The 70,564-nt window shown below is 42.8% G+C and overlaps 6 protein-coding genes across 9 annotated transcripts in view; 2 read left to right on the top strand and 4 right to left on the bottom strand.

Moving 5' to 3' along the window:
* The window catches only part of elovl8a (ELOVL fatty acid elongase 8a), a 10,752-nt gene extending 6,881 nt beyond the window's left edge, over positions 1–3,871 (bottom strand). Inside the window, exons 1-4 of one of the 2 annotated variants that reach the window (XM_041842089.2) lie at positions 2,746–3,871; positions 2,215–2,281; positions 1,917–2,104; positions 2–82 (exon numbers count right to left, since the gene is read on the bottom strand). In XM_041842089.2, coding sequence (XP_041698023.1) covers positions 2–82; positions 1,917–2,104; positions 2,215–2,272 — 327 coding nt within the window. In that variant the 5' untranslated portion in view covers positions 2,273–2,281; positions 2,746–3,871. The remainder of the gene's footprint in view (position 1; positions 83–1,916; positions 2,105–2,214; positions 2,282–2,745) is intronic. The other variant, XM_041842087.2, reaches the window with a different exon arrangement.
* An 86-nt stretch (positions 3,872–3,957) lies between these two features.
* Positions 3,958–7,181, bottom strand: LOC121535231 (selenoprotein Pb-like). Of its 2 annotated transcripts, none has more exons than XM_041842090.2 (5): positions 7,076–7,181; positions 6,666–6,908; positions 6,140–6,352; positions 5,013–5,124; positions 3,958–4,730 (listed from the first exon to the last, which is right to left on the bottom strand). In XM_041842090.2, exons 2-5 carry the CDS (start codon positions 6,890–6,892, stop codon positions 4,485–4,487), a joined length of 798 nt encoding a protein of 265 aa, XP_041698024.1. In that variant the 5' UTR covers positions 6,893–6,908; positions 7,076–7,181; the 3' UTR covers positions 3,958–4,484. The 2 variants fall into 2 exon arrangements, with proteins under 2 accessions (XP_041698024.1, XP_041698025.1); XM_041842091.2 differs by having other exon boundaries at positions 7,066–7,146.
* Positions 7,182–16,831: 9,650 nt separating this feature from the next.
* Positions 16,832–19,025, bottom strand: LOC121535229 (THAP domain-containing protein 2). The gene is made up of 4 exons (XM_041842086.2): positions 18,410–19,025; positions 18,045–18,198; positions 17,664–17,839; positions 16,832–17,429 (listed from the first exon to the last, which is right to left on the bottom strand). The coding sequence occupies exons 1-4, from the start codon at positions 18,557–18,559 to the stop codon at positions 17,052–17,054; spliced, it is 858 nt and encodes a 285-aa protein (XP_041698020.1). The 5' UTR covers positions 18,560–19,025; the 3' UTR covers positions 16,832–17,051.
* A 134-nt stretch (positions 19,026–19,159) lies between these two features.
* LOC121535228 (target of EGR1 protein 1) lies at positions 19,160–24,171 on the top strand. Its single transcript, XM_041842085.1, has 7 exons — positions 19,160–19,570; positions 19,709–19,749; positions 21,286–21,382; positions 21,470–21,628; positions 21,734–21,993; positions 22,096–22,258; positions 23,080–24,171. Exons 1-7 carry the CDS (start codon positions 19,457–19,459, stop codon positions 24,058–24,060), a joined length of 1,815 nt encoding a protein of 604 aa, XP_041698019.1. The 5' UTR covers positions 19,160–19,456; the 3' UTR covers positions 24,061–24,171.
* Positions 24,172–25,585: 1,414 nt separating this feature from the next.
* Positions 25,586–55,271, bottom strand: LOC121535227 (dual specificity testis-specific protein kinase 2). 2 transcript variants are annotated; one of them, XM_041842083.2, is made up of 11 exons: positions 54,737–55,271; positions 45,122–45,432; positions 42,079–42,200; positions 37,727–37,775; positions 30,724–30,870; positions 30,174–30,256; positions 29,362–29,446; positions 29,144–29,227; positions 28,827–28,913; positions 28,500–28,638; positions 25,586–27,297 (listed from the first exon to the last, which is right to left on the bottom strand). In XM_041842083.2, exons 2-11 carry the CDS (start codon positions 45,347–45,349, stop codon positions 26,354–26,356), a joined length of 1,968 nt encoding a protein of 655 aa, XP_041698017.1. In that variant the 5' UTR covers positions 45,350–45,432; positions 54,737–55,271; the 3' UTR covers positions 25,586–26,353. The 2 variants fall into 2 exon arrangements, with proteins under 2 accessions (XP_041698017.1, XP_041698018.1); XM_041842084.2 differs by having other exon boundaries at positions 54,741–55,271.
* An 866-nt stretch (positions 55,272–56,137) lies between these two features.
* LOC121534623 (transmembrane protein 53) lies at positions 56,138–57,811 on the top strand. Its single transcript, XM_041841198.1, has 3 exons — positions 56,138–56,332; positions 56,561–56,664; positions 56,777–57,811. The coding sequence occupies exons 1-3, from the start codon at positions 56,278–56,280 to the stop codon at positions 57,470–57,472; spliced, it is 855 nt and encodes a 284-aa protein (XP_041697132.1). The 5' UTR covers positions 56,138–56,277; the 3' UTR covers positions 57,473–57,811.
* Positions 57,812–70,564: the final 12,753 nt, after the last annotated feature.

The raw sequence follows: 70,564 nt of genomic DNA, 5'->3' as shown, positions 1-70,564 counted from the left end.
CCCGCATTGCCAGTGGGCTGGTGCTGTAGTCCACAGGCTGACATAATAAACTATAGTTTGCCAACCAGGATGACGCTGTGAACTGAGGAGAGAGAAAAATGCATTAAAATACTGTATGTTTACAGGTAGAGAAATAGCTACTCATCATCACTTATTTACACATACAATATACAGTTGAAGTCGGAAGTTTACATACACTTAGGTTGGAGTCATTAAAACTAGTTTTTCAACCATTCCACAAATTTCTTGTTAACAAACTATAGTTTTGGCAAGTCAGTTAGGACATCTACTTTGTGCATGACACAAATAATTTTTCCAACAATTGTTTACAGACAGATTATTTCACTTATAATTAATGTATCACAATTCCAGTGGGTCAGAAGTTTATATACACTAAGTTGACTGTGCCTTTAAACAGCTTGGAAAATTCCAGAGGTACACCTCCAATTGACTCAAATGATGTCAATTAGCCGATCAGAAGCTTCTAAAGCCATGACATCATTCGAGTCAATTGGAGGTGTACCTGTGGATGTATTTCAAGGCCTACCTTCAAACTCAGTGCCTCTTTGCTTGATATCATGGGAAAATCAAAAGATATTCGCCAAGACCTCAGAAAAAGAATTGTAGACCTCCACAAGTCTGGTTCATCATTGGGAGCAATTTCCAAACGCCTGAAGGTACCACGTTCATCTGTACAAACAATAGTACGCAAGTATAAACACCATGGGACCACGCAGCAGTCATACGGCTCAGGAAGGAGACGCGTTCTGTCTCCTAGAGATGAACGTACTTTGGTGCGAAAAGTGCAAATCAATCCCAGAACAACAGCAAAGGACCTTGTGAAGATGCTGGAGGAAATATCCACAGTAAAACGAGTCCTATATCGACATAACCTGAAAGGCCGCTCAGCAAGGAAGAAGCCACTGCTCCAAAACCGCCATAAAAAAGCCAGACTACGGTTTGCAACTGCACATGGGGACAAAGATCGTACTTTTTTGAGAAACGTCTTCTGGTCTGATGAAACAGAAATAGAACTGTTTGGCCATAATGACCATCGTTATGTTTGGAGAAAAAAGGGGAACGCTTGCAAGCCGAAGAACACCATCCCAACCGTGAAGCACGGGGGTGGCAGCATCATGCTGTGGGGGTGCTTTGCTGCAGGAGGGACTGGTGCACTTCACAAAATACATGGCATCATGACGAAGGAAAATTATGTGGATATATTGAAGCAACATCTCAAGACATCAGTCAGGAAGTTAAAGCTTGGTCGCAAATGGGTCTTCCAAATGGACAATGACCCCAAGCATACTTCCAAAGTTGTGGCAAAATGGCTTAAGGACAACAAAGTCAAGGTATTGGAGTGGCCATCACAATGCCCTGACCTCAATCCTATAGAAAATGTGTGGGCAGAACTGAAAAAGCGTGTGCGAGCAAGGAGGCCTACAAACCTGACTCAGTTACACCAGCTGTCAGGAGGAATGGGCCAAAATTCACCCAACTTATTGTGGGAAGATTGTGGAAGGCTACCCGAAACGTTTGACCCAAGTTAAACACTTTAAATGCAATGCTACCAAATACTAATTGAGTGTATGTAAACTTCTGACCCACTGGGAATGTGATGAAAGAAATAAAAGCTGAAATAAATAATTCTCTCTACTATTATTCTGACATTTCACATTCTTAAAATAAAGTGGTGATCCTAACTGACCTAAGACAGGGAATTTTTACTAGGATTAAATGTCAGGAATTGTGAAAAACTGAGTTTAAATGTATTTGCCTAAGGTGTATGTAAACTTCCGCCTTCAACTGTATAACAAGGATATCGATAGGTACTGTACTGTGTACAATAGATCCAAAGCACATCCAAGATGGGTAAAATACCTACAAGTTATCCATGCTTTCCCCTGTTTCCATACCTCATAGAACATGTAGGCAGACAGGCAGACCATAGCAAAGTTGTAAATGATGAGCACAGGCTTGAGGTTGACTGGCTGTCTATGAGCCATCAGCTTGGGGCCCACCCATATGAGGAGCAGGTAGCACAGGAAGATGCAGGTGATTGGCACAGGTGAGTACACCAGCAACCAGCTGTCGGTTCTTTTGTCTGAAAGCACACAGAGACATCATTACTATAGGATAAGAAAATGGAATGGAGTATATAGAATGGAGAACTTCAGTGAGCACTGTCTGGTCTTAGAAGCTGGACATAGTTACCTCCATCCTCTAGCACCCCTTGGTAGAACAGTTTGATTTTCTGCCATGTTGTGGCCATCCCTAAACGCTGCAAAAATGCATTATGTGATTAGTTAAATTCATTTATCACTTTACATTATATAAAGTAAATATTCACTCTGATGAAACTATCCAAATAGTTGGTGTGAATTATTTGCTCCTAGAAGTTTACATTTCATAACTCATATAGCAGACTTCATAAGGACGTCTATGCAAGCGACAGTACTGCCACCTAACGTCAGATTGGTAAATTATGAAAAGGGTCACAATTGCAAAACACGCACAGAAATACTGTATCTGACAAGATGCAGACATTTTGTTGATAGGCTATGCAAGTCAGTCGGCCAGCTGGATAAACTAAAGTAGGTTTAGCTTCTTGCTTCAGGAGGATTTAGAAAATCCCTTACACAACGACACAGCCTATTGAACCTACAATAACCTCTTCTGTATTTTAACTCTCAGTCGCCTACAAAAGAGTTTAAAAAATAATCATAAAAGTGTATGTTATCTCACAGAAGTGTGTATAGTCCTTTATCAAATAACAAGGTGTTGGCATGAATAGTGGTGATGATGATGATGATAATGGTGATGATACGATGATGAAGGTATTTCCCTTGGTTATACCACTAGAGTCTAGAATAGAGGGACATTCATTTTAGAAATTACAAAATAACTATTTAGCCTAGGACTAACTGATTTTGTCATACGAAAGTCATTTATAATAGGCTGTAATTGTCTATATTCAGGTGCAAGATTAACAGAACTTACTTCGTAGCCTGCACTCATCGACCGGAATGCACAAATTGCGGATCTGATGGTCGCAAACCATCTAACCATGGTTGAATTTGTCCGCCGTCCAGCGTGCCATTCTCCCTGAGTGTTGATGGTGATATGAGTGAGCGGAGTTGTCGTTTACCATCACCCCACGCGGCAATGAGGTAATCCACCTGCTGTGCATGGTATTTTAGCCTATAGTCGAGCCCTAGGCTATCTATTTCATGCCTTGCCCGCTTGTGAGAAGCTATTTAGCTTGAAAAAATGTAGGGTTTCAAAGAATAATGAATAGATATAGGCCTAGGCCCAAACACAAACAGTAATATTGACCTATTATTTGTTGGGAAATAGCCTATGAGTTTACATAAAGGTGAAACACTACTGACACTCAGTGCTTGACTTAGACAGGAGCTCACCAGTACTCCGGCACCTCAAATGTTCTAATGCTTGAGCTCTTGTTCTTCATAGAATAATTAGCTCAAAAATATTGTGGAGTTCCTGCACCTAAAGATAAACAGTACCGGCACCCAACACGAGTACCGGCACCTATTTCAGTCCAAGTCAAACACTAATGACACTGAGATGTAGCCCTACTGCTCATTTATAATGTATGACTCACAGGTCAGTAGGAGCAAGGTAAGACTCATTCAACTAATTCAGCTCACCAACCGCTTCTCTGGCACATCAGTGATATAACAACAGCGTTGTTCCTCAGCTCAGAGTCAGACTAGGCCCATCCTCTCAAACTGCATTATGAATTCCCTACTTCTGGCTGCCCCTCCCCACTGTCTGCTTGTCTTAGATCACTTTATGCAACTCTTATTATTTCTACTTTTTAGGTTTTGCTGCTGATGTATTCATATTCGGTTTCCTCACTGTATCCACTGACAGTAACTCCAGACAAGCAAAATAAATCTACCCCACCCTTTATGAACATAGAAACACAACATATTGAAATGATTTTGATTACATTCATACAACAACATAATCATACTTTTAATTGTGAATTCAGATTAGTTATACAGAACATAGTAGGCTTAGGCTACATGCTTATGAATAACCAGCATCTGACCATGGAACAACCAGCAACCTGGAACGTAAATCTTAAATGGCTAAGTATACCCTGAAGTCTAGCACACCGCAATGCATGGGTTCGGTGACTGTCAGTCCAACTTTCCTTAGCATAGCATCTGTCTACAGACACCTCCGTAAGGTTTGACCTGCAGACTTCATAAACTGCAGAGGAGAGCAGGACCTGTCACCCAACCACATGTAGGGAAGACATTCTGTATTTCAAGGGCCTAAATAATTCCAGTTCACTGTACAGGTTTGCCTTATCAGACACAATTGACAGGTACAGACAAAATCAAATGTAATTCATACAAAACTATTTATCGGACGGTCAAGTCACTGACACAAGCCACCACCACCACCATGCTAAATAACGATTACTCTTCTCAGAAATGACATAGACGATGTTAATTGGAGTCCTGTTTATCTGTGCCTGACCCATGGTTGTGTTGCTGCTGATGATGCTGGTGCTGATGGTGATGTATGTGTGACATGTTACCACCCCAGTAAGACGACATCTGGCGTCCATCACTTGGAGCTGGGTTGCTGACGGTATCGACATCAATAGGCCTCGCTGTATCATGGATCTCTGAACTGCTCAGTGTCTCATTTCTTTGGGTGCACCCAGCTGAGGAGGTCATGTTGGAGTCCACCTGTAGAAGAGTAGAATACACTAAAGTTAACAAAATAGGTACAAGCTAAAAATACACCTGGGAGAGCCACAGAGAGATCTCTATTATTTGGTTTACTAATCAGAACCTTTATTACGCTACAAATCATAGAGATAGAATTACTAGAAAGAGAAGACTGTGGGGTTTACCTGTTCTAGTAATTGTATTTCTATGGGGCACTTCTGCACTGTAGTGTTTTTCAATTGAGGAGCGAAACTGAAATGAAATGTCTACAATTCCCTTAAGAATTGTGCTTTCACTTACGGTGAGGTTGCCACAGATGTCCTTGTGGTAGGTGGCTCTGACGGCTGCCTCTATGTAGGGGTAGTGGAGGAAGCTGTAGGGCAGGACTATGTGGAACGTCAGTCTCCCACATCTGTCAGAGAGAGAACATGGCCACATGAATGAGGTGTCACACCAATTATAAAGATCTCTGTAGATAGAACATATCTAAATAAAACCTGATAGACACTTCATACCATTAAAGTCAAAGAGCAGTGGTAGCTTTAGATTAGGGCTGATGTGTTGCCTTCAATCAATACAAGCCCATTCCTTATTCATAGAAAATGTATCATTTTGAGAAACAACGTGACAGTATTTTGGCCCTCTTCAATGGCCCTTACCTGTCATATTGAAGTGAAGGGGTAATTCAGCAACTCTTGGAGGACAGTGGAAGTTGATAAAATTCCTTATTTATTGTTTAAGGCCCAGTGTATTCAAAAACACGAGTTTGGAATAATACATTGAAATTGTGAAAATGATGATAATGCCCTGTTAGTGTAAGAGCTGTTTGAAAAGACTGCCTGAAACTTCAACATGTTTTGGTGGGATTGGCCGGCGTTTTGGCCGGTAAATTAGTTAATAGACCAATAAGAAAGAGAGTTCCAAACCTCTGCCAATAACAGTTCGTTTTCAGTTTCCCCCTCCCCACTCAGACCACTCCCAGACAGTCCTAGCAAAATTATTGCTAGAGAAATGTATCTTTGCTAAGAAGCTTTAATATTTTTTTTAATTTTTGAACATTTTAATTGAAAACTATCACCATAAGGTAGGCCTACTTAATTGTTACCCAGAAATCTGCAGGTAGCTTAGTGGTTAAGAGCGTTGTGCCAGTAACCGAAAGTTCGCTGTTTCTAATCCCTGAGCCGACTAGGTGACAAATCTGTTGATGTGCCCTTGAGCAAGGCACTTAATCCTAGTTGCTCTGGATAAGAGCGTCTGCTAAATGACAAAAAAAAAAAAAAAAAATTTGATATTGAGAAAAACACTGCTGCATTGGCCCTTTAAGTAAAACCAAGGCATTTCGGCCCTTATCAGGGTTTTTGCTCCTCAATTTCTGCATCTTGGTAGAAAAGCGAGGTAATAGCGGCAGTGTTACCTTCCCTTATTACCTGTCATATACCAGGAAGTCGTCCTTGTCTCCATCCAGGGCCTCCCAGACGTCGTCCTGTAGCGGGGCCTGTTGGTAGACAGGGATGCCCGGGGGGGCCCTCCTCTTCAGCTCCCAGTACATGGCTCTGGACTGGGCTTCCCTCTCGTTCACAATGAGGAACGACACGTCTGTCAGTTTGCTGCGGAGCAGCTTGTCACGTAGGCCTCCTAGTCTACTCAGCAGCAACAGGACAATGGCGGATCAGTCATGATGAGGTACCACTTGATTGCCACTAGATGACGCTATTGACTAATTTCCTATTCTTTCGTCATTCAGACCATTTCTCACTACTGGTTGGGAAGAATGCTCTCAATAACTCTGAAATGGATCACCAGCAGCATTACATCAACAACATTATAGCAATTTGTTTGTAAATACATTATTATTACATTTATTACATTTCTATACCAAATCTTTGCACTGTATGTTACAGTAGGTCTACAGTAATTGTTATGCCAGACAGATTCTGAAGACTTCTCTCTTACTTGGAGGCCTGTGTGCGGCAGAAGTGTCAACTTGCTTTCAGCAGAGCCAGAACAACTACATTTCCCAGCAGCTCCTTCATGGGGGCCCCATGGCCCTTGATCTCCCAGTGCGGTGCTGGCTTGCAGATCTTGGAGGTATCATTGTCCCTTTCTACTAACAGAGGCGATGCGCATAGGAGCCCTGGCAGAGCAGCACACAGCCACAGAGTCAAGAGACCCTGCATCATCTCCTCCAAACCTAACCTAAAAAGAGTTCCAGGAGAGAGAGGCCGATGTCAGACGTTAATTTTCTGATTTGATGGTCAATGCAACTCTTCGTATGTATCACTAGCAAGGAACATAGCCATAGTCTCTGCTACATACAGTATGCTAAATAAATTACTACTGAATGACATGATACCTGGACTGACCTCTGTCCTCTTTGAGCCTCTCTTCTGCTTCACACAACTAAGCAATACAATGTTACGCTGCTGTTTTTAAGCCCTCATCTCAGCTAAGCACTGCCCCCAAAACAAACAGAGTAAGCCACTGTGTTTACTTTAGGGTAAGAGGGTTGTGAAACCCAAACACTAACCTGTCAATTCCAGATATGTTTTCTTCTCTATGAGGCTACATTTTTGTATAATGTAATTAATGGTCAGGCAAAATTCCTCAAATGATATTGTATTCTAATAAATGTTATAGATACCAGATCCAAGACACTGCATTCCATGATCATATACTGTATGTGTGATGGCTGACAAATAATACCAAAACAGGAACACTTTGGAAAGAAAAGGGTTGTGTAAACCTTCAAAAACAACATTATCAAACTGAGTGTATATATACACTACCAGTCAAAAGTTTGGACACACCTACTCATTCAAGTTTATTTTTTATTTATTTTTTACTATTTTCTACATTGTAGAATAATAGTGAAGACATCAAAACTATGAAATAACACATATGGAATCATGTAGTAACCAAAAAAGTGTTAAACAAATCAACATATATTTTATATTTCAGATTCATCAAATAGCCACCCTTCGCCTTGATGACAGCTTGATGACTCTTGGCATTCTCTCAACCAGCTTCACCTGGAATGCTTTTCCAACAGTCTTGAAGGAGTTCCCACATATGCTGAGCACTTGTTGGCTGCTTTTCCTTCACTCTGCGGTCGGACTAATCCAAAACCATCTCAATTGGTTGAGGTCGGGGGATTGTGGAGGCCAGGTCATCTGATGCAGCGCTCCATCACTCTCCTTCTTGGTCAAATAGCCCTTACACAGCTTGGAGGTGTGTTGGGTCATTGTCCTGTTGAAAAACAAATGATAGTCCCACTAAGTGCAAACCAGATGGGATGGCGTATCGCTGCAGAATGCTGTGGTAGCCATGCTGGTTAAGTGTGCCTTAAATTCTAAATAAATCACAGACAGTGTCACCAGCAAAGCACCCCCACACCATAACACCTCCTCCTCCATGCTTTACGGTGGGAAATACACATGCGGAGATCATCCGTTCACCCACACCGCATCTCACGAAGACATGGCAGTTTGAACCAAAAATCTCAAATTTGGACTCCAGTCCAAAGGACACATTTCCACCAGTCTAATGTCCATTGCTTGTGTTTCTTGGCCCAAGCAAGTCTCTTCTTCTTATTGGTGTCCTTCAGTAGTGGTTTCTTTGCAGCAATTTGACCATGAAGGCCTGATTCACACAGTCCCCTCTGAACAGCTGATGTTGAGATGTGTCTGTTACTTGAACTCTGTGAAGCATTTATTTGGGCTGGAATTCTTGAGGATGGTAACTCTAATGAACTTATCCTCTGCTGCAGAGGTGACTCTGGGTCTTCCATTCCTGTGGCGGTCCTCATGAGAGACAGTTTCATCATAGTGCTTGATGGTTTTTGCGACTGCACTTGAAGAAACGTTCAAAGTTCTTGAAATGTTCCATATTGACTGACCTTCATGTCTTAAAGTAATGATGGACTGTCGTTTCTCTTTGCTTATTTGAGCTGTTCTTGCCATAATATGGACTTGATCTTTTACCAAATAACTTCTGTATAGCCCCCCTACCTTGTCACAATACAACTGATTGGCTCAAACGCATTAAGAAGGAAAGAAATACCACAAATTCACTTTTAAGAAGGCACACTAGTTAAATTAAATGCATTCCAGGTGACTACCTCATGAAGCTGGTTGAGAGAATGCCAAGAGTGTGCAAAGCTGTCATCAAGGCAAAGGGTGGCTATTTGAAGAATCTCAAATATAAAATATATTTTGATTTGTTTAATACTTTTTTGGTTACTACATGATTCTATATGTGTTATTTCATAGTTTTGATGTCTTCACTATTATTCTACAATGTAGAAAATAGTAAAAATAAAGAAAAAGACTTGAATGAATAGGTGTTCTAAAACCTTTGACCATTAGTGTGCTACACCATGAGGCATTATTGATCACAATTTAGCAAGGTTTACGAAGAAGTGGGTCAGGGGTCCAACTGTGTGGGAGAAGAATAAATGTGTGACATACAAACACGTCTACAAGTAGCCTGTATGATTCTGAGAACTCCAAAAAACTTCAGCACCAATGGTCTTTTCATATTTGGAGTAAAAAACATCTACCGTCGTACAAACATATTTTCTCCCCCTCTTTTGGCTCTCAGAATTTCGGAAAAACACAGCAATGCTCTTTCTCCCCTGAATGATTAGGTCAAAGTACAGTACAGGCTAAAAGTACATTTACAGTGTGATGGGCATGGCTTTTCAAAGGTCACAGCATTCCAGTGGAGCACTATAGATATTAATACTAATCCGAAGATAATATGTCAGGGATATATACAGAATAGTTCCTGTAACATGAATCAGTTTCATAGTTTCATAGTTTCATAGTATCTATACTGAACAAACTTGGGCAACAAGAAGCTTGTCGGGAGAGGTTGTGTTTTTCTCTAGCTGGAGGTAAGCAGGAGGTAAGCTTCTCATATGGTGTTGAGTAAAGCTTAACCATGTATTAGATCGTAGGTAGGTAGTTAGCTGTAGTTAGGTATTGTATTTATTATAGGTTAGTATTGTTGTTATTGTAGGTTTCCGTAGGTAATTGTAGGTTAGTATCGAAGCACGAGGCTAGCTAGCTAGCGGGTAGCTACTGGTAACGATTAGCAACGCTGGAGAGCTGTTTCCAATGTTAATGTGCTGCTAGCCAACGTAAAATTTTTTGCTGCGTTATGCGTTATGAAAGGAACTAGACACGGACATGAATTATCTGTTTAGTGTGCTAACACACTCTTGGCAGTTTGTTGTAACCAAGTATTGGTGCTAAATTGTGTGTTAATGGATGCTAGCTTGCTGGTTAGCTACGGCGTCATAGCTAGGCATCGTGGGTTGTTGTGGGTAGTTACTGTGTCTTGGCAGTGTCTTCGGCCGTGCCGGCTGTAGCACGAAGCGAGCTAACTAGCTGTTTTTCGAACAGAGTCAGAGTCAACACAGTAGCCATTGTGTGCCGGGTGTAGCACGAATCTAGCTAGCTAGCCGTTCTTCAAACAAAGTCAACACAGTGGCCATTGCTAGCTACCCAACACGACCAGCTAACTGTACTGTAGTAGCTAACTACAATATACTTGTCCTAGCTAGCCAACGTTTAATCATTGCTGCGTCATGAAAGGAACTTGACACAGACACGAATGATCTGTTTAGTGTGTTATCACACTATTGGTGTGTCTTGGCAGTGTCTTCGGCCGTGCCGGCTGTAGCACGAAGCGAGCTAACTAGCCGTTTTTCGAACAGAGTCAGAGTCAACACAGTAGCCATTGTGTGCCGGGTGTAGCACGAAGCTAGCTAGCTAGCCGTTCTTCAAACAAAGTCAACACAGTGGCCATTGCTAGCTACCCAACACGACCAGCTAACTGTACGGTAGTAGCTAAATACAATATACTTGTCCTAGCTAGCCAACGTCTAATCATTGCTGCGTCATGAAAGGAACTTGACACAGACACGAATGATCTGTTTAGTGTGTTATCACACTATTGGTGGTTTGTTGTGACCAAGTGTTGGTGCTAAACGGTGTGTTATTGTTATTGGATGCTAGCTTGCTAGTTAGCTATGGTGTCATAGTTAGCTAGCTGAATAAAGTGGGTTGAGTCTATTCCTTTAAACATTGAACCGCTGTGGTTCACAACAATTCTGATTTCTAAAGGTGGAAGTTGGGAGAGTTTTTGTTCGGGTGGTTCAGTGAAACAATTTTAGTTTCTGAGGTAGAAGTTTTTGGTGAGGGAGGCCCTGCTCTCTCCTCTCCCAGTTGCTTAGCTCATTTCATTCCGATCTCCTCTGCATTTTTGTAGCCATTTGCTACAGCCTGTCAACTATGCCTCTGCCTATCCCTGTTCTCTCCTCTCTGCACAGGCTACACAAACGCACCACACCGCGTGGCTGCTGCCTCTCTAACCTGGTGGTCCCTGCACGCACCACCCACGTGGAATTCCAGGTCGCAGGCAGCCTCTGGAACTGCCGTTCTGCTGCCAACAAAGCTGACTTCATCCCAGCCTATGCCAACCTCCAGTCCCTCGACTTCCTGGCGCTGACGGAAACATGGATCACCACTGAAAACACTGCTACTCCTACTGCTCTCTCCTCGTCTGACCATGTGTTCTCGCATACCCCGAGAGCATCTGGTCAGAGGGGTGGTGGTACAGGAATCCTCATCTCTCCCAAGTGGACATTCTCAGTTTTTCCCCTAACCCATCTGTCTATCTCCTCATTTGAATTCCATGCTGTCACAGTCACTAGCCCATTTAAGCTTAATATCCTTGTCATCTATCGCCCTCCAGGTTCCCTTGGAGAGTTCATCAATGAGCTTGACGCCTTGATAAGTTCCTTCCCTGAGGATGGCTCACCCCTCACAGTTTTGGGGGATTTCAACCTCCCTATGTCCACATTTGACTCATTTCTCTCTGCCTCCTTCTTTCCACTCCTCTCCTCTTTTGACCTCACCCTCTCACCGTCCCCCCTACTCACAAGGCAGGCAATACGCTTGACCTCATCTTCACTAGATGCTGCTCCTCTACTAATCTCACTGCAACTCCCCTCCATGTCTCCGACCACTACTTTGTTTCCTTTTCTCTCTCGCTCTCCTCCCACACTACTCACTCTGCCCCTACACAGATAGTAATGCGCCGCCGCAACCTTCGCTCTCTCTCTCCCACTACTCTCTCCTCTTCCATCCTATCATCTCTTCCCTCTGCTCAATCCTTCTCCCTCCAATCTCCTGATTCTGCCTCCTCAACCCTCCTCTCCTCCCTTTCTGCATCCTTTGACTCTCTGTGTCCCCCTATCCTCCCGGCCGGCTCGGTCCTCCCCTCCAGCTCCGTGGCTTGATGACTCATTGCGAGCTCACAGAACAGAGCTCCGGGCAGCGGAGCGGAAATGGAAGAAAACTAAACTCCCTGCCGACCTGGCATCTTTTCACTCCCTCCTCTCTACATTTTCTTCATCTGTTTCTGCTGCTAAGGCCACCTTCTACCACTCTAAATTCCAAGCATCTGCCTCTAACCCTAGGAAGCTCTTTGCCACATTTTCCTCCCTCCTGAATCCCCCCTCCTCTCTCTCTGTGGATGACTTCGTCAACCACTTTGAAAAGAAGGTTGACGACGTCCGATCCTCGTTTGTTAAGTCTAATGACACTGCTGGTCCTGCTCACACTGCCCTACCCTATGCTTTGACTTCTTTCTCCCCTCTCTCTCCAGATAAAATCCTGCGACTTGTGACTGCAGGCCGCCCAACAACCTGCCCGCTTGACCCCATCCCTCCTCCCTTCTCCAGACCATCTCCGGTGACCTTCTCCCCTACCTCACCTCGCTGATCAACTCATCCTTGACCGCTGGCCATGTCCCTTCCGTCTTCAAGAGAGCGAGAGTTGCTCCCCTTCTCAAAAAACCAACACTCGACCCCACTGATGTCAACAACTACAGACCAGTATCCCTTCTTTCTTTTCTTTCCAAAACTATTGAGCGTGCCGTCTTTAGCCAACTCTCTTGCTATCTCTCTCAGAATGACCTTCTTGATCCAAATCAATCAGGTTTCAGGACTGGTCATTCAACTGAGACTGCTCTTCTCTGTGTCACGGAGACTCTCCGCACTGCTAAAGCTAACTCTCTCTCCTCTGCTCTTGTCCTTCTAGACCTGTCTGCTGCCTTTGATACTGTGAACCATCAGATCCTCCTCTCCACCCTCTCCGAGCTGGGCATCTCCGGCGCGGCTCACTCCCTGGATTGCGTCCTACCTGACCGGTCGCTCCTACCAAGTGGCGTGGCGAAGCTGTCTCCGCACCACGTGCTCTCACCACTGGTGTCCCCCAGGGCTCAGTTCTAGGCCCTCTCCTTTTCTCCCTATACACCAAGTCACTTGGCTCTGTCATATCCTCACATGGCCTTTCCTATCATTGCTACGCTGACGATACACAACTAATCTTCTCCTTTCCCCCTTCTGATAACCAGGTGGCGAATCGCATCTCTGCATGTCTGGCAGACATATCAGTATGGATGACGGATCACCACCTCAAGCTGAACCCTGGCAAGACGGAGCTGCTCTTCCTCCCGGGGAAGGACTGCCCGTTCCGTGATCTCGCCATCACGGTTGACAACTCCGCTGTGTCCTCCTCCCAGAGTGCGAAGAGCCTAGGCGTGACCCTGGACAACACCCTGTCGTTCTCCGCCAACATCAAGGCGGTGACCCGCTCCTGCAGGTTCATGCTCTACAACATTCGGAGAGTACGACCCTGCCTTACACAGGAAGCGGCACAGGTCCTAATCCAGGCACTTGTCATCTCCCCGTCTGGACTACTGCAACTCGCTGTTGGCTGGCCTCCCCTGCCTGTGCCATTAAACCCCTACAACTCATCCAGAATGCCGCAGCCCGTCTGGTGTTCAACCTTCCCAAGTTCTCTCACGTCACCCCCCTCCTCCGCACACTCCACTGGCTTCCAGTTGAAGCTCGCATCCGCTACAAGACCATGGTGCTTGCCTATGGAGCAGTGAGGGGAACGGCACCTCTGTACCTTCAGGCTCTGATCAGTCCCTACACCCAAACGAGGGCATTGCGTTCATCCACCTCTGGCCTGCTGGCTCCCTTCCTCTGCGGAAGCATAGCTCCCGCTCAGCCCAGTCAAAACTGTTCGCTGCTCTGGCACCCCAATGGTGGAACAAGCTCCCTCACGACGCCAGGACAGCGGAGTCACTCACCACCTTCCGGAGACATTTGAAACCCCACCTCTTTAAGGAATACCTGGGATAGGATAAAGTAATCCTTCTAACCCCCCCAAATTGTAAAGTGGTTATCCCACTGGCTATAGGGTGAACGCACCAATTTGTGAGTCGCTCTGGCTAAGAGCGTCTGCTAAATGACGTTAATGTGCCCTTGAGCAAGGCACTTAACCCTAATTGCTCCTGTAAGTCGCTCTGGATAAGAGCGTCTGCTAAATGACTAAAATGTAAATGTAAATGTAACAAACATATTAACGCAACATGCAACAATTTTACTGAGTTACAGTTCATATAAGGAAATCAGTCTATTTAAATAAATAAATTAGGCCCTAATCTATGGATTTCAAATAACTGGGCATAGGCCTCCCACTTAGGAGCCAACCAATCAGAATTCATTTTTCCCCACAAAAGGGCTTTATTACAGACAGAACTACTCCTCAGTTTCATCAGCTGTCCAGGTGGCTGATCTCAGACAATCCCGCAGGTGAAGAAGCCGGATGTGGAGGTCCTGGGCTGGCGTGGTTACACGTGGTCTGCGGTTGTGAGGCCGGTTGGACGTACTGCCAAATTCTCTAAAACGACGTTGGAGTTAGCTAATGACAGAGAAATTAACATTCAATTCTCTGGCAACAGCTCTGGTGGACATTCCTGCAGTCAGCATCCAATTGGATGCTCCCTCAATAATTGAGACATCTGTAGCATTGTGTTGTGACAAAACTGCACATTTTAGAGTGACCTTTTATTGTCCCCAGCACAAGGTGCACCTGTGTAATGATCATGCTGTTTAACCAGCTTCTTGATATGCCACACCTGTCAGGGGGATGGATTATCTGGGCAAAGGAGAAATGCTCACTCACAACACATTTGTGCACACAATTTGAGAGAAATAAGCTTTTTGTGCATATGGAAAATTTTTGGGATCTTTAATTTCAGTTCATGAAACATGGGACCAACACTTTACATATTGCGTTTATATTTTTGTTCAGTATAGTTATAGTACTATGAGTATGGTATGGTCTCCTTTGCAAAACAATGTTTCACACTTTGTTGATAAAAGTGAATGCTTCAACACTACAAAAAACAAAAGCCACAAACATAGGCAGCCTACTTGATAGTAGTGATAGGGGGAACAAAAATCGGTAGTTACATATCGGGATATTATTTTTGACAATGTATCGTTTTGACAATATCGCAATATTATTTTTGCGCTAGTTCACTGTACCTGCACCAAAACTCCAGTATTTTTCCTTCATAGCTTGTTCTCCATCGTCTTTTTAAATACGGAGCCAATTTGTTTTAAGCACTTTTATTTCCATGACTGATCAAAACTTGTTTTCTCATGGCTCTTTCTTGTCCCTTTGCAGCAGACATATGATCAATATGTTTGGAACTCTTGACTAAGAGTTGAGGAGAGACTGACTGCATCACTTCTTCTTTTTATAAGAAAGATTGTGTTAAAAATCCCAAATTGTTTGCATAGTCAACTTACACACAGCTCTGACACACACACTTACCCCACCAGACATGCCACCAGAGGTCTTTTCACAGTCCCCAAATCCAGAACAAATTCAAGAAAGCATACAGTATTATATAGAACTCCGTTCCATCTCATATTGCTCAAATGAACAGCAAACCTGGTTTCAAAAAACAGATAAAGCAACACCTCACGGCACAATGCCTCTCCCCTTTTTGACCTAGATAGTTTGTGTGTATGTATTGATATGTAGGCTACGTGTGCCTTTAAAAAAATAGATGTAGTTCTGTCCTTGAGCTGTTCTTGTCTATTAATGTTCTGTATTATGTAATGTTTCATGTTTTGTGTGGACCCCAGGAAGAGTAACTGCTGCAACAGCTAATGGGGATCCTAATAAAATACCAAACATCGAATTGCAATACAGAATCGTGAGAATCGCAATACATATTGTATCGGCACCAAAGTATCGTGATAATATTGTATCATGAGGTCCCTGGCAATTCCCAGCCCTACTTGATAGATTTCTTTATTCTTCTACAGTACCATTGTTTTGATAAGGGTACTGTATACTCTCCTGCCTCTTTAGTGTGTTGTCTACAAACCTCCTCCCACCCAGAGGTTCTGCTTGCTGTTCTGCTTGCTGGCTAATATCCCATTAGTGATTGTAACAAAATAAGCCTCAGGTTATTCAACCTAAGTTCAGGAGGCGCAGCCAGTATACACTGCAGCTACCAGTTCTCCAATGGCTGTATACTGCATTGCAGTTTCCAAATGCAGCTAAACTGATTCCCATTACAAAATACAAACGAATCCTCCAATTTGTCCACTTAACATAAGTGACAATGAAGGGCAACTAAAAACTCTGCAAACAGTGGTTAAAATTCTGCTGTTCCTTTGCATTTGTCAAACATTCTCAGCTGAAGACAAAAGGTGTACAGCAAATGATTAGCATAGCTTCTGAATTATGACCCCACATTGAGCACAGAAAGGTGGTTTGAAATTGCAGCTTCAAAGCTTAAAGGGACAATTAGCAGTTGCTACATCAATTTTTGGACTTATAAATTAATGATATGTACCCATTCATTCTTGAAGAATATAACTTATAAATGCCTCATGAGCTTAGTTCAACTGTCGTGCCCCATTAGAACTCCAAATATAAGCTTGTTTTACTCCAATGTTTGTAGACAAAGAAAATGTAAACAAACACTATATAGCCTCAAAACATTAAAACTATAATTTGATATCATGGATGGTCAATCCTTGCATCCATAGGTCTGTCTATGAATTTGAGAGTGATTCAATTCCTCAAGCTCCATCCCTCAGCTTTTTACTGAGGTCACTTTGTTATTGTTTCTACTGCTGATTGCAGCTTTAAGGGAGATGACTGCTGCTCTTTATTGTTTTGAAGGCGCTTATGTTCCATCCCCAAAATAAACACAAAATTCTTTAGCATGAGTAAACCATTCTAAAAACCACTTTTATATGAAACCAAGTCCAGAACCAAGAATGCTTTAACACAAACATCTCCCATTGTGCATATGCTTCCACATTTTCTTCACCACATAGGCCTACTAGCTGTCATCAGTCTTTGCTATATTGTCCTGTCATTTTGCGTTACATCCTTCAAAATGAAACACACATTCAAACAAATTGATCGAAAATCTCTCTTTCATGAGTCATGACATCACTCCAATGAAAGCCTCCTCATTGTCCCCATCTCCCTCTGGACTGTCACATGTGGATATGATTCCTAGACCAAGCTCTGCAAGCTCATCACAGCCCATGGCTGTCGTCACCATGATTTTTTCCTCCAGGCGGTTACATAAAGTTCTATAAGAGGGCAAAGGGTAGCCTAACTCCCGAAGGAATTCGTAACCCTTGGCACCGACTGCACATCGGATCTTACGGGCCTTCAGGACTGTCTCGTGGGACCACACAGCTCTCCGGGAACGCTTGGTCAGGGTCAGGGCACGGATCTGGTCTTCATACAGAAATGTCTGGAGGCCCCTCTCTATTCTGTCCAGTTTGAACATCCTCTTCTTCATTTCCTCAGCCTGCACACAAGATAACATGTTGAGGAGGTGTTATCTTTTCAAAGATTCTCACAAAATGTTTTGTTGTTCTTCTCTGTGAGATAATTCTTATGACTGAAAGCGTAAAGGGTCCATTGTATAATTTCACATAACATAACAATACTTCACACTGAAAAGGTTTGACTAGAGAAAGATGTTTTAGGAAATATGAGGCAATAGTTTGAAATAGTTGGGAAAAAGGAGCTACCAACACACCTCTTTCTGAAGTCTGGCAGTGTGTTGCATTTCTTGTTCCAGCAGGGTTTTGTAAGGTTGACAATGGGTGCAGGGACGTTCCTCTGCCTTGTGTAGTTCATCAGCATCTTCCTCCATGCCCAGAGTTGGTTGTCGCCTTGCGTAGCCATGATCCCCCACATTCAGATCCCTCTCCACTTGGTATACAGAGAACATTAAACAACACACCCAAATCACTCACTTGATCCACTGTTACAATCAGTTGTGTGTTAGCTCAACTGGACCAACATTTGCATTAGGCCTACTACTATCTGACAATAGTAGGCTATCTGATAATGTGTCAATATCTAATTTCACAGATGTTATTGTGATTTTAAGAAATAAAGAAAAAAGTAAAGTTACCTGGCTCTGGTTTGAGTGGTAGCACTATCTGTGGGGTGATGGGATAAGGTGGATTTTGCACATGGAAAAGAGTGGGGATAGCGTTTGGTTTCAGCTTCTTTCCCCCTGCTGGCGACCTGGCGATTTCTTCAAACTGACTCAGCTCAAAATGGTCCTGCAAGAAGACATAGCTGTAGGATTAGCTAGCTAAATATCGATGTATTTTCTCTTGGTGCATTATATATTGCATTCAATCAATTAGGTTATGATATTAAAAGTGTAGATAAACATGTCAACATGTTTTGTTGTCCTAATTTGGAGTTGGGAAACTGTTGACTGGTGGACTAAACTAGCTAGCCAGTAACGTTGGTCACCCATAAACTTGCCTGGCACAGTCTGGAATGTGGAGTTGGTACAAAATTACGCCGGCAGTTTACAAGCCATTTATTCTTGCGTATGGGCTCTTTTGGAAAACGAAACAGTTGCTTCCCAATGGTTGTTGAGTTCGAGCAATTTGGAGCGGAGCACCCACCCATACCTATCGAGCTAACAAGTCAAAAACTGCTAAATGTAGCTTGCTAGCAAGCTAACTATAGAGCCAGTGTTTGCAATCAAACGACAGAGCTAGCATGTAGCTAGCTGAGGCTAATGCTAACAGAACTTTACACTTGTTCTCATAGGAAACAAAACTAAATACAACATGGGTTGAAACATGAGCTCACATAAGATATTTTATCTCATCCCAAAGATTCACAAAAATATTAAGCGATGTTAGCATGCCAAATAATATCAAATTGCAAAGTAAATCAATTCCGACTTTGTTTGAGCCAAAATGGCGCACTTGTCCTCAACGGTTGTTTGCTGACGTCACAGGGTTGCGCTGGCCATTACACTGCATGCTTTAAATATTTATTCAAGAGAAGTATACAATAGCATTAATTAAATTTCGAATTATGCAGATTAACAAAATATACAACGTCTATTTAGTCGACATTGTCCCCATATTGAAAATTTAGTGATTATAGAAAGGTATTAACGAATATTTAAATTTTGAATTGGAAAACTTTGTACACTCCTACTGGGGTCCTTTGTGTGTTGTTGGTGTAACATCTGTGAGGACCCCATTCAGACCACGTTCGTTGGATGTTTACAGCTGAACCTGCGCTTCATTCTTGCCATGAATTTGGGTCTTCCTCCCTGAAAACTATTATTGACAAACGAATCAATGCAATCCGACAAACGTGAAGAATATCGCATAGTAGTGAACAGAAAGCTTTCATTGGACAACCGAAAACCTTCTGCAATGAGTTCCCTGACCATTCAATAAGTATAGTCACTTCCGCCACAGTGTTCAGTTAGCTTCACTAGCTAACTAGCTAGCTTACACTGAGTTGAACATTTTGGTTGTGCTCCAAAATATTAACAAGTTAGCTATGACATCCTCCATGGTAGTCCCTGTTATTGATGTGCAGAATGATAATTTCAAAGAACTGTGGCCTGCAATGGTCCTTGCAATCAAGACTGCCTCCTACATTGCACTGGATACAGTAAGTGTTACAGCGAGTTTAGCAGACAAACATAGCTGTGGGTGACTTACATGCATTGTTTACGTTCTGTACATTGTGTTAAAAACCTTTATGTAGGCCCATTGACACTCATTCTGTCTGCATTCTGTTTTGTTTCAGGAATTGAGTGGCCTTGGAAGCAGAAAAGCTTTGCTGGCAGAGTGAGTGTGGTTGATTCTGTGTTTTTCTTCATTATTTAATGTAGCTAATGGGGTAAATCCATTTGAATTAAGTCACTTTTTGACAGCACCCCTTTTGATTTGAACGAAACCATCCATTCAGAAAGCGACTTTTTGGACCTGAGTGCCAAAATAATCAAGAGGTGCTCAAAGTTGACCCATTTTTCATACCCCATCATACCACGAGACATCCATATTTTCAAACGGCTGAGATTTATATAATTTAAAAGCTTACACACAGGGTTGTCAAACTATTGTATTGTTATTATTATTATTATTATTTTAAAATAAAAATGTAATCATTGTTTAACCCAGGACTGCCCAACCCTGTTCCTGGAGAGCTACCTACTGTCCTGTAGGTTTTTGCTCCAACCCTAATCTAGCACACCTGATTCTAATAATTAACAGGTTGATAAGATGAATCAGGTTAGTAACATCTGGGGGGTTTTCTTCATATTTGCACATGTTGTAGATTATACCCTATTTTACATAATCTAAGGTTTTTGTGTTGTGTGGTTCAGACACAACATGCTCTTGGATACAGGGTGGGTGTCATGTTTTGGCTGATAAAAGTACTAAAATGGGAATAAAATTGAAATGTCAACTTTCAAATGATACCACAAAGATGGTTGGAGGTCCATACATAAGAGAATGTTGACTTGAATGGGAATATCGGTTGTTTTAAATTATACTGTGGTCCTCTGTAGCTCAGCTGGTAGAGCACGGCGCTTGTAACGCCAAGGTAGTGGGTTCGATCCCCGGGACCACCCATACACAAAAATGTATGCACGCATGACTGTAAGTCGCTTTGGATAAAAGCGTCTGCTAAATGGCATATTATTATTATATACTGTCAATCCTCCATAGGAAACCTCTTGAAATATAGATCATAGAAAAGACATGATGATTTAAGTTGATATTCGACAGTGGGTGGACTGGCTTTCATCTTTGTTGTACTAATTAGAAGTTCAAATTTCAATTCAATTTACATTTCAATGGTGTACCAGCAAAATTGCAGTGGTCTGAAGGGATAGGTCTATTCTATGAAATCTATTTATATGATTGAAATGACAGCCGCCCTGTATTCAAGAGCATGCTGTCTCAACCGATGGTGGGCACTACACAAAAACTTCAGACGTGAAATAGGGTCTAACATATGCAAATATATCAAAATCTGACATCATTTTGATAAAAAACCAGTTTGTAATCTTTTAAATGATGATCAATCTCAGCCGTTTATCTTTTCCGGTGATGAAGAAAGACTGATGTCTCCATGGTATGGTGGGGTATGCAAAATGGGTCAACTTTGAGCACCTTTATCTCCTGAATGTTTTGGCATTCAGGTCCAAAAAGTCACTTTCTGACCACTTCTTCCATGGGCAAACATGTATGGACAGTTTTGTTTAAATCAAAAGGGATGCTGTCAAAAAGTTATTTAATTCAATTGGGTTTACCCAATGTACTTTCACTATGCTATCTCAAGTTTTACATTGGATCTATCTCTGTTTTCATTTTAAGATGCATAGAGGAGCGTTACAAAGCCATATGCAATGCAGCTCGCACACGCTCCATTCTCTCCCTTGGGTTTGCTTGTTATAAGAAACGTGAAAACAAGGTAAATGTATCCTTTGCACATTTTGACATTCAGAAAGTTTAACATCAAATGTTACATTATTTTAATTTATGTATTATCTCTTTCCAGGATGATGATACGTACCTTGTTCAGGTGTACAACCTGACGTTGCTCTGCGATGAGGAGTACGTAATTGAACCACAGTCTGTGCAGTTCCTGGTGCAACATGGATTTGACTTCAACAAACAATATGCTGAAGGTGTCCCTTATCTCAAGGGCAATGACAAGGTGAGATCAAGATTTTGTTGTGATCAGTCATAGATCGTGGACTATTCCTTATTGTTACCTTTAAGTGGTGAAGTGATCCAGAGTTCTGTTCCTTTCTTGATCCAGGGAGGGGATGCCCATGGAATGAACATGCGGATGCTGTTTGTAGAACTCCTGCGTGCTCGCAAGCCATTGGTTCTACACAATGGCTTGATCGACATGGTATTCCTATATCAGTGCTTCTATGCCCACCTGCCAGATAAACTTGCCACTTTCACTGCTGACCTGTCCCAGATGTTCCCAGCTGGGATATATGACACCAAGTACGCCACAGAGTATGAGCTGCGCTTTGCTGCCTCTTACCTAGAGTATGCCTACAAGAAATGGTAAGTATACTAAACTCTAAATATGACTTATTTCCACCCATACTACTACACATTCAAGGAAGTAGTTACAGTATTTTTGGTGTTCTTCCTTTTTTTTCACAGTAAATTGGACAACAGCAAGTCTCTTGAGGTTGGTGGTAATGGACGCCATCTGTTCCTGGAGTTTTGCAAATACTCAGGCCACCTGTCCAGCTATGTGGACTACAGGCCCTGTCTGGCCGGGTCTAGCCTCGAGGGACCGCTGAATGTCTGCCAGCGCTTCTCTGTAAGTACATCACTTCTCAAACTTGTAGGCAAGCCCAGATTCTGTTTTAAAGGATCTCTAAAATGTGTGTGACATAATGATCAGCACTGGGGCACTTCATGGACTCTGTTATTTTGCAATAACTAGTGTATAACCAAGCCATATTTCTAATGATAAACTTAATCTGAACAATGCAGTGTCTTGACTCTGCATCATGACCCTGTTACACTTCAGCTGACACAAGTGTAGTGGGGTAATATTTATCATAAGTATATTATATATATATACACCCCACATGCAACTCGTTAATAAGACTATGCAATTAACCCATTCAATTAATTATCTGCCTACATAAGATAAAGAGCAATATGCAAGAGACTATGTAAACCATGTGCAATCAAGTATTATGCATTTAGCAGACTAAGATCAAGGAATGGTCATGAGGAGCGAATATCAAAGCAAGTATTATTTAATAACTTTGTAAAATGAATGGATTCACATATAGAGCTTAAGTTACAAAGCATTATTCTAAGCATGTTGCGTGAGAGAGAGTGTGTAGGTATCTCACCACAGCAGTTCAGGAACAAAAAAGTGAAAGACAATGAATCTAAGACCCTTTTATAAGCATCTGAGTTGTTTGGATTCAAAATCTGAGTTGTTGACCAATAGCATTACTGTAAAGTTAACCTCCAATCAGATGTCAGACCTGTAAAGACAACAGAACCTTTGCTTCTCAGAGGTGTGACAATGGGGGTTGGCAAGATAACACAATGCTTGCATACAGTTAAGTCAAGTAAATCAGTCCAATTTATCACTAACTTAACGTCTTCTGTATTTGGCAGGCTTACGGTTGGTGCCCCAATGGGTCACAGTGTCCCTTGTCACATGACACAGACCTCATCATCCAGCACGATGAAAAAAACAAGGTGGAAAAGAAAAAGAAACGGAAGAGGAAAAGAAAAAACTCTTCTCAGGGGAACGTTGACTTTGAAGGTGCCCCCAATAATAAGCAGGCCCATATGGAGCTGAATGATGGAGAGCAGGGCCCAGACCAGGTGATCCCTGCCACAGACAGCAAACCTACCCCTGTCACAGAGCAGGTAGATGGGACTCCGGCACAGGGGTCAGAGAGCGGTGAGAAAATTACAGAGAAGGTAGAGGAGGAAGGCAACAGAGTCGCAGAGCCACAGGCTGTGTCTGCAGATGAAGAAATTAAGACTGACAAAGAAAAGGTGGAAGGAAATGGAGTGTCAGAGCCACAGCCTCTGGCCACACCAGATGCAGCAAAGGAAGAAGAAAATGAAGTGTCAGAGCCACAGCCTCTGGCCACACCGGATGCAGCAAAGGAAGAAGAAAATGAAGTGTCAGAGCCACAGCCTCTGGCCACACCAGATGCAGCAAAGGAAGAAGAAAATGAAGTGTCAGAGCCACAGCCTCTGGCCACACCAGATGCAGCAAAGGAAGAAGAAAATGGAGTGTCAGAGCCACAGCCTCTGGCCACACCGGATGCAGCAAAGAAAGAAAAGTCCATGAGGAAGAAGCTGGAGGGAGGTACCCACCGGGCAGGGTTTGATGCATTCATGACCGGCTACATCTTCTCTTATGCCGCCACTCTGACAGAGAGAGTAGGTGAGTCACCGGGTTCAGAGTCCTGGCTCCCTGAGTGCCTGAACAAGGTTTACCTCAGTGGTAAGTCTGTCCCGATGCATATTGTCAAGAGCACCTTCTCTAAGTCCTCCAAGGCTCACATGCACAAGATGGACATTGTGTGGGGAAAGAGTTTTTCTAGCAGTGTGGCTAGCAAAGCAGAGGGAACTGGGTAAACAAATGTATTCCAAATGTATTCCCTGTTTATAATAAAGCCTTTTTAGTTAGACATTTTAATGTTTGTTGATACAGTATTATGTTTCAATAAAAAGGCTTTTCCTTGGTTATATGACAAACATGGTAATTTATGAGTCTTGAAAACAACTTGATGTGAGGTTTGGCAGGAAAAGAGAAAAGTGAGCTCTTATTTCACATTAGCTCTCATCAGCCTGTAGTGCAGTCAGTATGACTACGTTCATAGGATCACACTGAAATAAGCATAAGATGCTAAAGTTAAGCATTTATTTTAAAACGATTGCAGACGCATGTTCCTTTATCAACGTAAAAAAAAAAAAAAGGTACAATTTAATTCAAAACTCTTGAGCTTTGGCTGAAACATCCTGTTACATACCAATACATGGTCATAAAATCAGCCAAGACTGGGAGGAAAATAACTGAAAATACAAAGTAAGGACAGTTCTAACATTGGCAAACATCTCAATCACGGCGTGGCATCCACACATGCCTTAATAGACAAATTGCATACAGAGTAAGACGTAAAATCTATTCCTTTTTTATATCAAAATAGATACACTATGTAAAACAATCCTGATGCAGTTTAAATTTATTGCATAGAAATGTAGTAATAAACAAGAGTTTACTAAAATGTTTTCCTTTCATGTGCAATTTTCTATAAAAGTAGTTAGACTGGAGTATTTCAGTAGACCAAAACATGCCAAGGGAGTAGTGAACCAAAAAGTGGGAGTGATCCAGCCATGCTAACTAGTGCTGCTAACTAGTGCTGCTTATACCCAACAGAGCTGTCAACTTAAGACCATTTGCCAAAATAGGACCCACCTCAACATAAGTGTGGTGGATCACACATTCCAAAACTACACACATTCAAGCCACACCCAATTCCACAACTTTTCAACACAACATATCATTCCTCTATTCATAGAGCTCTCATTTTTCATGATGGAGGATGGACAAAAGTACAGTGAAAACAAAAGTAAATGTGATGAAACTGGTGTTCAAAATCTATAAGTATTTCTGTATGCAGTGTCAACTGAAAGAAACCATGCACACCAACATACACGGAATGTACAAAACATTAGGAACACCTTAATATTGAGTTGCACCCCCACCCCTTTTGCCCTCAGAACAACCTCAATTCGTCAGGGCATGGATTCTACAAGGTGTCGAAAGCATCCACAGGGATGCTGGCCCATGTTGACTCCAATGCTTCCCACAGTTGTGTCAAGTTGGCTGGATGTCCTTTGGGTGGTGGACCATTCTTGATGCACACAGAAAACAGTTGAGTGTGAAAAACCAGCAGTGTTGTAGTTTTGGATACACTCAAACCGGTACGTCTGGCACCTACTACCATACCCCGTTCAAAGGCACTTAAATATTTTGTCTTGCCCATTCACCCTCTGAATGGCATACATACAAAAGCCAAGGGTTAAAAATCCTTCTTTAACCGGTCTCCTCCCCTTCATCTACACTGAAGTGGATTTAACAGGTGACATCAATAAGGAATCATAGCTTTCACCTGGTCAGTTTGTTATGGAAAGAGCAGTTGTTCCTAATGTTTTGTACACTCAGTGTATACCAAACATTTAAATCATAAAATGTTTGTACGTACCTTTAAACAATTTCCGGTGCACGTGGGAGTGTACATTTACACAAAGTATTAGGTTTTACTACAAGTTTAAGTGCACTCTAATGTCAATTATTTTTATTCTCCATAAGAGACCTCAGTCTGGTGAACCACACTCATTAACTAGCCTTGATATGTTCTGGATTTATTCTCTACACCATGGCTTGGACTCTCCTTTCTGGCAGGCACAATTGTCTAGTACAGAAATACCACTAATCACGATGAAGCAGGGGTAGGGGTCTCAATGTTGGAAAGGCAGTGAGTATGCGGTTTTCCCATTCAGACCCCAACCCTTTCTCCCTGGAGTGTTACTTTAATATCATATACATCTACTCTCCTACATTTCCCCATGCGGCAGAAGATAAACACAATAAAACCACTGAACATCAACGAGAAGGCAGTGATTTAAAACCAGCATACACACAGAACCGCAAGGAATTATGAGACCCCTGGTTTAGGGGCGCCTTTTTAAAGAAATAAAATACACATCTTTCTCAGTATATTAAATATAAATCTTTAAAAAATAAAGAAATAATCTGCAGAGCATCGATCATCATCACACGGCATCATTCCTATCTGAGGAGCGTCTCTCTCTAGGTTAAAAACGAGTTCACACAAAGCTCCTTTCTCCTTGACCTGTTTTAGACCTAGATGATGTCACACTTAGAGGGCAGTTCTGTGGAGGTTTGTGGGGCCGTACATGGCATCAGTACAATGGGATTCAGATGGTCTCTGTTTGTGGGTGGGCTGATGGTGACAGTTGGACAGGGAGTGCCCTGATGCTGCATGCCCTCCTGGTCCTCAGCCTCCATCTCCTCAGACACTGCGTCCCTACTGTCCCCCACTGGGCCTCCATTCTGGGCCTGCATTGGGCAGCAGAAGTGTTTGCCCTTGACGTTGTCCTCCTCTGGACTCCCTTGGCTGCTGGAGCAGTCCATAGCCTCTGTACTGTCACTGGGCTTGGGAGAGAGAGACCAGCTCTCATCTACTCTGTTCTCCTCCTGTATTGTTTCTTTCCCTCCACAGTAAGGAGGGATCTCCATCACAGCATATTTCCTGGCCCAGGCGCTGAGCACCTTCTGTCGGACCTCTTGGCCCAGCTGGGCCGGGTCACACTTGGAGACGGTGGCAGAAAGGGGGCAGCAGCCGTCCAAGAGGGCCAGCTGGGGGGAGGCGGGCAGAGAGCGGCACTGTCTGCCAGTAAACCAGGTCTCCTGCCACATACCCGGGTGGACGGGGGCTCCAGAGTGGATCTGGGTCCCAGAGGAGAACACATTGTCCTGGGGAGAGTGCAGGTCGAACATCAGGGAGAACACAGACTTGCTGGGCACATCGAAGAACTTGATTTTGCCTCCGCACAGGTCCTCGCGGGCATTGAAGGGGTTGATCTTGCGGGCCCCTGGCGCAGCCCTGGGCCCCGGGTTGTAGTAGGGGTCGTGGACATTCACCTTACGGCTGGGCTTGCGGGAAAATATGTCTGACTGGCTGCGGGACAGCCAGATGTTGCGGCGAGGACGGGGTGATTTGGGAGAGATCATATCATCCTGCAGACCCAACGGGTTCAACCTCTTAATCCCCTGGACCTTGTCACCTGGACAGAGAGAGAGCGAGACAGAGACACAGAGAGACAGACAGAGTGGCAACAGTCAAATCTCTACTCCACAACACATTATTGTTTTGAAGTGTTCATTCCCAATGTAACCACCAAGGGGCAATATATGCAAAGATATACAGTACAGGCATGAGAAATAAACAAGGCACAGCCAAATTCTTACATTGAAGTAAATGGCATAGATCAAAACATTATGTGAATGCCAATAATTAAGATATGAAGTAGAAATACTAAAGTGGACTGGGGCCTCAGAGAATGTAGATGCAGAAGGTAAACAAACAGTGAAGAAGGAGGGACCGGCCGAGGAATGAAAGCCAGCTAAACAAAAACAAAGCCCAGCCCTAACATTCCAAATGGCCCCTGAACCAAATTAGAAATAAAATAGGATCTGAGAAAAGACAAATGATTTACAACCTACTCAAAGGATACATGGTGGTTTCCACCTAACAACAAATAACCATACTATATCTTATTCTTTGCTTCACAGAATCGGGTGATTGTGAAACACTCAAGAGGTTAAGAGGTTTACGTCATGCTAAATTGTAAGGCAACTTGAACCTGCAACAGACACTGCATCCTAAATGTAGAGGAAAGGACTGAGGGGACTCTTTGGGACAGCGCTGGGGAGGGAAAGGACATCCCTGGCTTGCCACTGTACCTATTTAGAGCAGACCTGGGGTATATCCCAAATGGCACCCTATTCCCTATATAGTGTGGGTTGTGGTCAAAAGTATTACACTATAAAAGGGAATGGGTGCCATTTGGGAGGCAGCCCCACTGCTGCTTGGTTAATAGCTTCTTCCTGGTTCCAAGAAACCATTGGTCTGCACTGTGCAGCCATTACATGGAAACTGGGTGTCAAGTGGTGCAGGACTGCGGGCTAACATGGCAGTCATGCCAGGCAAGCTTTTATTGCCAGTGGAAATGTACATTGAAGGGAAATGGGTAGCTGAGGGGCATCTTTACACAGTTTGTATTGTTTTAGGGAGTTTATTAGGTGGTGATGTTTATGGTTTTGATCATGCATATGTTATGCTATCCTCATAAAATGATGTTTTGATCATGCAAATTTTATGCTATCCTCATAAAATGATCTTCAAGAATCATTACATGAAACAGTTCCACTGCCATGGCAGTCAGGCTTCTGAAGGGGTTAGATATGAGGTGGTTGGAGGCATCACCTTTAGGGAAGGTTTTCTTATCGTTGTCCCCGCTGAGGGGGATCCTCTCTTGTTCAGACTCCTCGGCCTTCAACCGACACAGGATCTCCTCCAGCCTCTTGACCAGCTCAGGAAACGAGGGTCGCAGCTTGGGGTCCATCTGGAGAAAGTGGACACGGACATGGTGAGGAGTGGGGGGAAAGGGAGGGGATACAGCAGCCAGGTCAAACAAGATCAGGGGTACTGCTAAATCAGATTGTGTTCTAGTTTCTATCCCACACAAGAAAATAAAGATTTTGGAATCAGTTTTGTGTTTTTGGAAAATTGAGAGATTGAGGGCTCACTCACGTTGCAGCAGTTGAAGGCCAGCTGCAGGAAGTCAAGAGGACAGTCTCCTGCCATGTGCTGGAAGGCATGATAATCCAGGCCAAAATTCTATCAAGGAGGGAGTGGAGAGAGAGGTCAGACAGGAAATTCATACTGGGATTTCATCTATGTTAATCTGTTTTTGGCATCTAACCCAACATATTGAAAAAGCTGTTCTTCACCCCTGGTGCCAACGTCATTTCAACTAGATCCCAGACATGAGTCTTATGAGTGTTAGTCTTATGTAACGTGATGTATCAAGGGGATGAGGAGGACTGAGGAAACGGAGCAATACTCACTTCAGTGCGAGGAAGGTAATCGGGGTCGGCCTGTATTCGGGCAATAATCTCACAGAGGACAATACCGTAGGAGAACACATCCGCCTGGAAATGGAAGAAAACAGAGAGACAGACGTTTGAGATGAGTTCTTAGCTTGGGGGGTTGATGTGTATCAGACCAGTGGTCCTGACCAGTCCTGTCAAGAGTAGAGGTCAAGGGTTAGAGATCAGGGACCTACCTTCTCATTGTAGGATTCATTTCGCAGCACCTCAGGGGCCATCCAGAAGGGAGAGCCAACCACAGCCAACTTCTCCCCCTCACCACTGCAGGCACAACACAAGTACAGGAAGATAAACAGACTGGGAGTTTACAAGCCTTTTGGGTGAGGGAATAATGCAATTCATTACAGTACATCACACAATGACTATTTTTGCAATATTTATCGCAACAATTAGACAAACCAAAATATTTGTTCTTTCTCTCTAACTTTGTTTTGAAAGAAGGCCGATTCTTGATCAGATTAATATGTAATACTGAAGTCGTGAGAGAGAGAAGAGAGAGAGAGAGAGAGAGAGAGAGAGAGAGAGAGAGAGAGAGAGAGAGAGAGAGAGAGAGAGAGAGAGAGAGAGAGAGAGAGAGAGAGAGAGAGAGAGAGAGAGAGAGAGAGAGAGAGAGAGAGAGAGAGAGAGAGAGACCTTCTTAACCTGCTCTGGTATTATTAGCCTAGCGCGCCACTTTATTCCTGAACAGTACTTCATGTTCCTGCCTAATCAAATGACCCTCTCCTACTGGCACTTCTCCATCCCTTTACCTCCCAGCCCCACATTCATTTAGTACAGAGACATTTCACTGGACTTCCACTCAAAGGAGCAAATCTAGATTTTATTTTTTGAGTTTTTGTTGATTAAACCGTGGGATTCAATTTCAGTGTTGATCTTTATCTTATGTATCGTGCTAAAAACTGTTTAAGCAATGAATGTCAACCAACATTGTGTTTGTATAGCACTGGCTCCTGTTTAATATATAACCGTTTCCGTGGAAATGACTTACTCATAGCTGGGAATCTTCTCAGCGAGACCAAAGTCTCCGACCACTGCTGTGTAGCCGTTCTCATCAGACTTGATCAGGCAGTTCTGAGGACAGTGAGCACAAATTCCATTATGAGCTTCTAAAATGACTGACATTTATGGAGGAAATGGGAAAGTTTTCAGAGTTAATGCTCAAATCAGTCATACTTGAACTGAATCAGAAATAAACTAAATCACATAGCCACCAAACAAAGAGTGTTGGTCGATTAGATTCAACTCAAGAGGTGCCCCATGAGTCAAAGCCCCATGTGGCTCAGTTTCAACCCGCAATTGAAGAAACCGATATAGCCAGATAATCACAATAACATCAAGTACTATGCGAGGAAACCAGGTCCCAACTCCCATGGTTTGAAGAAAACACACTGGAACACACCCGTTACGGTACATTAAGGCTGACTAGATGTATTATTCTGTTTTAGAAAGGAAACACAGGTGCATCTGAAATGGCACCCTATTCCCTTTATAGAGCACCACATTTCAGACGCATCCAGCCACAGTTAACTGCCACCCACTTTGGAAGTGAGGTCCCGGTGGAAGATGCCTTTGGAGTGCAGGTAGCCTAGGCCATTGGCAATCTCACAGGCCAGCTTGACCCTGGCAGCCCAGCTCAGAGGCTTGTTGCTGTCCAGCAGCTGTTCCAGGTTCCCACCATTGATGTACTGCAGAAAGGTAGAGAGATAGGGAAAACAATAGAACAATTTAGGACGGTTTCAAATTAAAGTTCAGGAGAAAGTTATCCTATGTCACAGGCTTTCACCTCGACGTGAGCAAAACCTGGGTAGGAAAAAGTACACATTATCAGTAAATGTACATTCTATTGAATTCAATGACTATATCCTGTACATACTCTATATGAGGTATTGAGATATGAGGTACGGTTCTGTACAGACATTGTTACAGCATCCTGTTGGTCATTTGGGGCTAAGCACCGCCCCATTCAGGAAGACAGGTTAAAGAAGTCAATCGAGTTACTCTGAGCGCTCTAAACATAGTTGGGGACAATGCCAGTGACAGACAAACGGGACTACCTGCTTGCAGGGAAAGCTAAGTGAAGTGGAAATCCACTAAGTGGTTTTAAAAGTAGCTCTCTTTTACATTGTGCATGTCGGCTCTAAACAGGAAAGGCTTGGCTGTCCCACACAGAACTAGCCTAACCTACAGTATATCATGTAGTGTAGAATGATTCATCCATCCACAAAACAACAAAAATGTGGAAAATAACTACTGATAGAAATTGAAGTAGACAAGGGTAACGAAAAGAGAGACTGGGGTCCCTTGACTGACCAGATTTTTCTGGGCCTCCCTTGTGATTTTAGACTGGTGTGTTTTAGGTTTCTTGGCAAACTGTCAATGAATTCATTCAGGACATCTAGAAAATATATTAGTCAAACGCGTCTGTGTCTCCTCCCAGTTGGAACTGTAAATAAATGACGTATGTGAACAAAGACTAAACTCCCTTAGCCAATACTTTTTACTGCTTAACCTTTCAATGGAATTTAGTCTGCCCAAAGTGGAGGTTACAGCATCACTCACTTTTGACATGTGCTTCAGTCTTCTACCTTTGTTCAGGTAGAATGTTTGAAGTAGGCCTAATAATAAGTAAACCTAGAAACACACAAATAAACTCAAGTGTGTGTGCGCATGTCATTTGGTCTAAGGCACTGAAAGCCCAGCACGCTGTAATCCTCTACACTAACCCATACCCCCTCGGTCTCTGTCTGGTCTCTCCCCCTGCCCTGCAGACCATCCCCAAACCAAGGCCAGACGCAGGAGACGATTACAGCTTGTTTGCCTTACAAATTCCTCTGTAGCCCCCCGCATCTGTTGTCTGCCAGCCTAGCGCTCCACTAGGAGCCTCCACTTCACAGGGGTAAAGCCCAGACAAATCCTGCTGCCAGTCGGTCTGTGTGGACATGATGCACTCCATGCACCCAGTAGGTTTAGAGACGAGAGTCTCCAGATCAGAGTGAGCCAAGACCAAAGTTAGGCACACAGGGAGCGACGCCTGCTCAAGGTTACAAGGCCACATCAACTCACCTCCACCCCAAACCCTGACACAGTAACCTGGAGAAGGGACCGTAAGGACATTGACACATGATCACAGAGAGCAAGAGTAGTGGACTAAAGGATAAAAGGGCAGAACCCAGGCAGTGAAAATGGGACTGTCTAAACAGGACATGTTGATGGAGAAACAAATCTAGCAGTGTTTTCCATAAGCGCCGGCTGTCGGCTAAATAGCCGATAACAGACATTGTCAGCTGGCTACTTTTTCCCCACTTCATTAACTAGGCTTCTTTTCATTTAAACGTTTAAATTCGCTAGTCAGAAAAGTCAGTATAGGCTTTTCCCACTAGAATGAACGATATGCATCTTCTAGCAATCTATTGATAGCACAGGCGCCTGTCAGTCACAGCCATCGATGACATGCGCCTGTCAGTCAAAAGCCAGCAATGACAAACTTCTGTTTTGTTAGTCTGCTGTTTGTCCCAACTCTCGGAACCTGTATTATTTTTGTGCGCTGTGGTTGGTTGCGGTCAAATTTCTTTTCACGGAAGGAGAGCATGATGCTTCTTCGTCGTCTCCTGTGCGTGAATTTACACGTCCCATGTTATGTAAGTGGTAACGATGAGTTGAAATCCACATAATTATTGTTTTATGGCACATTCATTTACATTTTATTTTGCGTGTTTCATAGGCCTTTAGCCAGCCACAGATTGGTCATATAGGCTATTTACTGTCATTTGATTGGATGACCGAAAGTAGTTTATAAAAAGGTGTCGAACTGACTGAATAAAGTCAATCTCATATATCCCTTTGCTATTCATAAATCATACAACGTAGTTATATGTCCAGGGTATTGCATTGGGACAAGTAAACCAAAGATCTTGTGTGTATTTTCCTAGGATTCGAAGCCCATGTCGAGACTTGCCTGTGACCGCTAAAGTGACTTGTCAGTGTAGCCCCATACAGTCATTGATGTAGCCTAGTGATGGGTTGTTTGCGAACGGATGGCTCTTTTTGAACTTATCTTTAAGGTGAACGGAACCGAATCGGTGAGAGAGCCGTTCATTTGGCTCCCCAATTTGCATACTGGTAGGCTACTACTGCTTTTTGGAGATTATCTGCAGATAAATTATGAAAACATTCGATAAAGCTGTTTAGTCCTCACTGACGGAACAATAGGCAGTGGAGAGAGAGCCTCATTCTGGTCCAAAATATGATAAAAGAAAACAGATTGAAGGTTTTAAAAACTAATGTCATGATACTTATTTGGTATTAGTAAATATATTGATATAGGCCTAATGATTTGATTAAAGTGTCAACAATGGAGTAGTCAGCTGCTGCTTTCTCAATCAAATCAAAGTTTATTGGTTGGGTACACAAATTTGCAGATGTTGCAGGTGCAGCGAAATGCTTGTGCAGTAATACCTAGCAATACAAAACAACACACACATAATCCAATAAGTAAAAAAATTATAATCAAGAAATACAGAATGAGCAATGTCACAGTCCGGAATATTTATTAGGTACACCCATCTAGTACCGGGTCGGACCCCACTTTGCCTCCAGAACAGCCTGAATTCTTTGGGGAATGGAAACGTTGCTCAATTGGTATCAAGGGACCTAATGTGTGCCAGGAAAACATTTCCCACAACATTACGCCACCGCCACCAGCCTGTACCGTTGACACCAGGTAGGATAGGGCCATGGACTCATGCTACTTACGCCAAATCCTGACTCTGTCATCAGCATGACGCAACATGAACCGAGATTCCTCGGACCAGGCAATGTTTTTCCAGTCCTTAATTGTCCAGTGTTGGTGATCGCGTGCTTAATGGAGCCACATCTTCTTCTTGTTTTTAGCTGATAGGAGTCAAACCCGGTGTGGTCGTCTGCTGCAATAGCCCATCTGTGACAAGGACTGACAAGTTGTGCGGTCCGAGATGCCATTCTGCACACCACTGTTGTACTGTGCCATTATTTGCCTGTTTGTGGCCCGCCTATTAGCTTGCATGATTATTGCCATTGTACTTCAACCTCAAACCAACGAGCTGTTTTCGCCCACAGGACTGCCGCTGACTGGATGTTTTTTTGTTTGTTGCACCATTCTCGGTAAACCCTAGACACTCATGTGTGAATTACCCAGAAGGTTGGCCATTTCTGAGATACTGGAACGGGCGCACCTGGCACTGACGATCATACCACGCTCAAAGTCGCTTAGGTCACTCGTTTTGCCCATTCTAACGTTCAATCGTACAGTAACAATGCCTCGATGCCTTTTTGCCTACTTTATATAGCAAGCCATTGCTACGTGACTCACTGTCTGTAGGATTGAACCGTTTTCGTGAACTGGCCACTGAGTGTATAATGGTGTGTATAGACAGCATATGAATAGAAAAGGTGTACAGCAGTAGTTATATAGGATGAGCCATAACTAGAATAAAGTTTATATATATAAAGTGGGTAAAACTGTATGTGAACATGATTAAAAGTGACCAGTGTTCAATGACTATGTACATAGGGCAGCAGTCTCTAAGGTTCAGGGCAGGGTACTGGGCGGAGACCGGCTAGTGGTGAATATTTAACAGTCTGATGGCCTGGAGACAGAAGCTGTTTATCAGGTCTCTCGGTCCCAGCTTTGATGCACCTGTACGGTCTCTCCTCCTTCTAGATGGAGGAACAGGCCGTGGCTCGGGTGGCTGGGGTCTTTGATGATCTTCTTGGCCTTCCTGTGACACCGGGTGCTGTAGATGTCCTGGAAGGCAGGCAGTGTGCCCCCAGTGATGCGTTGGGCTGACCGCACCACCCTCTGGAGAGCCCTGCGGTTGCGGACGGTGCAGTTATCGTACCAGGCGGTGATACAGCCTGACAGAATGCTCTCAATGTTGCCTCTGTAGAAGATTGTGAGAGTCTAGGGGCCAAGCCACATTTCTTTAGTCTCCTGTGGTGTGGAGAGACCATTTCAGGTCCTCAGTGATGTGCATGCCGAGGAACTTAAAGCTTTTGACCCTCTCCACTGTGGCCTCGATATGGATGGGGGTTTGCTCTCTCTGCCGTTTCCTGTAGTCCACGATCAGCTCCTTCATTTTGTTGACGTTGAGGGAGAAGTTATTTTCCTAGCACCACTCCGCTAGGGTTATCACCTCCTCCTTATAGGCAGTCTCATCGTTGTTGGTAATCAGGCCTACCACTGTTGTGTAGTCAGCAAACTTGATGATTGAGTTTGTTCTGTGTAGCAAAGCCCATGTCAAACTGCTTCATTGTTCAATCATACCTGTAGGTCTATTCATGGGCGCCTGACTTTGTAGAAAAGTGGAGGTGCACAAAACCGGACAATGTTTGCATAAAAAAAACGATATATGTTTACTTGACAGAACACAACACAACCTTTTCTCTTAGATTTTTGCCACAAACTAAATTGAAAGGGTAGACTAGACTAGTTTTTCTGACAAGATTAATAATCTGCTGCCTTCCTTCAATGTCTCACCCACAGTGATTGATTGACAGGCCAAACTGTTAATGGTATAGGTCACCCATATTACCTTTATGTCCGCAGCAGACAAAATACATAATTTTAACAAACATCATTGTGGCAATTCATATCTTGCAGTAAAACTGTAAACATGACTTGAATCTCAAGAGAAGACAGGTTTAATGTTAAAGAAGGTCATCATACTTAGAATATAGTCCTGATCATAGAAGCCTAGGCCTAGACAATACCCACATCTACTAACACACTGAATTTATACAATTTCAGTAATTTTAATTGCAAAGTCATGTCTTTCTACTCAATACCAAAGTATTAAATCGTTTATCTGTGTATTTCAGATGGAATCAAGGTATTAGAATGTACCATATGCAACCAAAATAGAGCTCAAAAAAGAATTTCCCCGGAACTCCCTGGCTGGCTACTTTTTCTATTTGGCTGGCTACCCCAAGTACCAATGGAAAACACTGTTCTAGGCAGGTGCAATTTTTTGAAATCATTAACTGATACACTTAGCTTTAGATAAGGCTTTCCTTGAGCCTTCCTGAATTAAAGCTAAGAAAGACAGAAAGAAAATGGGAATTCATTGTCTCTTGTGACCACTGCGAGCAGCTTCAAATAATGGTCTAATCCCCCAGTGGCTCATGGATTACCCAGATTATAATGCTCCTAATCGGTCTTTGCCTAATGTGTAATCTAGGTCTATCAGGCAGTGGGAAGCAGAGCAGAGGTTAGTGTGCCGACCTGACGGGCCCTGGCGGGGCCAGCGGAGGCCAAGGGAGTTTTGGTCGGAGGAGCAGGGCTCTACGCTGACCTTTTATTTACAAGGAGCACGTGTGATTCTAAATTAAAAAATGTAGGCACACACAAAGAAATGTAGGAACACAATGAAATATATGAGGTAATTAAGCTAGAATCCTTCATTTTTCTAGGCATACTGGTGCTCCGAAATTAAAATTCCAGGTCACAAAGCAAAATATTTAGGCGCATATGGGAGTAAATGGTTGCACTGTAGAGCCCTGAGGAGTGATTGGATCTCTAAGCCTGTGGCTGCACAGTAACATGACTCTTCATTTCCTACCATGGAGACCCGTCAGGCCCGTCACTAAGATCAGGATCCAGCCAGAGCAGACAGTGCTGGTAGCTAGCGGCTAGTTCTGTTTATACAGCAGTAGCAGCAAAACATAACCCCATGATGCCGTGTTTTCAGTATTCACAGCCTGGCTCGAGGCTGCTGACACCACAGCCCCAGGAGACTGCTGTGTGAGACATTTCCCTCTCTCCCAGTCTTCATCTCCATGGATCCACATATTGGATAACTTCCTGCTATCATTCACTTCACACGAGGGCTTGGGCTCAGATGGGGCAGTCAGTCGTGAAGCTTTTCCCCCTTACTAATCAACGCTTTTCATTAGCACAAGGTTATCTATTTGGATTACATGGACACGCACATGCCGACTCAGTCACACAGACAGGTTAAAAATAAGTCAAGCTTGAAAACATAACCCATAGCCCTAATAGAACCCATCCCCTGGGTTTTCATTGAGAACATCAACACAGCTTTATTTGCTCACATGTAAACTATGCAGAAAAACTCAAGGTTCTTTCAATTACAGGTTGCTGTCCTTCTGGGCGATGCGTTACTGTTTAGTGTTCACCTGAAGAAAAACCCCTGATAAACATTCACAATTTCTTTTCATTATAATCATGGCTATGATGTCACCTTTCAGTGGGTTATACTTATCTGAGACTTACATTACATAACAAACTGACCATACTGCAACAGGACTCAATGAGCAATATGACAGTATTCGCTACATTACAAGTAAAAAGCATTTAGGCCTATACTGATGCTAGAGAAACCATCATGTTTCTAGAATCACATTCCATCATAGAGTGGATGAAAAACAGAAGAAGACAGTGTCCCAACCTGAAACATGACAGCCAGCGGCACAGTCATGTTTCTGAGGTGTAGGCCATCTATTAGAAGGCTGTAAGTCACAAAGGAGAACAGTGGTTCATCTTACCTCAGTCAGAGCATGGAGTTGGCCTTCCTGAACACACACACCCATGAACCTATAGCAAGACAAAAACATCAGTCAGTTATTGTTTCTATGTATCCTGAACATTTCATGAGCTGAAATAAAAGATCCTAGAAATATTCCATACGCACAAAAAGCATATTTCTCTCAAATGTTGTGCACAAATGTGTTTACATTCATGTTACTGAGCATTTCTCCTTTGCCAAGATAATCCATCCACCTGACAGGTGTGGCATATCAAGAAGCTGATTAAACAGCATGATCATTACACAGGTGCACCTTGTGCTGGGGACAATACAAGGACACTAAAATGTGCAGTTGTCACACAACACAATGCCACAGATGTCTCAACTTGAGGGAGTGTAATTGGCATGCTGACTGCAGGAATGTCCATCAGAGCTGCTGCCAGAGAATGTAATGTTAATTTCTCTAACATAAGCGTCGTTTTAGAGAATTTGGAAGTATGTCCAACTGGCCTCACAACAGCAGACCACGTATAACCACACCAGCCCAGGACATCCACTTCTGGCTTCTTCACCTGTGGGATCGTCTGAGACCAGCTACCCGGACAGCTGATGAAACTGACAATTATTTGGGTCTGCTATAAAGCCCTTTTGTGGGGAAAAACTCATTCTGATTGGCTGAGCCTAGCTCCCCAGTGGGTGGGCCTATGCCCTCCCAGGCCCACCCATGGCTGCACCCCTGCCCAGTCATGTGAAATCCATAGATTAGAATTTATTTCAATTGACTGATTTACTTATATGAACTGTAACTCAGGAAAATCATTGTAATTGTTGCATGTTGCGTTTATATTTTTGTTCAGTATATTTACCACAAAATACCATGAGAGATACATGTGGTGGATGCATATTTAGGGATCGCCTGTTGTGCTCATCTCTACAATTTATTTTAGCATCTTGATCTACAGTGGGGAAAAAAAGTATTTAGTCAGCCACCAATTGTGCAAGTTCTCCAACTTAAAAATATGAGAGAGGCCTGTAATTTTCATCATAGGTACACGTCAACTATGACAGACAAAATGAGGAAAAAAAATCCAGAAAATCACATTGTAGGATTTTTAATGAATTTATTTGCAAATTATGGTGGAAAATAAGTATTTGGTCAATAACAAAAGTTTCTCAATACTTTGTTATATACCCTTTGTTGGCAATGACACAGGTCAAACGTTTTCTGTAAGTTTTCACAAGGTTCACACACACTGTTGCTGGTATTTTGGCCCATTCCTCCAAGCAGATCTCCTCTAGAGCAGTGATGTTTTGGGGCTGTCGCTGGGCAACACGGACTTTCAACTCCCTCCAAAGATTTTCTATGGGGTTGAGATCTGGAGACTGGCTAGGCCACTCCAGGACCTTGAAATGCTTCTTACAAAGCCACTCCTTCGTTGCCAGGGCGGTGTGTTTGGGATCATTGTCATGCTGAAAGACCCAGCCACGTTTCATCTTCAATGCCCTTGCTGATGGAAGGAGGTTTTCACTCAAAATCTCACGATACATGGCCCCATTCATTCTTTCCTTTACACGGATCAGTCGTCCTGGTCCCTTTGCAGAAAAACAGCCCCAAAGCATGATGTTTCCACCCCCATGCTTCACAGTAGGTATGGTGTTCTTTGGATGCAACTAAGCATTCTTTGTCCTCCAAACACGACGAGTTGAGTTTTTACCAAAAAGTTATATTTTGGTTTCATCTGACATTCTCCCAATCCTCTTCTGGATCATCCAAATGCTCTCTAGCAAACTTCAGACGGGCCTGGACATGTACTGGCTTAAGCAGGGGGACACGTCTGGCACTGCAGGATTTGAGTCCCTGGTGGCGTAGTGTGTTACTAATGGTAGGCTTTGTTACTTTGGTCCCAGCTCTCTGCAGGTCATTCACTAGGTCCCCCCGTGTGGTTCTGGGATTTTTGCTCACCGTTCTTGTGATCATTTTGACCCCACGGGGTGAGATCTTGCGTGGAGCCCCAGATCGAGGGAGATTATCAGTGGTCTTGTATGTCTTCCATTTCCTAATAATTGCTCCCACAGTTGATTTCTTCAAACCAAGCTGCTTACCTATTGCAGATTCAGTCTTCCCAGCCTGGTGCAGGTCTTTAATTTTGTTTCTGGTGTCCTTTGACAGCTCTTTGGTCTTGGCCATAGTGGAGTTTGGAGTGTGACTGTTTGAGGTTGTGGACAGGTGTCTATTATACTGATAACAAGTTCAAACAGGTGCCATTAATACAGGTAACGAGTGAAGGACAGAGGAGCCTCTTAAAGAAGAAGTTACAGGTCTGTGAGAGCCAGAAATATTGCTTGTTTGTAGGTGACCAAATACTTATTTTCCACCATAATTTGCAAATAAATTCATAAAAAATCCTACAATGTGATTTTCTGGATTTTTTTCTCAATTTGTCTGTCATAGTTGACGTGTACCTATGATGAAAATGACAGGCTTCTCATCTTTTTAAGTGGGAGAACTTGCACAATTGGTGGCTGACTAATTACTTTTTTCCCCCACTGTATATTGACATGACAAAGCTAAGTTATGGGGGTCCAGAGTTTAACATTTGAGTGGGCCTATATGCAGTGCAAAAAAGTCATAATCTGGCCCAAGGACGACAGCATATTTCTGCACTGCAAGACAAGACCCAACAAGAGCGGTGCAAACAAGAAAGTCATTTTCTAGGGGAAAACAAGGCTCACTCTCTTGACCTGCATTCCAATCTCTTTTTCTCTCCCTCTTTTTCTGAGCCACTGCTTCCAAATCTTAACAGGCAGGAGTCCCAGTCAAGGCAGTCTGTTTTTCTAAATGACAAACTGGCTGTATGAATATCCTAACACACGAGCCAGGCTGTACGCACAGCGAGTGTTGGTGGCCCTGAGTTATGACCCAATAAATGCGAGACAACTTTGTGGGTCCCCGAAAGGGTTTCTCAGACAAAGACCCCTCAGAATTGTCATCAGCCCACCACCACAGAACTAACTGCAACAAAGCTGTGATTGTAACACAGCACACACAGACCATCGCGCTTTCCTACCCACCACCTACAGCAGAATGTGAGCTCTGTAGAATATCATGCAAAGCCTCAGTCAGCCTAATCTATTTGAGGATAGGAAATTCACAGATAGTTCATTATTATTGTCCATGACAACATAAAACAATGTCATACAATAATGTATCCAAAACAATTTGTTCTATCATGATGGGTTTGGTCAAATATGTGTGCATGCCCATTTTGCAGGCTCACAACTTTATACGAAAATAAACAGCTTTGGTGAGAAGAAAGTGAAAAAGGAATGGTTGGTTCCTCAGAAGGGTGTGCATGTCAATGAAATCCAAACTCAGGATGTTGTTCCAGAAAATCCATTGTTCAATTCTGTGGAACAGGGGAGATCAAGGTCACACCCCATATGTAAAATGTATGCAAGCATTACTGTAAGTCGCTTTGGATAAAAGAGTCTGCTAAATGGCATTATTTAAGCCATAAAGCAAGAGGAGGTGTTATATATGGCCATTATGCACAACGCAATGCCTGGATACAGCCCTTAGCCGTGGTATATTGGCCATATATCACAAACCCCTGAGGTGTCTTATTGTTATTATAAACTGGTTAACAACGTAATTAGACCAATAAATAGTAATGTTTTGTCATACATATGGTATACTGTCTGATATACCACGGCTTTCAGCCAATCAGCACTCAAACCACCCGGTTTATAATATTATTTATATATTACATTTACATTTTACATTTTAGTCATTTAGCAGACGCTCTTATCCAGAGCGACTTACAGTTAGTGAGTGCATACATTTCCATACTGGCCCCCCGTGGGAAACGAACCCACAACCCTGGTGTTGCAAGCGCCATGCTCTACCAACTGAGCTACACAGGGCCCACTGATTCCATTACAAAGCGGAGGCTAATGTCATTTTGACAGAAATTTACAGATCAAAGTCTCTTTAAAAGATGAAGGGTTCACAAATGACTGTGATACTAAGTGACTTTCTAGAAAAAAAGGGATTATGCTATTAGTCAGTAAGAAATGACCCCATTTATGAATAAGGCACCATAACTGAACTTTGCTAGCCCTGTATTTTACCCATGTTTTTTATAGCCCCTTGAGATTGTTATTAAAAAGCTGGGATAATTTAATCAGTAACTGAACAATACTTAATTAAAAATAATTGTATAATATCGCAGAAGGCATTTTATTTCTATGTTTCTTCAAAAGGACAGATTGATATTCAAACTATACAAAATATTGAGGATAGTGGCATGCCAAAAAAATTTACTGTCCAAAATGTAGTGGTAGACAGGTGTTTTGTTTCCTGGAGGTCACCTGAGGATATTGGGATGGGACAGTCTGTTCATCAGTTGGACCTCTCTCAGCATGTTGGCTCGGTTACTGCTCAGTTTGTTCATCTTCAGAGCCATCACCTGGCCCGACACTCTGTGGCGTACCTGCAACGAACACAACAATCCGGTCATTTAGGCATTATCTGAACGCTTCTCTTTAACACTAACGTTCCCTTATCAATATTCCCTTATCATGGGGACACTTTTCCCTAAACATTATCGTTATTCCAAGATCGTGGAGAATGGTTTGCTCTATTTCTGCAGCAAAATGAATGTCATTCCAAATCCAGAACCATAACAATGGGGAGTCAACCTAATCTATTTCTACTTTGAATTAGGTCAGTCACTGGCCTTCCTTGCAGCATGTTCTCTGTTGTGATCAAAGATGAGTGGCTGTCTGTCATCCACACAGTGGTGCACTTGAAAGAATACTGAGCTGAGGTCAAGACTATGAATGTTGTAATGTGTAACCTAGGTGTTACCCTATCACAACTACCTAAAATGTACCCCTTTTATTGGCAGAGAAGGCAGAATACTGTCCTAACAACTACAACAATACAGAACAAACTCTGTACTTCCCTAAGATCAGATTTATTTGCTTTCTCAGGGCCATAAAAAACACAGGAAGTTATGAGTCAGGGTGAGAAAATAAGCTGTATCTGCTACTGCACACTTCCTCCAGCTGAAATATTAAGACACTGAAACCAGTGACTAAGAAGATACTAAGTCTCTCAGGTCGGTCTGCGAGTACAGTAACAGATACAATGCATATCTGGTTATATAGCTAGTTTATAGGTTTCATTTGCTGTCCTTGTCTCAATCTCTCTATGATCCTTTTCAGATCGATATGAGGGGTTTATCAACGTTGTTGGAGAGCGGAGATAAAAGGAAGTTTGAGGTACAGAAAAGGGAAGCAGACCAATCTAGTCTTATATAGCACTTGGATGAGTCTCCAGTTTATAGTGGTTCTTTAGCCACTCTTGAAGTTCAAGTACAAAGGTGCAGCTAGTCTTCCTCTTCCCTGTAGGAGAGGAGCAGATGGCCTCCTCTAGACCACCTCCCCCACTCCCACCCTCTGCCCACCAGGAGAGAGAGCGAGAACAGCCTGGCTCAAACAAAGACCCATAATGCTGCCCCAGCAAGACCCTGCACCTCCAATCTGTTTCATCAATCCAGCTAGCCTCCTCAATACCTAGCCCTGTAGACAGGACACACAGTCTAAGACAAACAGATAATTCCATTGATTTCATGATTTAAAAAAAGAAAACGTAATGTAGATCTTTCGTCCCCTTGCTTGGACAAATATGGAACTCTCATTACACAGTAAATATTTGGGTCCGTTAAGCATTTACAGATGCAAGTGTGGTGTCAGTGAGACGACAAACAATTGACAAGCAACGAGGGTAAATATTGTACTAATAAAGCTGAAGTCATCATTTTGACTTGAGCCATAGTTCTTGTCTGCATTGAATCTCGAGTGAAAAAGACTGGAATCAGCTGCAATATAACAATATCATGGCCCTAAGGATTAAACAGCACCTTTAAAAGAATGTGTTTAAATAAAGGAAGCTTTTTCTTTAGGGTTTGTTCAACAAGGACTATTTGTAGGGCAGAAGGCCCCAGTCATGTTCAGGTTAGATGGGCATTCCCTCCCTAAAATACATGGTGTGATGACTTCCCCTCAGACAGACTGGGGCAGGACCCTACACGTTGCCCTTCCCCCACCAAGTCAGCATTGGGTGCTATGCATTAACCCTTTGAATCCAATGAGCATTTCCAAGGCAGACCACTATGGCCATGCTCTGAAGCAGGCATTAGATTACTGTACATCACGGCTCCAGACATAGCAACACTTCTACTCCTTTCTGTAATTCGGATAGTTTCATGCTTGATCCAAGAACTGCTCTGAATTCTATTTCCATTCTATCTGTATGCATGACTCATACATACAGATGGAATGGAAATAGTATGACTAAGACGGAGGCATGAGATAGAAAGTGCTGACATTATTGTGGTGGTTGTGACAACATCAAAAAAGAATACCCTGACTTTTCAGTAGGTGAAGCTGAAGTCAATAGCCTATAACTAATTGAAAGTCCCTCATTGAAAGTAAAAATGAAAATAACTTTAATGAGCGCTGAGACCGGATGTAGGAAATTACAATGTGGGTTACACCAAAAGTGAACGTAGCTAACATGACCTCAAAATGTCAGCAAAGGACTTGAACATCTAACCTCAACAGCAATCTCTGTACAAGTACCAACCATGTCAGGCTGACTTAGTGTAATTGACAATATAGCACTTAGACAGCCATTGTAGCCTAACGTCTAATCACTATCATAAACCTCTTCAGTGCGAAAAGCCCTTCTATATTTCCATGTCGCTCTGATTACGACATGAAAATATAGAAGGGCATTCCGCCCGTCCCAAATCAGTCGATTGTGAGAGAATAGGCTAGATCAATGTAATAGGAAGCGGCTAGAGGTGTTCACGGATCCACCTGTACCCGAATACCCGAGACCCAATCTGGGTCAGATCTGATTGTCACAGGTATGTGTCATTTTAACTGACTTATCCGGAAGGGCCTGTACATACCCAAACATTAGCTAGCTTAACTAGGTTCTCCCAGTTTGATGCAGTCAAGACAGGTACTACGTAATCCTATTTGATGATAAATAACCTAGCTATGGCAGCTATTAGTTGGTTGCTGTCTCTCGTCTCCCCCTCATGCTCCCAGTGTCACTCGCTCAATGTGTTAGCTAACTGTATTCTATACCACACACTGAGGTTTAATAATAGAATGAGGGCTGAGAGATATCTCCACAACTCAGTGTATGAGATCATAGCGTTCTAAATCATCCTGGTGATGACACACCATTGCTTTACAGCTTTCTGCTAGCCTAGCCTAAACCATATGTTGATATGAATGAATGGTCCTCAGACAATCTACTATTTACTATCTACCAGTACCACCTACCTACCATAAAGAACTATTGCATTTCAGGTCAATCATAACGTAGACCCACCTTGTAGACCTCTGAGAAGAAGCCGGAGCCAATCCACTCGCAGATGAAGTCATCAAGACGCGTCAGGCAGGAGAAGGCACTGATGAGGGCGCGGTAGGACGAGGGGCACACTCTTCCCACCTGAGACAGGGCCCATTCCCCTCCACCTCCACCATCCAGGTCATCAAGACGGTCTGGCCTCATGGAGGGGAAGCCAGCAATGGAGTTGCGCTTGTTCCGATCCATCATTGTCTCTTCACTGTGAACTCTGTGGGGGACTCCTCGATGAAGGTTTCACATTTTCGACAACTGCTTGGCAACCCTTTACAGCCCTAAGAGGACAGAAACACCAAAATACCTTCTCAGCAGGCAGACTGAGAAAATAGTGTGTTTTGGTGCCAGCTAATAATATTTGTACTTTTCTGTAGTTTAGAATATACAGTACAAGCTTATGGTTCACAGGACACGAATAACAAGCCAGAAAACCCAAAAATATTAAGAGTTTCAGCTATTGGTAGTATCTGTATTGAAAATATGGTGTTTTATGCACCCCTGAAGTATAAGAAATCTGTGTGTGCGTGTTTTTAATCCCCATTTCACTCATTTAAACAGAACACAGTTGTGTTGTCATGAGGGGGATAATGAGCCTAATCTATTTTATCACATTCCTCTGACATTTCCTCCAACTTTTTTCAACTACTAAGACAAAAGCATTACTTTACACAAGGTCAATCTACTTAGACACACATGACAGGGGCCCTAACCCACCTCTCGTCTGACAAGCCTACAAATAATGGCTCTAATAGGGATGGATTGTCCAATTATATGAGATTAAGCCAAGATAAAGCCAAAGTTCAAGACTGGGATTCAAAACAAACAAGGGAGCATGAACAGGAACAAAAGGAAACATAAGAACCCCATAGTAATGATCATAGGAAGCAGCCCTTTGATTTAAATTATGACTGAGTGAGGAGAGGATGACCTTTCACATGGCACTAGTGCTTTGAAGCATCCAGCACTGGTTAAGGACCCCTGATTTTCCCAGCATGCACAGGTCTATTGAGCATACTCGATGAGCTGGTTGTAACTAGGTGATGTCTTTGGATTATTCTGCTGTCCTCCCCTTTTCTTGAGTTAGAGATGCTATTAAACTCTGGGAGAAGAATGCTATTCTTAATTCAACCTCTTGTGAGATTCCCATCCCCCATCCAATCCCAAATGAAAACAACTCTGAAATCAAACCATCCGAAGTTACTGGACTTGTTCTGGGATCTTTTTGCTGCTCTAGCCGTACCCTTAAAAGGATGTTATCGTCCTCCACTACTAAAGGCATTTTTGCCATTTTGCAAGTGTAGGACAATGATCAAACTCAGTCTGCCAAGAATGTTTAAAGTTGCTATTTTAGTAAATCTGCTTATCAGAAGCAGAACGAATGTATAACATATGAGAGCTGTTCTTTCATTTCAATTGCTGCTAGGCCTAGTCTTCTGGGTTCACAAGAACAAGTAATAAATAAAAAAAAGTCACTCAAATGACACATTTTCCTTCATTTAAAGCAAAAATACTCAACAGAAATAACGGATGTCATATCAATCCTCCCACAGCAACATTGCAGATACTGTAAACAGGATTTCTCCAGTCTTAATGCTTACTTCCCTCACTAGCATCTCAGCAGTAACCTACACGTCGTAGCTGGTGAGAAAACTACAGTGCCTTCAGAACGTATTCACACCCCTGGACTTTTTGCACATTTTGTTGTGTTACTGCCTGAATTTAAAATGGATTATCTTTAGATTGTTTTGTCACTGGCCTACACACAATACCTCATAATGTCAAAGTGGAATTGTGTTTTTAGATTATTATTATTAAAAATTAAAAGCTGAAATGTCTTGAGTCAATAAGTATTCAACCCCTTTGTTATGGTAAGCCTAAATAAGTTCAGGAGTAAAAATGTGCTATCTGTAAGGTCCCTCAGTCGAGCAGTGAATTTCAAACCACAAAGACCAAGGAGGTTTTCCAATGACTAGATGGGTAAAAATAAAAATAAAAATAAACCGGACATTGAATATCCCTTTGAGCATGGGGAAGTTATTAATTACACTTTGGATGGTGTATCAATACACCCAGTCACTACAAAGACACAGGCATCCTTACTAACTCAGTTGCCAGAGAGGAAGGAAACCGCCCAGGGATTTCACCATGAGGCCAATGATGTAACAGTTACGGAGTTTAATGGCTGTGATAGGAGAAAACTGAGGATGGATCAACAACATTGTAGTTACTCCACAATACTAACCTAACTGACGGAGTGAAAAGAAGGAATCCTGTTCAGAATAAAAAATATTCCAAAACATGCATCCTGTTTGCAACAAGGCATGAAAGTAATACTGCAAAAAAAAAATTGGCAAAGCTATTTACTTTTTGTCCTGAATACAAAATGTTTGGGGCAAATCCAATACAACACATTACTGAGTACCACTCTCCATATTTTCAAGCATAATGGTGGCTGCATCATGTTATGGGTATGCTTGTAATCAGTAAGGACTGGGGAGTTTTTCAGGATAAAAAATAAACGGAATGGAGCTAAGCACAGGCAAAATCCTAGAGGAAAACCTAGTTTAGTCTGCTTTCCAAAAGACACTGGGAGAGGAATTCACCTTTCAGCAGGATAATAACCTAAAACACAAGGCCGAATCTACACTGTAGATGCTTACCAAGTGAATGTTCCTGAGTGGCAGAGTTACAGTTTTGACTTAAAATCTACGGCAAGACCTAAAAGTGATTATCTAGCAATGATCAACAACCAATTTCACAGAGCTTGAAGAACTTTGAAAATAATAAAAATGGGCAAATGTTGCACAATCCAGGTGTGGAAAGCTCTTAGAGACTTACCCAGAAAGACTAAGAGCTGTAATCGCTGCCAAAGGTGCTTCTACAAAGTATTGATTCAGGGTTGTGAATACTAATATAAAATGAGATTTCTGTATTTCATTTTCAATACATTTGCAAAAATGTCTAAAGACGTTTTCACTTTGTCATTATGGGGTATTGTGTTTTGAATTCAGGCTGTACACATTGTGGAATAAGTCACGGGGTATGAATACTTTCTGAAGGCACTGTATGCCTGTGTGGACGTAATGCATGCTTCCAAAGTGATAAATCTGAGTCTCAACGATAGGGAACTGGAGGAATTTTAACATAGGAATTGGTACAGTGGGCCAGTAATGAAAAAATTACAGGAACATAGAGTTTAGTCTGCTTCATGTTTTCTTTTTTGCCAAGGAAAATCTGGTATCGTAGTGGTCCTTTGTAAGTCAGTTGGTAGAGCATGGCGCTTGTAATGCCAGGGCAGTGGGTTTGATTCCCGGGACCACCCATTCGTAAAATGTATGCACGCATGATTGTAAGTCGCCTTGGATAAGAGCGTCTGCTAAATGGCATATATTAATCGCAATACTGGTATCGTGACAACACTAGAACTGTGCAGATGCAAACTTTGGTAACGGAATTACGGTAACATCTCCCTTTTATTGAGAAGGGTCCAGCTGCGACCTCTCAGAGCAGTCATTCCTCAGGGTCTCCATGCTGCCACCTACTGATATGTCATCGCTCAGGAAAAGTGGGGGTGTCGAAAGGAGTGGGTGCTTCGAAAGGAATCATAAGGAGAAGTGGGGGTTTCGAAAGGTACCACTCAAGACATCGTTTGGGTTATCGGCTGTTAGTCATGGTCTGTAGAGTTGACAGTAAGGAATTTCAGTTATGCAAAAAAAAATTATGTATGTCTATTCACTCACTGTGACCTGTGTCTTTGAACGTTACCTACCGGTAGCAATGTATGTAACATTAAGTTTATTGTAATTGTAAATGCTAGCTAAAATTATTAAATTTTACAATGTATTATTTATTATTGAATATTTGAAATAATAATAATAGAAATATCAAGTCATGGCGGTTCTAGTAGTTATGGAATTCCAGCGCTTCTAGTGTTAAGACTCCTTTCGAAACCCCCCACCTCTCCTTACATGGTTGCTTTCGAAACCCCCACCTCTCCTTACATGGTTCCTTTCGAAACCCCCACCTCTCCTTACATGGTTCCTTTCGAAACCCCCACCTCTCCTTACATGGTTCCTTTCGAAACCCCCCCACCTCTCCTTACATGGTTCCTTTTGAAACCCCCCCACCTCTCCTTACATGGTTCCTTTCGAAACCCCCCACCTCTCCTTACATGGTTCCTTTCGAAACCCCCACCTCTCCTTACATGGTTCCTTTCGAAACCCCCCACCTCTCCTTACATGGTTCCTTTTGAAACCCCCCACCTCTCCTTACATGGTTCCTTTCGAAACCCCCCACCTCTCCTTACATGGTTCCTTTCGAAACCCCCCACCTCCCCTTACATGGTTCCTTTCGAAACCCCCCACCTCTCCTTACATGGTTCCTTTTCGAAACCCCCCACCTCTCCTTACATGGTTCCTTTCGAAACCCCCCACCTCTCCTTACATGGTTCCTTTCGAAACCCCCACCTCTCCTTACATGGTTCCTTTCGAAACCCCCACATTGTTCCTTTCGAAATGCGCACTCCTTTCGACACCCCCACTTTTCCTGAGAGATGCGCTGCACTGAGCGATGACATATCAGTAGGTGGCAGCATAGAGACCCTATTGCTTTTATGCGACCACATTTTCCAAAAACTCTTAAATATTTGCTACGAATTAAGATTAAAATACACTACATCACCAAAAGTATGTGGACACCCCTTCAAATTAGTGGATTCGGCTATTTCAGCCACACCCGTTGCCGACAGGTGTATAAAATTAAGCACACAGCAATGCAATCTCCATAGATAAACATTGGCTGTAGAATGGCCCGTACTGAAGAACTCACTGACTTTCAACGTAGCTCCATCATATGATGCCACTTTTCCAACAAGTCAGTTAGTAAAATTTCTGCCCTGCTAGAGCTGCCCCAATCAACTGCAAGTGCTTTTGTTGTTAAGTGAAAACGTCTAGGAGCAACAACGGCTCAGATGCGAAGTGGTAGGCCACACAAGCTCACAGAATGGGACTGCCGAGTGCAGAAGCGCGTAGCACGTAAAAATCGCCTGTCCTCGGTTGCAACACTCACTACCGAGTTCCAACTGCCTCTGGAAGCAACGTCAGCACAAGAACTGTTCGTCTGGAGCTTCATGAAATGAGTTTCCATGGCAGAGCAGCCACACACAAGCCTAAGATCACCATGTGCAATGCCAAGCATCGACTGGAGTGGTGTAAAGCTTGCAGCCATTTGACTCTGGAGCAGTGGAACGCGTTCTCTAGAGTGATAAATCACGCTTCACCATCTGGCAGTCCGACGAACGAATCTGGGTTTGGCAGATGCCAGGAGAACATTTAACATTTTAGTCAATTAGCAGACGCTCTTATCCAGAGCGACTTACAGTTAGTGAGTGCATACGTTTTTCATACTGGCCCCCCGTGGGAAACGAACCCACAACCCTGGCGTTGCAAGCGCCATGCTCTACCTTAAGTTTGAAAAAAATCTATTTTGGTTATTGAACTACAGTAAGTGAAGTGGATTTACACCCGGTAACGGATTTACATCTTGGGTACCTGATCTATACTAAACAGATATCAAATCAAATGTTATTTGCCACATGTGCCGAATACAACAGGTGTAGACCTTACAGTGAAATGCTTACTTACAAGCCCTTAACCAACAATGCAGTTTCAAGAAAAATAAGTGTTAAGTAAAAAATAAAAAATAATTAAAGAGCAGCAGTAAAATAAAATAACAGTAGGGAGGCTATATACAGGGGGTACCGGTACAGAGTCAATGTGCGGGGGCACAGGTTAGTCGAGGTAATATGTACATGTGGGTAGAGTTAAAGTGACTATGCATAGATAATAAACAGAGAGCAGCAGCAGCGTAAAATAGGGGGTGGGGTGGGGGGACAATGCAAATAGTCCAGGTCGCAATGATTAGCGGTTCAGGAGTCTTATGGCTTGGGGGTAGAAGCTGTTAAGAAGCCTTTTGGACCTAGACTTAGCACTCCGGTACCGCTTGCCGTGCGGTAGCAGAGAGAACACTATGACTAGAATGGCTGGAGTCTTTGACAATTTTTAGGGCCTTCCTCTGACACCGCCTGGTATAGAGGTCCTGGATGGCAGGAAGCTTGGCCCCAGTGATGTACTGGGCCGTACGCACTACCCTTTGTAGTGCCTTGTGTCGGAGGCCGAGCAGTTGCCATACCAGGCAGTGATGCAACCAGTCAGGATGCTCTCGATGGTGCAGCTGTAGAACTTTTTGAGGATCTGAGGACCCATGACAAATATTTTCAGTCTCCTGAGGGGGAATAGGCTTTCTCTTGACCTCTTCACGACTGTCTTGGTGTGTTTGGACCATGATAGTTTGTTGGTGATGTGGACACCAAGGAACTTGAAGCTCTCAACCTGTTCCACTACAGCCCCATCGATGAGAATGGGGGCGTGCTCAGTCCTCTTTTTTTCCCCTGTAGTCCACAATCATCTCCTTTGTCTTGATCACATTGGAGAGGTTGTTATCCTGGCACCACACGGCCAGGTCTCTGACCTCCTCCCTATAGGCTGTCTCATCATTGTCGGTGATCAGGCCTACCACTGTTGTGTCGTCGGCAAACTTAATGATGGTGTTGGAGTCATGCCTGGCCATGCAGTCATGGGTGAACAGGGAGTACAGGAGGGGACTGAGCACGCACCCCTGAGGGGCCCCCGTGTTGAGGATCAGCATGGCAGATGTGTTGTTACCTACCCTTACCATAATATGCATAATTTGGTTATGAATGTCATTCTCCTCATGATTTACAAGTTCGGACATCACAGCACAGTAGAGTACAGTGCAGTACAATACAGCAGAGCAGAGTTCAGTACAGTACAATATACTGTACTCTGCTTTATTGACTGTACTATCCAAACTTATGAAACATACTTCTATGATAGGTTCAGATTTGGTCCAGTCCGGTGGACGTTAACGTCAAGGCCAGGGTGGACAGACCAAATTTCAACATCCATGGACGTCCGGTGTCGGTTGGTTCTCAGTGGGTGAGGATGCTGGTTACAGTAAATTGAAAGACAGGGGGCTCATGGGTAGGTGTCAGTAAGAGCTGTTAGTGGTGACATTAACTAGAGAGTGAGAGAGGTAGAGGGAGGAGTTGTCCAGACTCAGACTGTTTTAACACTCTTAGTTTGACCACCAGACAATAGAAAGACAAAGAAAACAGTTATGAGCGGAACACAACAGTATGCCAGTGGAAGAGAGGACAGTAGCAGGTGACCCAGCTGTAGTTTGTGACTATTATGATTTTCCATTGTAGCCAATTCAGTTGCAGTAACTCCGTTACTGATGTTTTGGTAATTCTATTACCAATTTGTTTTAATCACTTAATAATTCATAAACAAAACTGATATCAGTAAAATTGCTATAACACATTTTTAGGTCTACCATTACTTGTTACTTCTGTGAACTTTCACTATCCTCCCTCCTCATCAGGGAGAGAAATGATTAAAGATCTTAAAGATGTGTGGGCTTTTGGTAATGGAATTACAAGGCACAAGACAATATTTCTTAAAAACTTACAGAAGGTCAACAATTTCTCCAAAACGTAATATAAGTGTTGATATTAGTTGGCAGGGGTCTATGTCAACATTATTGTGTTTTGATGAATTTCTGATACCTTATAAGACTTATTCCTGGTAGATGTTTTCTAAGACCCCCTTTCCATCTGTTTATCCAGAAATCAAAGCCTTTACTTGTGCCTAATTTTTTTAATGGAAAATGTATTTATTCCTGAAGTTGTTAGTTCGTTATGTCGATGATTTATCACACGCGTGCAGCACACATATAGCCTAGCTTGAGATTAGATGTTCCAAGTTATGATATATACCAGTAAATGCTAAGGCAATAATCAAGAATGGGTATGCAAACCAGCTATAATAAGTTCAGTCTTGGTTGAATTTTGCTTTGCGCAATTCAATCATCATGGAATAGCCTACCTTGACAATCAGACATTTCCTCTAGGATATTTGGTCCTTGAAGTTATGGTAGCCGATTTAGAAGTTCTACTGCTCCAATATAATTATTTATGTGATTTAAATCCTGATACATTTTTGTAAGATGTAGCCGCTTTCACTTGTTTCGGGTGTTGCGCTAGTCTGTTGCTCTCGTTGCGGTAAAACCATGTGCAGTTATTATGAGCAAGACAACATCGAAACTAGGCTTCAACTTGATTTTCCATACAAAGCGTTTTATTAAAAAGGGAACCCAGTTTTTGCTCACTTTCTAAATAGACTGCATGCAACAGTAGATGTTCCCAACAAACACCCTAACGAAATCTGTGGTAGCTAGTCAGTCTTGCCATTTGAAATGTTTGAGAGTTATTGAGGGGTTATTGTATCATGTTTTAAAACTAGTCAGGCAATGCCCACTGTATTCTGACATGTTTTCGAATGTAAAAATAAGGTTAATGTCGATGCATAATGCCATTGGGAAGGCTTAACAAAACATGCATTATTCTCTAAGTGTAAATGCATATTTTTTTCTATAGGCTAATACAACAATTCAATATAAAATGTTGTTCCCTGAAAATTACAATTAAGTGCATGAAAAAGTCATTGAAAGACCTTGCATCTGTAGGCTACATGCTCAGCCCAAATGAAAGAAAATCACCTGCTATTGAAATTATGCTCGCATCATTTGCTTCCCTGACAGATCTTGACCCGGGCCAGTATTTTCTTATATTATTTGGGCCAGTAGCTTTCGGTTGGCACTTGCCCGGTGTGCCATTGGCAACTTTACCTGAATGTCAAGCCCTGGACATCCCCTGTGGTCCCCTGAGACCAAGTATTTTATATTCTATCCAGCTGTTTAAATGTGCTACAATAAAATATGTTTATTGTTAAAATCACCAACAGGAGGGTCATCTGGTTATGAGGAAGTGCAAGATTAAGAATTCCCATGAAAAAGAGGAATGATCAGAGTGGTTGAGGGTAGAAAATAATGCAAAATCTAGTTAGGTTTCTATTCTGTTGTGAAATAGTCAACGGATTGTATTCACTAAAAGGTATTTTTATTCTCACTATCAGAGCTCAATCAGTTGTAAAGGGTGGGTATCCGAGGCAGCAACAGCATACCTGACATTCCTGAGATTTGAACTAACGACCCAGTCTTGTTCATAGGGGAGGGACCAGTTTCTCCTGATCTGATATCATCAGTTTATAACCTAAAATATGAGCTTGGATACAATATGCTGACCAAATACTTACCTGGCCAGCATTATTTGAACACTTGCCGTTTGGTGAGTTCAGTGCAATACTCCAATAGAAACACAATGAGTTAATGCATTAACTACAAAGTTGAACCTGTTTTAGTAACTTTGTAGTTACTGGTAGCTAACGTTAGTTGCTACTTGCAAAAATGTTGCTTTGTTTACGCCACGTGTTTCACTTTCCGTGATAGTTAGCTTATTTCAGCCTGCTAAACGAGCTGGCCAACTAGCTAACGTTAGTTACTAAACGGACACATCATTTGAGTGGCAGGTTTCCTCAGTTAACGTTACCTAGCTAGCAAACTTCGCATGCTGGCAGTGGCAGAGCTAACCAGAGTTCTTACCTACAGTCATGAAGATGATGAGATGATGGACTCTTCAACAACAACTTGTGAAATGACAGGCCAAACTCAGTTACTTCCACCTCATTGTAATATAGCTTGCAGGCTAGTCGGTCTACTCACCATGCACGAGCTAGTAGCGGCTAGCTAAACGTTAGTTTAGTTTGTCAACAAGAGGAGAAGCTAGCTAACGTTAACGGTAGCCACTACACTTTGCTAACAAACGAGAAGTTATGCAGCCAACGCCGAAGTAACTCTAACTACACGAATTATAGCTGACCTCAAAACGAAACGTAAACTCGTAGTACCCCTTATGTGGCATTTATTTTCTCATTAGTAAGACACAATCGCAGTGGTTAAAGATATTTCAATCGTTTGACAGCTCTGCTACGCAGTGTTGGCTGGCTCCCCTACGAACCAATTTATGCTTGATCCGAAAATCTGGTCGGAGGCGCCATATGGATGGTGTGACGCAATTGCGGAGCACTCAGAGACAAGCAGAGGCCAAATAGAGCTCTGTGTCGCATCGCTGTGCGCCTCTCAACATTTTTAACAATGTGGAGGGCTCCGTATAGCTCCACATTGACATGATTGGTTGACGGTAGGTGAGGCGGAAGGTCCTGTATAAACAGAAACTCCCTTTCTTGATAACTTCCTTAACAACAGCTCTGCGCTGCTCCGCGAAGCGCAAGAAGTATGAATGGCCATATCATCGTAATGCTGCACGGTCAATGCAGACAGCAGATTGACCATGTATCGCCTTTAACACTCCCACTAAACTGCGATCCCATTTTCACGTCCAGATTGACAGCTGAGGCTTCCATTCAGGGACAAGAATGCGACACACTAATGTTTTTGTTTATTTTTTTTACATTTTTACATTTTTAGTCATTTGGCAGACGCTCTTATCCAGAGCGACTTACAGTTAGTGAGTGCATACATTTTCATGCTGCCCCCCCGTGGGAAACGAACCCACAACCCTGGCGTTGCAAGCGCCATACTCTACCAACTGAGCTACAGGGGGGTGTGTGTAATGTACAATATTTTACTGTGTTAACTCGAATATTGATGGTAGTTTGAATGTATTGAATAATTTCACCAGCTGTGAATACTAATTTGCCTCTACTATGCATGGACTCTAGTAGTCTACAGTTATTTCACATATCACACTACTACAACACTAATCACATAATGTAGCACCTCTAAATATATTTTGTTCAAACGAAATAAATTATAAAAATGTTATTCCACAGATTGCATAACGTTGTCAAATAATTCCCATGTTATTCTGAGTGAAATATTCGATTCATTTTCTACTGCAGTTTGAAAACTCAAATATGGACATTGTACGCCATCTCATGGAGGAACATGGAACTGGATGTATAATGAAAGGAATGCGAACCAATCAGAAACAATGAACGAACAACCCTCGACTTCCGTAGCGACTAGCGAACCTGCGAAAACGTTGAGGTTCAGCGCATCAGCCAAATGAACCGTATAGCAAAAGGGCTCATTGTTCTATCTGTGATATAATCCGCTACATAATGGCAGACGATGGCATGGACTATAACGTTGTGTTTCCAGATGCATTGATCTCGGGTGAGCACTTTATCTATAGCCTTGCTAGGCTAGCTAACAACACTCATCTAGCTAACGTTAGCTGTCACCCAGAGCCATGATGAGCTATTTAGACAACGTTAACGTTGGCACTGGCAGGTTCGTCCATAATTCAATGATAGCTGTATTGGACTGACTCAAAGGCTGCTAGCTAGCTAAATTAGTTGTCCTGGTTAGGTAGTTAACTGATTGGTTTTTCTCTCCTTTTAGAAAGACACTGGCATGGAACAAAGGAACCAGTTGTCATACTGCTGGGATGGGCTGGCTGCAGAGACAAACATCTTGCCAAGTACAGCTCCATTTATAACGAACAGGTTGGCGTAAAAACTATTATTGTGGTGGTAAATGTCTCCTGTCATTTCAATAAATGATTGTTCTACTTCATTATTCATGTGTGACTTACCTTTTCCCCTCTTTTTGTTCCAGGGATGTGTCACTATTTGCTATACTGCGCCTTTGAAGACAGTATTCGTCTCTGAATCATTTGGCTACAAGGAGCTGAGTAACACTGCCCACAAACTACTTGAGATACTCTATGATTACGAGGTGGAAAATAGCCCCATATTTTTCCATGTGTTCAGCAATGGGGGATTCATGCTGTACCGCTACATCGTTGAGCACTTGCACAGTCATAAACAGTTCAGTACCTTATGTATAGTTGGGACTGTGGTGGACAGTGCCCCAGGCAGTGGAAATGTGAGGGGGGCATTACGGGCTCTTACAGCTACTCTGGGACCCAAAATCAATGTGATGTTGAGGTGTGTGCTCTTGGCACTGTTTGCTGTAACTGTTTTCCTGCTTAGGGTGGTTCTGTACCCCATAACCAAGTACATCCACAAGAACCACTACGATGCCATCCGGGAGTGCCCTCCTACCTGGCCCCAGCTGTACCTGTACTCCAGAGCTGATCGAGTGATTCGGTACAGTGATGTTGAGCTCATGGTCAAGACTCTAAAGGAGAAAGGGGTGTCTGTGGAATGTTTTGACTTCAAAACCCCTGCCCACGTGAGCCATTTCCGTGACTTTCCAGAGGAGTACTCCAAGCGATGCCTGGATTTCCTGACCAACTGCATGAAGGATTCGACAACGCAAATAAAAAAGCGACACTTGATCCAGCATTGAAAGCACACTACTGTAATATCGCTCAAAAGTCTATGGCACTTATGTTTTTGTGATTATACTGTAATGTTACACATGTATAAATCTGTTCTAGGAAATCTGCAGCTCCACTGAACATCTTATTTCAAATGCTTAAGTTTTAGGAGTTGAAGACAATTAAGCAAAATTAGACCGGTGATAACCAAAGTGCCAGTGCTGTGAATTTTGATTGGTACTATTTGTGAATCTTTAATCCACTGGTTGATATTTCAAAAGAATGTGATTGACTAAGAATGTATGTACTTACTAAACACGTGTTTAACTATTGTGCCTTCTATAAATTAAAAAAGCATTATGTCCTCATTTGCATTTCATTTGGTCTACTTGTTTGAAAATGCGGAACCTTAGATTACTTTGGAAGATTAACTATTAGTTTGCAATGGCCATAACATGAATAAAGTTTCTTGTGAAATTATAGGTTCGAACACATGATTACAATTCAATAACATGTTGTAGTAAAGCAGTGTAGCATTCTTATTTACTGTATACTGAAATAGTAAATATTGCATCACACAAAAGGTAATTATTTAGATATTCTTTCTGATGTGACGATCTGCATGATGCTGCAATTGAGGACCCCTTCCACTCAACCTAGCACTGCAGATTGTGCATGGCTACCTTTGGCCTTGTCTAAACACAGCCTTTGCCTCGCCAGACGTCAGCAATAGTTTGAAGAGCAGTGCTCTAAATTGGTCAGGCATAGATTATTATTGAATGATTCTGACTGTCAAATTACAGAAAGCTCACCCTGGCACTTCATACATCATTTAGATCCACTCAGGAGAAGGGTGAAGTTTACTTATCTGCATAGACAGATGAACAAAGCTTATTGGAGTGCATACTAGATCATTTTTGTTTGTTGGGTGGCTGCATGGCTCACGTTACCAAATGGTTGTTTTGGAAATGTTTTACAGAGATGCAGACACTTCCTGCTGACCTGATTTAAACCTAACTGCCTCCCTGACTTTAAGCGATGAAGAGCAAACATGAATAACTATTTCGATGGTGTGCCCAGTTAATGAAAGTCTGAATAGCAATATTACGTAAGACCGGAAATAATGAATTATTGAGGTGATTTGTGAATAAACTATTGGCCTACTTTGTGACAATACAGACTCAAACACACTGGCCCCTAATAGTAAGGATGTGCCAAATATACAAACATGAAAAGGAGTGTGTGTGGTGTGTGTTCTTTATCTTCTTTGTAGATGTTTATTTTCTTTAGCTTGTATGACCTGAATATTTCTGCCTTATCGAGGGCTTTATTCTAATGAAATCTAAAATCTTTGATGAAGTGTTTGGTTCAAATGGTTTTGTCTCTAGCATCAATCAGCCGATGCTAATGTGGTTAAGTTGACACTAAATTCGTTATTTAAACAGAGACAATCCATTGGTTGAAATGGGAAACCGCAGGACTTTTTGAAGCAGAAGAAAGCCAGGAGTCAGCTTGTGTTAGCTAGCAAATTTATGTAACGCTGTTTGGGTCTTTGCGTGTCAAAAAAGACACTTGTCAAATAACACTATTTGGGATTCTGCAATATTTCGAGATTTCGTTTTTCTACTTAGCCAGAGCCAGATGAACTCATGAATACCATTTTTATTTCTCTGCGTGCAGTTTGGAGATGATTGAAGTTAGCATATTGTTAGCTTAGCACAATTGCTGGAAGTCTCCCGGTACAGTAGCCAGCAGATCGCAACGTTGCATCTGTCTCAATGGCGCTGCCTGTGCACTTACAGACGCCATAATGAGACAGATAGAGATATACATCTCTATGCGCCAACGGGACAGAGAATGACGAATTGGATAAAATCTCGTTTCTTATGATTATCAGTCAAATTAATGAATTTATAAAATATAGATGACTATGTATAGCTTTGTAAGACTATAAATGACTAACCACCCAGCTTTGGAGTAGTTAGGTCTATTTCCATGTTTTTGAGAGGAGCTGGCTACTGTGGGAGACTTCCAGCAATTGTGCTAAACTAACAATATGCTAACTTCAATAATCTCCATCAGAAATAAATTGGCTTCGCCAAAGTCCCCAAACAAAGCCAAAAGGAGAAGGAGAGCGATGAGCAGCAGAAGCAGCATCAAACCACCAAGGCCGCCGCCAAGTCCAGCAGCTAGCTCCACGTGTAGAGCCTACCCACCCTTCCACAAGCGCTGCCACGATAATGGATCCACAGCCCCCTCCATCTCTGACTGTTCCTGACTATCTTGGAACAGAGGAGCCAGCCCAGGTTAGCCTAGAATCCTACCCTAGCTGCAGGTTCTGTCCAAAAACGTTATATTTGATTTTGATTTTGGCCTTTGCTACTATATCCCATAGAAACGCATTGAATAACACATTCATAAATGGCAAAACAGACAGTCAAAAAATGATTTTGAAGTGTCTATCCTAGCGTGGAACCCCGTATTATCAGCATATTCAACAGCGTTTAAGAAATATATTACCTTCAACAGTGTTATCTTGTGATCAAGCCATCAATGTTATGTGATTATTGGTGTCGTATAAATGTTAGCTAACGGGTTAGCAATTAGCATGTTTGACATTTCAGTGGAAATACTACTATTATCAGCTTTTTGATAAGCGGTTTAGCAAATAAATACGTCCCGTATTATCGGCATACGGTCCCCAGTTATTGGCCACCTTACTATTTTGTTCAATTCCAAGATATATCCATTTAATTTTGTTCAAAAAAGAGACACCAACCACGTACCAGAAGTGTTTCGGTGGTCAGCTAGCTAGAAGGGTGTCTTTAGTCGCAAAACGTACCGTTATTTTCCAGTCCATTTAAATGTTGAGCTGGAGGTGATTTAGTCCTCCAACCGCTAGAGAGTGTCCGAAGATAGGGGGTGTCCGATGTTGGGGGAAAATTAGCTATATCTAGGAGATATAAGAAAGCTCAGGAAAAATTGTTGTTTTTCTGGACACATATTTAACACCTTTTTTTTGATGGCACAAAACTACCTCCATACTTCCATTCATTTTTATTTTTTATTTTTACCAGTACAGGGTTACCTTCAGAGGAGTCCCATGACACTTGTGGGGGTTGTAGCAAAACGGAGAACATCTTGTTCGTGAGAATCTCATCTGTCATAGAGTGGTCATATTAATTTGTAGGCCAAACCGTTTGGACGCTCACAGATGTTTTCATGAGAAGACCGATTTTCGGGATGTCTAATGGTCTGACAAACACCACTGTAGCTCGGCCACCTTCTACAGCAGATGTGGAAGGCCTACATAGGCGGATGCGGAGGATTGAGAAGCAGCCCATGCAAAAAAAAACATATATCTAGCTTAAACTGACAGATTTTGATGGGGATTTTAATAATATTACTTAGATTGACGTACAGGTGCGTCAATAGACTCTTATTAATAGCAACTGGCTCATAGGAAGATAGTGGCTGGAATACTCAGTTACTGCAGACGTGGCATTTTGTTTCCCATGTAGAAAGTTCTGTGTTGTGTCCAATGCTAACAGACAAGGCCTTCACCCAAGCTGGGTATTCTAACGGGAAGCATGCCATTGATAGAACCAAAGGATTCGCTAGGCACGCATCAAGCAAAGAGCATTTGAAATGCACTGCACTGTAGAAAGAAAAACAAGTTCAAAGTGCTATACTGAGGTGTCAACACTTGTTAATGGGGGGAGCTGGCAATAAATGAAATCGCATGTAGGCTATGTGTCGCCGATTGTGGACATTATTGAGATCCTTGTTTCAAACCAGCAACCACTGAGGGGGACATTGGACGTGACAAACATGTTTAGTCGGCACAGAAGAAGCATGCCACACCCGAGGAAAGCTCAACTAATCCAACTGGCATTTGAGGGGAATCTTACAAGAAGATTTCAGCGACAAAGGAATGATTGATTACTCAGGAAGTTCCACAGAACATCAAGGAGGCTCCAACTCTTCTGAAAAGCTGGTTGATTTTTATCAAAATCTTGCTTTAGGGCGCCGACCATGGTGCTGATAGAGCGCAGCTGAGATTTTGCGCCAACTTCTTGGTCAAATAGCTTGGTATAAGCAGAATTCAATGTAATTCCAATGCAAGAACCCAACCTGGGTATAGCTACATATCGGTACCTTTCGTCATAGAAGTATACATTCTATTATGGTTTGCATGGTAGCCTATTGGTTTTTCGTGGTTGTAAATGGAACACTATGTATTGGAAACATGTTTATGGTAGGCTGGCATTGCTTAATTGATTGCGTGGGTCATATTTGTGTATTGTGCCATATCATAATGTGTTGATGAAGCGGGCCTATAGGCTTATTTATTTGGCAAGACAGCTGTGCATGGCTGCATCTCACTGTAGTAGGCTTTGTTTTGGTTATTTGGATCTCCATTCGCCTTTTGTTTACTGCGTTTGTTTACTGTTAATGTAACTAGCCTAAATATAGATTGTGTCATACCTTTATGATCTGATATTTTGTTTAGTAGGCCTACTACTTGGTACCGCTGTTTTGTTCTGTTCGCATTTGCAGTTGTGTCTGTATTCTAAGCCAAACTGCTATTCAGCATTTAGTTTGCATTATTTTGGTAAGACAGCTGTGTGTATGGCTGCATTCACATAGGCTGTTTGTAATAGGTGGATTATAGGCTACCCTAGCTATCTTGTAGCCTATATTCATTACCAAAACAGCCTTGCTTTACTGTGTGCCTTTCCAAATCATGTCCACCAATCAATTGAATTTACCACAGGTGGACTCCAATCAAGTTGTAGAAACATCAAGGATGATCAATGGAAACAGGCTGCACCTGAGCACAATTTCGAGTCTCATAGCAAAGGGTCTGAATACTTATGTAAATAAGATATTTCAGTTATTATTTTCTTATAAGTTTGCAAAAATTTCTAAAAATCTGTTTTCACTTTGTCATTATGGGGTATTGTGTGTAGATTTATGAGGAAAAACATTAATTTAATCCATTTTAGAATAAGGCTGTAATGTAACAAAATGTGGAAAAAGTAAAGGGGTCTGAATACTTTCCGAATACACTTTATACTGACCCAACAGTATTTTACACTGATCCAACAGTTTTCACCTGCAAGTGTAGAGAAACCAATCCCTATTTATATACTGACCCAACAGTGTTTATACTGACCCAACAGTATTTATACTGACCCAACAGTATTTATACTGACCCAACAGTATTTTATACTTATCCAACAGTATTTTACACTGATCCAACAATATTTTACACTGATCCAACAGTATTTTCACTGATCCAATAGTATTTTACACTGATCCAACAGTCTTCACCTGCAAGTGTAGAGAAACCAATCCCTATTTATATACTGACCCAACAGTATTTATACTGATCCAACAGTATTTTCACGTGATTGTAGGAAAACCAATCCCTACTATTAGAGACACCCCTGTGCTCCCATTGATCAATGTTACCGTCCAGATTCATTATTATAGGAAAATAGTTCTGCCAAATTGAACCCCAACATTTTGTGGATGAGGAGGGCAACAGATCTTTCACCATTAAGGTTCAGCTGGAAAACAGACAGTCCCTCACAGAGATTTTTGAAAAAGGTCTCTTACCTTATTCAAAACGGGTCAAAAAGTCAAGTCGCTCTCATCTGGGTCACGGCACCAAATGTTGTTGAAAATTAGATCCAAAGATTAAGGCAGAGACTATTTAATTGTATAATAGAAACATATTTAATGCATACGAGCAGGTGCAAGGTAGATCCGTCTCTGGTCGCAGTCAAGGAAGGAGCTCAAAGAGTAAATGGTTCCATGTCCCTTATATAGTGGGAGGTGATAATAATTTACAATCATATTGTTACACAACAGTTATTTTATACAAGCAACAGTTCCAGAACACAATTGCCTTGTGTTAGGGTGCAGTGATAACAGGAGTCTATGAAATGCATAACATCACAGTCTAACACAGAACAATAACATAACCCTTGAGAACTTACAACAGCTAACCCCAATTCTACCACAACAACTCCGTAACTCTGAATTTCCGTGATACGGATTGAATAGAGCCCTAGGTTGGGTGAGAGCCGGGCAAAGCGCTGAAGATCTTTGCTTGTGTTAACCTTGATGTAAACCTGCCCACTCTTGCTTCACCAGTACATTTTTCAGCATTTCTGTTAATACACATTGACATTGTACTAGTGTGTGTGCACACTTACAGCTTGTTACTTCCTCTTATTTTCACTGCCCTCACTGTCCCTGGATTTTGCGGTCTCCCTGTTCAAGTCCTCCTTCAGAGACTGGTTACCTGTCAGGCAGATTCACCCGCAATACCACACCAACTCTTTGAGTATCTCCACACGTATATGTAAATACTGTCATATGTCTGCCATATGGATGGGTTGTTCCACGAAAAGTGTGCCTTTTGCTTCCCTTTGACATTTTAAGTAGAAATTGTGCACTAATATTACATTTTAAAAGCCTGTTATATTAAATGAAGTTCCCTTTAAAGCTGGAATCTTTAATGGTGAGACTGCCACGCTGTTTGCGATATTACAACAACAAAGAAGTTACTGCATCAACAAACACAGTTTTTTCCCTCAGACATCATTGCACGTGCGATAGAACAGCAGAATATGTACAGATTATTTTTTTTACCACGTTGTGCGACGCTCACCTCGGCTTCGTCAACAATAACAATGGCGGTGGGATGGACAGTGGCGCTGTTTCCCCTACTGTGGATTCCATCTTTAATATAGACCACATGTAAAATTCAATACATCTGATTTTTTTTATATGAATAAAGACTTGCTAACGTCCCTCTGTGCACCCTCTGTGATTTCTAGGAAGATTTTAACCCCAAAATGTATCCACGTTTTCACCATAAGCCCTAGTTATTTTGTTGCTTTGAAAAAATATTTTCTGAAGATCATTATTAATTTCATGTGATTAATTTACATGTCCCTCATTACAAGGTCAACACTGTTACGTGAACTGAACTCTCATTTTAATATGGTAAAACTATTCCTCTTTTTTTAATCAAAAGAAACATTGAACTTCTAATAGTCAAATCATAGTGAAAAAGCAGGTGAGCTGGTTCTACTCTTTGTCCATTTTCTGGTGTTTTATGGTGGAAAACTGAGCTGGTCAAGCATAGCACGTCAAACCTGTTACCGATAGGTAGACAGGCTAGAAATGTTTTAATTTGACATTTACGTTCAATTGCCCCTTCCTGTTGCACACAACAAGCTTCCATTCCCACTGTCACAATGGGATTTATGTCTGATTTAAGATGAAATTGACATTTTACAGTCAACTCTGTTACAGTCAACCCTTTTTGTATTTAACCTCTTGACATGGGAAAACATGTTTTTTTATTAAATTGACGATGTAATCTTTACAACAGAATATTAAAATTTGGTGAAATACCAAGTTGCACTACCCAAAAAGGTACTCAATTGGTGGAACGACCCAGATATTATAAAAAAAAACTTTAACTTTCCTCAATAGATATTATTATTATTGAGAATTTTTTGTGAGGGAGAGGCGGAGTCAGACAACAGTGCCTAACCCATGCAATCCAAGCTGGATGTTGCTCTAGAACTCTGATCCAGTGCGGTGCTCACATGCTGGTCCTGATGTGTGGGAGCCGTACGCAGAGCTTGGTACCCCAAGGGCAGGTACTATGGCAGATGAGAAGAGAAGGCATGATTAGGACTGCGCTGCATTGGAAGAGGAGTTATACACTTGTTTTGCTGCTTATGGCAGAAGGAGTGATACTGTTGGCTTTACTGCCTCTGCATAAGGTTCATACACATTGTCAGTTTATTTTCAATCATGTACAAGTTTTGAAGTTAATGTACAGTTTTGAAGTCCTCAACAGGGCTGTGGAATTTGAGCTCGCCTACGATTTCCAGAGTGCACCTGTGCTTTCCCTCCATTGTTGTTTCACAGTCCTCCACTGGGGGGCCACACTCTGCCCTTCTGAAGAACTCCAACACACTTTGCCTCTCACTGCCTGCAACGTATTCAGGCGGAGTCATAGCAGCATCCACTAACCAATGAAATAGGATGAAGTTGTCCCCCCACTGATCTAAGGTCAGTCTACATGAAGTTGTTCCCCACATCTAAGGTGTGTACAGTCGTGGTCAAAAGTTGAGAATTACACAAATATTATAAGTCTGCTGCCTCAGTTTTGATGATGGCAATTTGCATATACTCCATAATGTCATGAAGAGTGATCAGATGAATTGCAATTAATTGCAAAGTCCCTCTTTACCATGAAAAAAACATTTCCACTGCATTTCAGCCCTGCCACAAAAGGACCAGCTGCCATCATGTCAGTGATTCTCTCGTTAACACAGGTGAGAGTGTTGACGAGGACAAGGCTGGAGATCACTCTGTCATGCTGATTGAGTTAGAATAACAGACTGGAAGCTTTAAAAGGAGGGTGGTGCTTGAAATCATTGTTCTTCCTCTGTTAACCATGGTTACCTGCAAGGAAACACGTGCCGTCATCATTGCTTTGCACAAAAAGGTCTTCAAAGGCAAGGATATTGCTGCTAGTAAGTTGCACCTAAATCAACCATTTATCGGATCATCAAGAACTTCAAGGAGAGATTGTGAATAAGGCGTCAGGGCGCCCAAGAAAGTCCAGCAAGCGCCAGGACCGTCTCCTAAAGTTGATTCAGCTGCGGGATCGGGGCACCACCAGTGCAGAGCTTGCTCAGGAATGGCAGCAGGCAGGTGTGAGTGCATCTGCATGCACAGTGAGGCGAAGACTTTTGGAGGATGGCCTGGTGTCAAGAAGGGCAGCAAAGAAGCCACTTCTCTCCAGGAAAAACATTAGGGACAGACTTATATTCTGCAAAAGGTACAGGGATTGGACTGCTGAGGACTGAGGTAAAGTCATTTTCTCTGATGAATCCCCTTTCCGATTGTTTGGGGCATCCGGAAAACACCTTGTCCGGAAAAGACAAGGTGAGCGCTACCATCAGTCCTGTGTCATGCCAACAGTAAAGCATCCAGAGACCATTCATGTGTGGGGTTGCATCTCAGCCAAGGGAGTGGGCTCACAATAAATAAAGAATGGTACCAACACATCCTCCGAGAGCAACTTCTCCCAACCATCCAAGAACAGTTTGGTGACGACCAATGCCTTTTCCAGCATGATGGAGCACCTTGCCATAAGGCAAAAGTGATAACTAAGTGGCTCGGGGAACAAAACATCTACATTTTGGGTCCATGGCCAGGAAACTCCCCAGACCTTAAACCCATTGAGAACAAACACAAAAACCCACAAACTCCAAGCATTGATTATGCAAGAATGGGCTGCCATCAGTCAGGATGTGGCCCAGAAGTTAATTGACAGCGTGCCAGGGCGGATTGCAGAGGTCTTGAAAAAGAAGGGTCAACACTGCAAATATTGACTCTTTGCATAAAGTTAATATAATTGTCAATAAAAGCCTTTGACACTTATGGAATGCTTGTAATTATACTTCAGTATACCATAGTAACATCTGACAAAAAAATATCTCATAACACTGAAGCAGCGAACTTTGTGAAGACCAATACTTGTGTCATTCTCAAAACTTTTGACCACGACTGTATGGTACCTGCTGTAGGTGAAGGAACCAGAGACAGGGCCTGGAGCAGACTGCAGTAGGCTGCTTGTAGTGCCCCCTCTTGAGTGGAGACCTCCTGTGGGGCGAAGTCTTTCTGCATACGTACCCTCACACACGCAAAGAACCGCTGGCCGTCTGAAAAAGGACAGATGCAGGGACCTTACACTTTTTTATACTCTCTTGTTTTCATTTTATTTCATTTCACACTTCCTTTTTTGTGTTCTTTAATCAGTGTTGGCTGTTGTCTTATTCTTGAACATTTCTTTTTATAGGTACAAAGTTGTCTGTTAACATAAAATAGACAATAAAGCTATGTGAGTTTGAATGTGATTCTGTGTACATGAAGAGATGATGCGCTCCTCTGGGAGGATGGGCGTGGCTTGGCGGGGGTCTGACTCCGAGGCCCCTTCCCCCTGGGTCTCCGTAGTAATCTTGGTATTCATGGCAACCGTGGTGTCCATAGTAACTGAGGTGTCCATGGGTGACACTGGGACGACCTGACTCTCGGGGGGCTGAAAGCTTGGTATCATGGGATTTTGCTGTGATGTGAGGGTTACACTCACCTTCATCTGACCCCACTTCTTTCTCTTTCTTCCCTATCCCCCTTTTCTTCCTGTATTTTGCGTATTAAAGCCTGTTTTTCTGTGATTTACCCTCCTGCGCCTGACTCCTTCAACACCACCACATCACAGAATCACCCACCCGAAATATGGAGTCAGCGGGAGAAGAGTGCATGCCTGGAGTCGTGGCACGGGTCCAGGAGCATTCCACGATGCTGGCCAGCTTGGGGGAAGCGATGGATCAGGTTCTTCAGGTTGTCCAATGCCTGGAGAGGAGAGAACCCGATCTGTCGAGACCAGCTGGCCAACCGGATCCAGCCTCCTACACCCCAGCACCCGGAGGGATCCAGATATCTCAACCACGGGCGTTTGATGGGACGACGGCGCTATGCCAGGGATTCCTCCTCCAATTGGAGCTTTACTTTGCCAGCATCAGGCCGGAACCATCGGAGCGGGAGAAGGTGACCGTCCTCGTTTCCTGCCTCTGTGGGAAAGCCCTGGAGTGGGCCAACGCGGTGAGAAACGAGGGAGGAGCCGCGTTGGAGGACTACAGGGAGTTCGCTCGCCTCTTTCGGGCGGTCTTCGATCACCCGCCCGAGGGTAGAGAGACGGGTGAGCGACTGGTCCATCTGAGGCAGGGGACGAGGACCGCGCAGGACTTCGCGTTGGAGTTTCGGACGCTGGCAGCTGGGTCCGGGTGGAACGAGCGGGCCCTGATCGACCATTTCCGGTGCCATCTGCGGGAGGACGTCCGACGGGAGCTAGCCTGCCGAGACACCATGTTGTCCTTCAACAAACTGGTGGACATGGCCATTCGTTTGGACAACCTGCTGGCAGCCAGAGGACATCCTGGTAGGGGTCTGCCCGTTTCTACCCCGGACGACTCGAATCCCGAGCCAATGGAGCTGGGTGGAGCCGCCGGCCGAGAGAGCGGAGGAGAACAGCGACAGTGCCACTCGGGTGGCACGAAGGGACAATACACCACACGTCGTAGTCAACGTTCTTTTGGGCCGGGAGGCGGCAGGCAGGGCACTCACGCATCACCCCAGATATCGAACACCCACACTTGTTCAGAGCCCTCTGCTGCGCACTGTACCCTACCTATCCACTTTCCCGATCTCATGGTAGTTCCCCAGTGTAAGGCGCTAGTCGATTCAGGCACAGCTGGGAACTTTAAGGACAAGGGGGCAGAGGGAACACTTATACACTGACTAATTAGGGGATTAGAACCAGGTGTGTGTGATATATAGCTTACATGTTAACAATCTAAGCCAACCTCATCTGTTTTGCCCCATGGTTGCGTGCATTTGGATTTTGTTGCTAAAGCCAGTGTCAAGACTTCCTCTGAAGCTGCCTCCTCTCCTTGTTCGGGCAGGCTTCGGTGTTCGTCGTCACCTGCCTTCTAGCCACTACTGCTCCTCATCTCATCATTCCATTTGTTTTTGTCATGTTTATTACACACACCTGGTTCATATCCCCTCAACAGTACCTGTATAAGTGTTCCCTCTGCCCCCCTTGTCTTTGTGTCTGATTGTTTATTGTGGAGGTTACTATAGCTCAGTGGAGCTATATTATATCATTTATTCTGTGATTTACCCTCCTGCGCCTGACTCCGTCCAAAATCACCTGCTACACACAGAGAGAAAACACAAGTATTGTTGTTAGTAAAGGGTAATACAGTTGAATGTTAATCAGGTTTAAGATTGAGTGAACTGCTAATATCATAAAGGAACAGAAATGATCCCAGATTTTACCTTTAGCTCAATTCAGGTAAATATTTGCCTGTTGTTCATATTGTGTGTGTGTGTGTGTGTGCGTGCGTATATTGCTTATGTGTGTGTTTGTCTGTTCAGAATACTCTATTGTTACGGCACTGATACTATGCCGTCTCTGCAATAATATAGGAGATCCAGGAAAGCAGAACTTCATACAGCAAGGAAGAGAGGAGAGCAGACAGGACAGAGCGAGAACATAGAGAGAGGGGAGGCCCACACAAGACAAACATGGCATATTCCTCTCAAGCCAGAGGAAGTAGTCCTCGCTAAACATTACCTCTCAAAAAAAAGAAAGATGCCACTTCTGTCATGTCCTATGTGTATAAATTGTTAGACCCTGATATGTTCCCATCACTGAAGGCAATCATACAGGCCACGCTGACCATCCCAGTTAGCAGCTGTGAGATATATTTCAGTGCATAAGACGTCTACATACCTGGCTTAGGAGCCCAATGATCCAAGATAGAATGCATCATGACAATTGACAAAGATATACAGTGGGGAAAAAAAGTATTTAGTCAGCCACCAATTGTGCAAGTTCTCCCACTTAAAAAGATGAGAGAGGCCTGTAATTTTCATCATAGGTACACATCAACTATGACAGACAAAATGAGGAAAAAAATTCCAGAAAATCACATTGTAGGATTTTTAACGAATTTATTTGCAAATTATGGTGGAAAATAAGTATTTGGTCACCTACAAACAAGCAAGATTTCTGGCTCTCACAGACCTGTAACTTCTTCTTTAAGAGGCTCCTCTGTCCTCCACTCGTTACCTGTATTAATGGCACCTGTTTGAACTTGTTATCAGTATAAAAGACACCTGTCCACAACCTCAAACAGTCACACTCCAAACTCCACTATGGCCAAGACCAAAGAGCTGTCAAAGGACACCAGAAACAAAATTGTAGACCTGCACCGGGCTGGGAAGACTGAATCTGCAATAGGTAAGCAGCTTGGTTTGAAGAAATCAACTGTGGGAGCAATTATTAGGAAATGGAAGACATACAAGACCACTGATAATCTCCCTCGATCTGGGGCTCCACGCAAGATCTCACCCCGTGGGGTCAAAATGATCACAAGAACGGTGAGCAAAAATCCCAGAACCACACGGGGGGACCTAGTGAATGACCTGCAGAGAGCTGGGACCAAAGT

This window comes from Coregonus clupeaformis, chromosome 21 (genome assembly GCF_020615455.1).
Source record: "Coregonus clupeaformis isolate EN_2021a chromosome 21, ASM2061545v1, whole genome shotgun sequence".
NCBI lineage: Eukaryota > Metazoa > Chordata > Actinopteri > Salmoniformes > Salmonidae > Coregonus > Coregonus clupeaformis.
This window is presented reverse-complemented; position numbering and strand designations above follow the sequence as displayed.

What these genes read in the sequence shown, in the direction of transcription:
- LOC121534623 (XM_041841198.1), top strand. Translation starts at nt 56,278, where the DNA reads ATGGCAGACGATGGCATGGACTATAACGTTGTGTTTCCAGATGCATTG. An exon ending in TCCAGATGCATTGATCTCGG is followed by an intron (nt 56,333 to 56,560) that starts GTGAGCACTTTA and finishes CTCTCCTTTTAG; the next exon opens with AAAGACACTGGCATGGAACA. An exon ending in GCTCCATTTATAACGAACAG is followed by an intron (nt 56,665 to 56,776) that starts GTTGGCGTAAAA and finishes TTTTTGTTCCAG; the next exon opens with GGATGTGTCACTATTTGCTA.
- LOC121535228 (XM_041842085.1), top strand. Translation starts at nt 19,457, where the DNA reads ATGACATCCTCCATGGTAGTCCCTGTTATTGATGTGCAGAATGATAAT. An exon ending in AGAAAAGCTTTGCTGGCAGA is followed by an intron (nt 19,750 to 21,285) that starts GTGAGTGTGGTT and finishes TTTCATTTTAAG; the next exon opens with ATGCATAGAGGAGCGTTACA. An exon ending in ATAAGAAACGTGAAAACAAG is followed by an intron (nt 21,383 to 21,469) that starts GTAAATGTATCC and finishes ATCTCTTTCCAG; the next exon opens with GATGATGATACGTACCTTGT.
- LOC121535229 (XM_041842086.2), bottom strand. Translation starts at nt 18,559, where the DNA reads ATGGGTGGGTGCTCCGCTCCAAATTGCTCGAACTCAACAACCATTGGG. An exon ending in CACATTCCAGACTGTGCCAG is followed by an intron (nt 18,199 to 18,409) that starts GCAAGTTTATGG and finishes GTCTTCTTGCAG; the next exon opens with GACCATTTTGAGCTGAGTCA. An exon ending in ACCACTCAAACCAGAGCCAG is followed by an intron (nt 17,840 to 18,044) that starts GTAACTTTACTT and finishes CTGTATACCAAG; the next exon opens with TGGAGAGGGATCTGAATGTG.
- LOC121535227 (XM_041842083.2), bottom strand. Translation starts at nt 45,349, where the DNA reads ATGATGGATCGGAACAAGCGCAACTCCATTGCTGGCTTCCCCTCCATG. An exon ending in ATGAATCCTACAATGAGAAG is followed by an intron (nt 29,228 to 29,361) that starts GTAGGTCCCTGA and finishes TTCCATTTCCAG; the next exon opens with GCGGATGTGTTCTCCTACGG. An exon ending in TGGCCTTCAACTGCTGCAAC is followed by an intron (nt 28,639 to 28,826) that starts GTGAGTGAGCCC and finishes CACTTTCTCCAG; the next exon opens with ATGGACCCCAAGCTGCGACC.